This window comes from Melanostigma gelatinosum, assembly GCF_949748355.1.
Source record: "Melanostigma gelatinosum genome assembly, chromosome: 23".
NCBI classification, from domain to species: domain Eukaryota; kingdom Metazoa; phylum Chordata; class Actinopteri; order Perciformes; family Zoarcidae; genus Melanostigma; species Melanostigma gelatinosum.
In genome coordinates, this window is record NC_136656.1 from 13,683,097 (window position 1) to 13,743,833 (window position 60,737).

Genomic DNA, 60,737 nt, shown 5'->3' on the forward strand with positions numbered 1-60,737 from the left:
ATTGTTAATGTTCAGGTTTTAAGTTGATGTTTTTGTCTTTTATTAGACCTCTCGTATACACTCCACGGTCCGACAACCCTTCACAGCGTTGTCCTGAATTTATACCAGAACAATGTGGCGTGTATAATGAATATTGTGAGCCTCATCTCACATCTCATGTCTGCGGTGAAAACAGGGTTCTTCTGCTATGAGAGCTTGTTATCGGATTAATGCTGCTTAGAGCCGGCGCTCTGTGTTTACATTCACGTTCCTTTACATTTCTGAAATCCACGTTCATTTCATTTCATTGAGGAGCCGTTAAAGCTTTTAAATAAGACTGATTATTACAACAGAATGGTTAATTTCTTCGGGTGTTTCCAGGATAGAACGATGTAAAAATGTTTTTTGTTCTTTGAGTTTATTTATTTGTTCATTTCCAGATTAATTTCATTGAAAGAAGTGTGCAATTTCAATGACTGGAAAACTGACAGAAGAGTAAATATTCATGTACTATTGGACTTGAATTCTTTGACTGTTGACAAATGTCCTTCTTTGATTTCTCATGGACCAAAGTGTTGGTATGGGGGGGGGGGGGGTTGAGATGGCGGTGGCACCGGACAAAAGCTCAAGGGGTCAATAAAAAGTCATGGGATCTTCTAAGGAACTTTGACGCAAATTCGACACAACGGTGGAATTACAACGTCCAGGTCATGTGACACCATGTGGACCAACATGACGTTTTCCCATTGACTCATATTGGGAAAGAGACGTCTGTAACTCGGCGGATATTTTTGTACTTTTTTTTTTTTTTTCCGGTGAATGTCCGTATGGTGCCATCCCAGTGTTAAAGCAACGACACATTACATTTTGTACACTGGATCTGTAACAGCAGAATGAGTGGCCTTCTACTGAGCCTGGCTGAACACAGCTGCTGCTGTTCTTTGTCTGAATGTGCCTTTTATTCCGTTCCTCCGAGTGGAACCTCCTTTCAAACATTCGAGCTGTCGGGGAGCCACACACAGTCAGTGTGCGAGGAAGCTCATTGTTGTGTAACATGTCTGGAGTCTCCCGGTTTTCCTACTTTGATGGCAAATAAAGTGTTGCTGGGTGATGTGTTGGTCTGTTTGATATTTATTAGTTTGTTGCTGATTCAAAGTCACTAGTTTCACAAGTCTGTTGGCTATTTGATGAGTCTGAGTGTATTACAAAACATCTTTCATCACCATTTTTACAAATATTAACAGAAAGGCATCACCTGGTACACATAACAGCCATCGAGTTTCAATCAGTGGTGAAAGTATGTTTACTCAAGTGTGTGTTGAAGTACTTGAGTATTTGTATTTTCTGCTACTCCATGCTTTTGCGCCACTATATCTCAGAGGTAGATATTATGCTTTTTACTGAACTATATTTATTTGATAAATTCTGTTAATTTACAGTTTCATATTATTAATACAAATGTATTGACACATAAATGAAGCTGCCCAGCAGAATGTAAAGTCATTCAAATGTGTTCCACCTTTACCAGCTGCAACATTAAAGTGATACTTATATTAATGATTATAATCAATCATATCATTTACATTGTTAAAAAAATTGACAAATTAAAAGAATTACCTCAGTAAAATTCATAATTTTATGGCAGTTTTTTGACAAAGACTTTTGTCCTTTCAGGACGTCAGAGTGAAAGTTAACCAGCCTCTACTTTGTCCTTCAGTGTCCTCTAGATGTCCAGGGTTCATGTGGGGGATGGTGATGTCCTGCTGTCTGGTTCAGATCCGTCTCACAGTAAACTCGTCTTACTTGCTATGACGGCAGCTATTTAATGAGTTCTATGGGAAAGAACTGTCTCTACAGACCAGTGATGGTTGTGTGAGCTCTCATTGGATTTCAGAGGAAGTCCAGTCAAGAATGAAACTAAGTGTAAAATAAACCAGATGCAGAATATGGATACATGATAAAAAAAATCCCTATAATCTGTAAGAATGAAACAACAAAGACAAACATACATATTCAATTTTTTATTCATTTCATTCCTTAAATACACAAACACTTAAAGGCACAGACAGAGATTTACACTTTTCTGTTCATTTAACATGCACATTGGACTAAAATTACATATTAAAAAGCATAAGTTAAGAAAGCAAAACATGGGCAAATGAACAATACATGATATTCACAACTCTTCCTTCATTTCTGACGGAGTTTTATTCTTCTCAGGAGGCCTGCTGAAGAAGCCTCAGGACAGACGGGTCGCGTTGCAGGCGTTACATTCAGGCTCCAGTTTGTCATCACATAGTTGTCACTTTGTCCTTTCTTTGGTGCTCTATGTTTGTATATGGAACAGCTGTAAGAGACAAAAGGGATCAATATCACAGAAAAACGAATCATCAGGGAGAATTTGATAGTTGAATCTGTCTGCAGACGTTCAGATTATTATTAGGAGATTACGGATTTTTAAAGTACTGCAAATACTTTTAGCTACAAATATACACATAATATTTTTTTGGACAATTTCTCCTATTATATGGCTGTTAAAGAGTCAACTGGGGCCGTGTAGTAAAAGTTGAACAAAGGACAAGCTGTCAACCATAACGCTGAAAATTAAATCAATATAAAAAGTAAATGAGAATGAAATTGAATTAGGATGCAAAGGGGTCAATGCAGCATTTAATATATCCACCTGCAGATATACGAGCCAGCCTCTAATGCTATTTGCTCAGTCTATTACTATGGGGTCAGAGTTGTCACACTCAAATGTTGTTGTCTATTTTTAAATGGAGTCCCGAGTTCAGTGATCTGTTTGAGTATTATTCCTGTCTCTTAATTCTCCATGAACAATGATGACAGTTCTTACTTGTGGATTTCATGCTGAGCTTTCTCTCCTCCCCCTTGTGATTCCTGCGGACAGAAAGAACCGAGGTGCACGGGATTGCTGAGTCATGGTGCGAGCAGGAGAGAGTGCAGGTGGTTTTAGATAATGAAGGTAGAGTGAAAGCAGTCAGGGAACTCTCCCCTTCCCAGTGCTGATACAGCATGCTCGCAGAAATGCCCGCCAAAAAAAAAGGTGATGACACTGTAATTTTCTCTCACCCACTGTGAGATGACTGCTGCTTCTGAATTACATAAACTTGTGACCTGCAATGAAAATGAAACTTTTATCTGGGCCTTGATGGGAGGGGATTCTGTTTCTGTTTAGTAGAGGACAGCGGCTGGGATGTGTCGGTCAGCAGTCATGACACACAAACACACGCACACACACACACACACACACACTTTATTCTCAAAATGCTGACTTTATTCTCAAAATACTGACTAAAACTCTGACTTTATTCTCAAAATTCTTTATAATCACAATTCTTTCTTGAAATCGGAATTGTGAGATTAATGCCGAAGTTGTAAGAATGATTAAAAAGAAAGTATTCTGACATTAAACTCAAAATGTGGACCTTTGATTTATTCACAGAACTCAATCTTTGTTCTCCACATGCAGCCCTAACCCTGCTGCGTACACGTCCTCTCACACACAAATGCTTTTGATGCTCAGAACACAATCAGCTGGGACTCACTTGGCTTTTCGTCGACAAGCGCACGTGACGGCGATCACAATGATGATGATGATGACAACTGCGGCCAACACCGCTATCAGGATGATCCACTTGGTTTCTATAACGAACAACAATTACTTTAAACTCAAACTTTCACTCTTCATTTGTCCTTTTCCATCAAGAAAAGATAAAAGCCAATGGAATCTAATCATGACGTCAGAATCGTTGGATAGCACGACCTTACCATGAGTACATTTGATGTTTTTTTAACAATGCAGCAGACGTCTGAGGTAAATATCATAGTTTGACCCTGACGAGTGAAACAGACGTACCCAGTCCTCCTCCGGTGTATGTTATCTCCACCTCGCAGTTCGTTCCCTCGAAGCCCTTCACACAGTCACAGCTGTACGTGTTGTTGCTGACCTCATCACATTGGCCTCCGTTCAGACAGGGGGAGCTGAGGCAGGGACTCACTGCAACACACAAGACAATATTACGTTTTTTGAAAAGTTTCACCTGGAAAAATTAGCAAACGTGTACATTTAAAAAAAAACAACTAAAAACATCACAGATTTTGCCATAATTCCTCTTTAGTTGTTCATGAGAAGGACTTGCATGGTGGCTAAATATGGGCTGAGTCCGTGGGGTTTACACTGAAATGCTATTGAGTGGATGATGAATGCATTTTATTTCCACACACACACACCTCTGTAGCAGTCCCGTGTGAAGTCGTAGATGGTGCAGACGAAACCGCCCTGGCAGGTCCTGGGCTGGCACACGGCGCCGGTGCTGGTGCACTCACATGCCTGGGAACAGTCCTCAGTCACGAACCTCTCCTTCAGCTGCGGGAAATGGAGGGAGAGAGGTGAGGTGGAGGGTTGAAAGAGATCATCGCACAATGACACACTGCTGTAACTCCAGAAGGCTTCTTACGGTGTAGTATCTGTTGAGGACGGTGCAGCCACACTGCGGGTATGGCACGCAGATGCCCTCGCTCATGACGAAGCCTGCCACACACTGGCAGCCCTCCACGCAGGAGGTGGCGTCGCACTCTGAGGGGGCCGCCAGGTCGGCGCAGGAGGCGGGGCAAGGTGACATGCAGGTGGAGTAGGTGCTGTTTGCACCACAGGACAGGACTGGGGGGGGGAGAGAGAGAGAGAGAGAGAGAGAGAGAGAGAGAGAGAGAGAGAGAGAGGGAAAGAAGTCACAACCAGGTGGCAACCTCCGGTTCTGCTGAGTGACGCCAATTCGGAAGTGTCTTAAAACTGGCATTCTCTCTACTGACCATCAGGGGGCGACTCCAACGGTTTCAAAAATGACTCTTCTCTCTTGATTTATTACCTCAGTAAACATTGTGAACATGAGTTGATGGTCTCAATCTCTAGTTTCTTCTTCAATACAGCATGATGTTCATTTAGTGAATTATGGTCCTTATGGCCATTCATTGGTTGCAAAAAAACATGGTGACGGCTGTAATCCAAGATGGCGACAGCCAAACCGTCGTACTCAAGGCTTCAAAACGACAGTCCACAAACCAGTGAGTGACATCACGATGACCATGTCCACTTCTTATATACAATCTATGGTAACAACCCTGTCTCATATGAGTATTGGCGGTTTCACTTGGACTTTTACAGTTCGGGTCATTTCAACAAGCAAATCGTGGTACCGTGTTTTAGAAATGTGGATGCTTTCAGACCTCCATTGGCTTTCATTCATTTTTGTATTTTGTTTTTTTTCAAAACTTGCTTGAGCTGTGGCTTATTTTTATCAAAGTAATATTATTGTTACGCTACTTTTCAGATGTATCTGCACTGAAACTGGATTACCACTGAGCCGATAGTTAGCTAGCTAGCTTGCTAAACCCGCCATCTGGCGATAGCAATGTGCTTTCCACGAGAGTGTATGGATGAAGCATTGAGTTGTTAGCTTTTACTAATTCACTCTGGCTCTCTGCGCTTTCATGTTACTCCACTTCTCATTTCAGTTGTTACCACAAAGCCTCAGTGAGTCGGTTCAGTTAGCTCACTACAACCGTCACAATGGCAACTGCACACATAAAAATGGCCGCCGACCTGTTCATCCGGCTACATTGATTTGAATGTGAATATCTGTTCTACTCCTATTCTAATTAAATCGCTAACATTGTTAAAATGATGGTGTAAACTTAAAATTAAAGTTGAATTCAACAACAGCATTATGATTTTACACACATGTATGTATTATTTGAGAAAATAGGAAAATGAAAATGCAATAATCCAATTTTCATTCATTCTCATTCAGGCGTTCTATGATCAAAATAAATTGAAAATGGAAAAGCTGTTTGACGTTTAATTTGTACCTAAATAACACATTCATATGTGGAAGATTATAACGCCATTGTGGAATGACATTTTCATTTTCAAGTTCATCATTTTAATAAAGTGCCCTGTGGGCCTCCGTAGTCCTCCAAGAATCACTCCACCGTCGTTATTCCCACATGATGTGGTTGCAGTGAAACTCTTTGCATTGTTCAGCATCTCACCACAGTCCAGCTGCTGCCGCCAGGGTCCCAGCTTGACTCCGGCCTCCTGACAGGCGGCAGCGTACGCTTCATAACTGTCACAACGCAGCGCCGCACTGCCATCCTCAGCACACAGGTCAAACACACAGTCACTGAGGGACAAGCACACACAACAGTCAGACTACAATCTGAAGGAAGGACGTGAAGTGTATCATGTGTTGTGCACCAATTCAAACTGCAACATAACTCTCTCCAGAGGACAGTTTCAACGCACACTCACGCACACGCACACACACACACACACACACACACACACACACACACACACACACACACACACACGGACTACTCACTCTTGGTAGGTTTTAGGCGGCAGGGTAGCATGGCAGGAAGCAAACAGCCCCTTGGAGTCAGACAGCGCTCCACACTGAGCCACGCTGTTGTAGTAATTGAGCTGAGACTGAGAGCAGTCCGGCGTCTCAAATCCTGAATCTGGATCGGTCTCCACCTCTCGCCTGGAGACAGATGGAACAGACAGAGAGGATGGAGAGGACGGAGGAAATAGAAAGGATTAAAGCTGCCTAACATTCTCAATAACTACCAGATTACCATGAAACCTAAGGTCAAGAGATTATGATTGCCAGAGATTGTGGGAATCTTCTGACCCTTCCTCTTCCACCATGATATCCATTTGACCTACACTTTGGTCCATGACGAGATATCTCTAACACTAACATAACACTTAATATTGCTGTGGATATTCAAGCCCCCAACATAAAGACCCTCACCTGTGGTAAAATATTTTAAAAATAAAGTTCTTATTATTATTACTTTTTATATCTTACAGCCTTCTTCAGTGAGTGGAACTTGCTCATGTGTCATAATAATAAATCATGAATAAGGACAGCGGTAAAAGTATGGAATTGTCAATCCTGTCTATTATCCTTTACTGCTTTGTCTTACATTTTAAAGTACATTTTTACTTTCAATTTGTCTTTATTTAGATATTTATTCATTTTCTTTAAACTTATTTTCTTAATTCAGTGATTTTACTTATATTTAATATCACTATTTCTATCTCTGTTATTTCATTTTTATTTATTTATATTTTCAGATGTTGTATCTCTTTATTCATATTTAATAATTATTATCTTTATTATCATTATCATTATTATTGTTCATTTTAAAACAATTTTAAAACTCTGTATCTTTCGACTTAACATTTATTATCTCCATTACTATCTCTTCTGAAAATGGGTCAATAAATAGAATCTCTATGCTCATGAACCCGACTATTTGTAAAATCCATAGAATGTGTGTTTCCTGCTACAGCAGGGGCCCTGGTAGTGGACCTACCTGTGAGCGTGGGCAGTGTGAGGAAGGTTGAAGATCTTTAGTCCACCCGCCTGTCGGTCACTGACCCTCCAGCTCTCTCCGAACGCGTTCAGGTCCCTGACCACGATTCCATCCGGCTTCATGTACTCATTTCTGGTGATGCCGTCGTAGTTTCCACACAGCCCCCTGACAGAGTTCTTATAGGTGCTGGGCAGTATGATCTCTGATACACAAACACAGAGATGGATGAGGGGGGGTGAATGGATTCACAAACGAGCCAAAGTCAGTTAGCGAGGGCCGATGTTTCTTCTTCGCTTACCTCCGCGACTTCTGCCATCGAAGCGCACAGTGAGTCCGAAGTCGGTGGTGAGCTGGACCTGCATGGAGTTCATCGTGATGGTCAAACCATCAACTGGACTGAGAGGAGGTGCAACACGCTCTCCGTTCACCTAGAAGGGATACCGTATAATTTCACTGTTTGCTTTTTAACGCAAGCAACAAAGAAAGAGGCTTTAATAAGACAAAGACAAACTACTGACCAGGATGTTCTTCTTCTGCAGGAAGCGGACATTGACGCCGTAAACGTCAACGTACATCTGGTCCAGGAACGACACCCGCCTGTTCCCCCCGCGTCTGATGTTCTTCCCCCGCACCACAAGGGGCGACAGGGAGTTCTGCAGGTTGTAGCCCTGAGTCAGGACGTAGGTGTAGGGGCCCTGGAAGTGATGGGTGAGACCATCGAATGTTCGGTGGTGAGGATCCCCAGAGACGCTGCACTTGTCGAACTCTAGAGGATGATGTAAATGAAACGGTCAAAAACGGGTTGTGATTTAAACGATACTTTGATTTTTTTATGGTTTAAAAGTCTTCAAAACGTCCACTGCATAGCTACAACATGTTGGGATATCACAGTCAGAGTGACTCACTGGTGGGTTCGCAGTAGACGTCTCCATATTTGTCCAGGCCGCACACTGAGTTGGAATTACAGCCGTGGTCCTTACACGTGATTTTGCCACCGAGGTTGCAGGTACATAAACCAGTACATTTATCTGTCAGCCACGAGTCTCCCACCTACACACACACACACACACACGCAGAACAGACTTGTTTACATTTAGAAACACAAAGATATATTGCAACGTGCAACAATCTTTACTTTAATTCCCAAGCATGGATGGATTACTGAACGGCCAAAATGTCGGGGACCACCATGACCACAAGGACCCCAAAATTGTCCAAGATAAGAAATAAATGAGACAAAAGTAGAAAGTGTTCTATGACACCACATCCTGTTTAGGCGCACTCGGCTCCACTCACATCATGGTACTCTGAGTCTGAGTCCAGGCAGCCACATTTATCCAGAGGAACACACTTGTTGTCACTGAGGACGTAGCCGGCATCACACTGGCAGCCCTCCACGCAGGCCGTCGGTGGGAGGTGGCAGAAGATGGGGAAGAGGTCGGAGCAGGTGGGGGGGCAGGGGGCGGTGCAGTCTGAGTAGTGGCTGTTGGTATTGCACGGCATGGCTGCAGGGGAGGGAAAGACAATTATCAAAAGATCACTCGACTGCAATCTTTTATTTAGCCTGATGATGAGCGTGGCCGGAACTCACGACAGAAGGTATTGTTCCTCCAGCTGATGGTGACTCCGGCGCTCTGGCAGGCCTGAGCGTACGCCTCCACGTTGTCGCAGAGCGTCGCCTGCATGCCGTCGTACTCGCACATGTCGTAGATGCAGTTACCCAGGAAGGCCTCGGGGGGCACCAGCGAGTGGCAGGGCTTGAAGCGGTCGGAGAGGATGACCTCGCCACACTGAGCCTCGTACAGCTTCTCTTCCTCGGCGGTGCAGTCGGGGTGCACGTCTGGACGAGTGTCTGGCTGGCAGCTAGAGGGGAGAACATAAAAGTATAAAAAATCAACATGCATATCCGAGCTCAGACTATCCACATCATCACAGTAAACCACGTGTGATGGCTGTGAGCCACTGACCCAGGATCACTGTCCCCGTCGGATTTCCAGCTGTTGCCCAGTTCAATCACATCCTTGGCTGGTTTCTTGTTGGGCATCAGGTTGTCATCCGAGGAGTTGTGGTTGTAGTTCCCGCACATGCCGCACAGCTGGAGAGGAGTAAATCGAGCAGGGTTATTTCCAGCTCTTTGTTTTTCTGACTTGACCCGGAGACATTTGGACAATAAGACGGGCATTATGTCTTCATACCTTGTTGAAGTATTCTCCGGGAACCGTGATCTCCAGGTGATGGACGCCGTCGAACTTCACCCGCAGTCCAAAGTTTGTGTCCAGCAGACTGTAGGATCCACTGGTTATCACTTTGGCTCCAGCCACGTCGATGGAAACTGGCGTTCTCACCCGCCGTCCATTCAGCTAAGACAAGACAGACACCAGTTAGTCGTTAACCATTTCATTAGGCTGTCTACCGTCAGTGTTTTGCTACAGAAGGCCTGAGAGGAAAACAACATTCTGGTGATCAATTTTCTAAATCTGAAAATGGATCAACAGGATGTTTTTTTGTCTTTTGCTTCTCAGGGCTTCCGTAGTTTTCTGCGGCCAATACAATTTATACATTTAAAAAAGAACAGCGTTCCTTACCTGAACTCTGCGGCTCTTCTGCAGTTCTACCACAGTGTCGTGAGGCAGGTAGACCTTGACAGAGCGAACATAGGAGGCCTCTGGTTGACCACGCTCCTCGTTTTTAGCCACGATCTTGAAGGGCGTTACCTTGGTGGTGTTACACACCTGTGGGATTCAGAAAAAAACTCAAACAACGTGCTTTCACGTGTCCTATTGTTTCAGAATGCACAAACAGATGTTTATCAAGTTGAAATAGAAATTTCAAGCTGAAACTCCCCCGTACCTCCACCAGAGTGTAAGTGCAGGTGCCCATGTAGGTGTGCATCACACCATCAAAGGTGTAGTAGTGAGGATCTCCAGCCACGTGACACACTCCTTTACCTGAGGACGGAAAACATTTGACGGATAAGAAGCAATGAACAGAACCGCAAATATACTCAACATGTTCTTTGTTGGTGAAAGGTGCAGTGAATCGTTGGCCCTCCAGTCCGCCTCACCTGTAGAGTGGCAGTCCAGCACTCCCTCCACGACTTTACACTCCTGTGCAGGGCTGCACTGCCAGGGCTCGCAGGTGATGTTGCGGTTGCCGTTACACTTACAGCGCTCTGAGCAGTCCGTCTCCGTGAACCAAGAGTCTCCCACCTGCACGCATTGTGCACATATGAGAAGTTCAGCGCACGCTCAAATGGGTCTTCTTGCAAAAAGAATTCTCCGCCTGAGGCGCACGCTTACCGGTCTGTAGTGTCCGTCTGCGTCGGTGCATCCACACTCGCTGAGCGGGACACACTTGTCTCCGCTGAGGACGAGGCCAGGGTTACAGACGCATCCCTCCACGCAAGGCTGGTTGCAGGAGCCGCCGGGGGCCGCGGGGTCCTGACAGCTGGGCTGAGCGCAGGCAGGGCCGCACGGGTTGTAATGGCTGCCTGTGGGGCACTTGAGAGCTGGAGGGAGGACAGATGGACAAGGGATGTTTGAAGGACGTTTTGTAAAATGCATGTGTTTTTTTCCCCCAAATGTAAAGTGAAAAGTCACACGAGCAACTCTAAATGCTGCCAAGGATTTCATGACTGATAAATCCTGTGTCAGTGTGTCTTTGATATTTCATATCAAGAGGCAGGATATTGTTGATAAAATTAGCTTATATACAGCTTTAAGTAGCAACTAGCTTATATACAGTTTAAGTAACAGCTAGTTTATATGCAGCTTTAAGTAGCAACTAGCTTATATATACAGTTTAATTAATCACTAGCATATTTGTAGTTTTAATAACCATTAGTTTATATGCAGCTCTATTAACCACTTATACAGTGCTCACAGCATACACTAAGGCCAGAGAGAAGCAGGTGAAAGGTTACTTATTTAACTGCGTCACAAGGAGCAGGCAGCCATCTTCAGATTGATTTTAACTGCGTCACAAGGAACAGGCAGCCATCTTCAGATAGATAAGACAGTGAGATTCAAGCGAGGGCCAACGCCCCAGCTGAGCCCGGCTTCTTCACACACTCTTTCTTAGGACCTCTCGCATGCATCACCTCACTCACACTGATGGAAACCAACGCCTATTGGGAGGGGCCAAGGTGAATGGACATTCACGGCCTCCATCCAGGCGCCATAACGTACAAACGTGCCACGCCTGCATCTTTGACTTTGGCCAATGTGTATCAAGGGGCGGACCCCTATATTAAGTTTCACGCTGATGTGTTGAAGCGTGTCTCATGGTGAATCTCTGCGAGGTTCATCCATTAGCTCCCAAGCTTGTTTTTGATAGCTGGGCTGAATAACTTTGTTGATAAATAAATCTATTGCTTTGATATAACTATACGCCTCTGAGAGCTTCTGTTTCATTCTTAAACCTGCTCTAAGTGTGAAAAACAGCTACAACACAATTTTTCACAACAATATCCAGATATCCAGGCAGGATTTTTAAAAAAATACATTTTTCATGTAAATTAACCTTTTCTCTTACCCTCCTACCCCGGCTTCGTATTTGTACTTTGTTTTTCCCTTTTTGTTACCTACACCTTATACGCAGTCCTAGGTCACTGTGGTCACAAGTGGAAAATACATGAACGAACTTTAGCCGAACAAGCAAAAACTGTAACTGTGGTTTTGGTAATTAACTCAGTAAGGACATGACGCACTGCTAGTTCCTCTTCGTTTTCCACACACTTTGCAGCAGACTTACGACAGAAGGTGTTGTTCCTCCATGCGATGGGGACTCCTGCAGCAGCACACATGTCGGCGTAGCTCTCTATGGCCTGGCACAGAGCCACGGTCTGGCCTCCGGTCGCACACATGTCGTACACGCAGTTTCCAAAGTACGGCTCCGGGGGCACGACGGAGTGGCAGGGCTGAAAGAGACCTGAAGACCAAACGCACAAGAGACAAACTCAATGACCACTTTCTCCATGGCAACAGGTTACTGTGTGTGTGTGTGTGTGTCATACCATTGGGATCCGTGATCATGCCACAGCTGGTGGGCTTCTTGGCCTCCTCCTCCACGTCTTTATCACAGTCCTCCTGTCCTCCACCGTTGGTGCAGCTGGAGAAGAGGCAGAGGATTTATTGGAATGGAATGAAGCGATGGTTTTTGCAGTGAAGTACGTATTTTTGTATCGCGTGACGTGACTCACTCGGGCCTCGGGTCAGGAACCTGCCAGCTGTCTCCCAGTTCGTTGGTGTTAGCAGCTGGTGTGTTGTCTGGCTTCAAGTTGTCGTCTTTGGAGTTTCCATTGAAATTTCCTGCCGGGGAAACAAACATTATGGGCTGCCTGTGTGATAGTATTTTGGTTGGCCTGGTAGTTTTCGGTCAGAACTAGCTGATTGGAATCCGTTGTTAAAAAAACATTTCAGATTTCCAATTTCAGAAGTATTGATGTTCATAACAGCCTGAAATGGGACATAACTGGTCCTTACCACACATGCCACAGAGCAAGCCGTTGTAGGAGGTCGGCACGGTGACGTCGGCGTGGTGGTTGCCGTCGAAACGCACCCTCAGGCTGAAGGACGTCTCCAGGACGACGAACTTGCCGCTCAAGTAGATCTCGACTCCGCCGATGGAGGTGACAGGTGGGACGACCGCCGTCCCGTTGACCTGGAGGACACAGAGACGTTTGTTCTGACGGTGAGCAGAGAGTGTCTGTATGTGCAGAGAGTGTCTGTATGTGGAGGCAGTCATTCCCCCGGGGTTGTGCCCCCATCCCCCCGATTTAACCAGCAAAATTCTCATCATGAATTCCCCAGGCTCCAAGATGATTTCTCCAAAGACATTTACAATTATTGAAGACATTCACACCGAAGAAGGGCATTTTGGGCATTATCGCTACAAAAACCCCAGAAGAGATTTCTCCGAACCAGAACCAGCTTCTCCGTCAGCTAACATACCTGCACCGTGCGGCCCTTGCCGAGGACAAAGGTCACCCCGTTCACGTTGACCACCACAGCCCTGACGTAGGAGATCTTATTACTACTTCCCCTGTGCTCATTCTGCGTGTCCACGCTGAAGTATGGCAAGCCAGAGGAGACGTTGCAGGGTTTGGACAGCGTGTAGGAGCAGGCTCCCATGTAATGGTGGGTGTGCTTGTCAAAGGTGGTGTAGTGGGGGTCGCCAGATACTGAGCAGATGCCGTTTCCTGAACATAGAGCATTATTTATTTAAATATATTATTTATCAGTATATTATAATAGTAGTAGTTGTATTATTTGGCAAAAGGCGTTTCCATATCTCATTAAGCGCATCAACTCTTTTTCGCAGAATTGAGGACGTTTTATCGACTTTTGTCGTTTCAATACAGATTTTCGAATGCAATACTGCAAAATCTGCATAGAAATATGTGAAGGGTGCTTTTTATAGTGTCAGCTTTGTGTGTGTGTGTGTGTGTGTGTGACATACCTAAAGGACGACATTCGTATTCTCCGTCCTGCAGCTGGCAGCTCTCAGTGGTGGGTTTACAGCTGCTGTTGTGACACTGAATCAAACCTCCACTGTGACACACACACTTCTCCTCACAGCCCTCCAAGTACCAGTTTTCATCCACCTGACAAACACACACACACACACACACACACCAAATATGCACATTATACATATGTGGCAAGCCCTCACAACAATGTGGTAAACTATAACACTGCAGTGCGGGAATGCTTTGACTAGAATACAGTAGAATCACTGTGACTTTGTGATTTAGGTCACATGGACGTAGTTCCCACTCACAGGGTGATAGCTCCCGCTGGTGTCCACACAGCCGCAGTCCTTCAGCGACACACACTTGTCGTTGCTGAGGATGAAGCCCGGGTTACACTCGCAACCCTCCACGCACACGTCCTCGCAGCCGGGCGACCCGACCACACCCAGACAGGTCTCGGGGCAGGAACTGGCACACAGAGTGTAGGAGCTGTTGGGAGGACAGGCCAGGGCTGCATGGAGATGGAGATGATGAAGACAAGGATGAAAAGATAAATGTTAAGGTTGTTGGAGCTTTGACCCGCCTAGAAGACGAACGACAAAAACGCTGAAGACGTACGACAGAAGCTCGGAGTCCTCCACTGGTGGACTTTGGCTCCGGCGCTCTGGCAGGCGTCGGTGTAGGCCTGGAGCTGGTCGCACAGGACGTGCTGCTGGCCGTTGAACTGACACATGTCGTACACGCAGCTCTGGAAGAACGGAGTGGGATTCACCACACTGATACACTCCCTGGAAGCAGAGGAAGAACACTCAGATGGTCCAGCAAAGCTCAACCAATGACACGCTGCTGATCTCACGTGGAGCATCTTCTTAATCGTTCCTTAAAAAATGTAATTCTAAGCAACCAAACCGTAGAGAGACAATTGACAATTAGGCAGTCGAAACATTTTCATGAACTGAATAGAAAGAAATATATAAGGGTGCTTCTACCACACTACACACTGTAGTTTATTTAGGTACAGAAAATGCATATAAAAATAAAATACATAAGTGTGTGTGTGTTTGCTTTTGGGTTCAGAGTCCAATTCTGTCCATGTGATTTTCTAAGAACGATTTATAACTGAAACGTAATAAATCAGATAGACAATCTTACAAAATTGAACCAATAAACCCTCATTTAAGAACACTGGGACTGGCGTCAGCATCTGCAGTCACACCCTCTAACTACACTCTGTCCACGGTGGGTTATCTGATGCACCCCCATCCCCCGCCAGCTAAATAAGTGCTGACGCTGCTCACAACAGAGCGATGTCGATTTTAAAGTGAACAGCTAAAGGGTGACACAGAAAAATAAAATGTCACTGAAAGGTCTTAAATAGATATACTGACAAACTTTACCACAATATTTCAACAACAGAAAGCCCGACTTACAAACTGGATGAGTGCAGTTTCATCAGGTAGGAATAAGAGACACTACTGAGATGCATCAAGGATAGGTTGGTACAGTTGGAGCAGGTAGGAATAAAAAGTCCTCTCTCACCTGAAAGGTCCAGCGGGGTCATTGATTTTGCCACATTTGTCTGGTTTCACCACCTCTGCCTCGAGCTTGGGGTCACAGTCCGGGTCGGGCTTGGTGCCTGGGCTGCACCTGATCAACGCAAACACAACAGGGTCACATCCTAGTCACATGTAGTTTAGTCACATGCTTGGACTACATGTGACTCCAGGGAAATTCGTAGGAACTCCTTAAATTCTCAGCATTGAAACGAGTGCGTGGAAACTCACGAGTCATCCTCATCCTCCTCCGTTTGCCAGCTGTTCCCGAAGTCGTTGACATTTCCCACCAGAGTGCCATCTGGCTTGGTGAAGTCGTTGCCCGGGTTGCCGTCGTAGTCGCCGCATAGGCCGCACATCTGGTCGTAGTAGGAGCTGAAGACAAGGAGACACCGGGATTAAGAGATGAGGAGGGATGTCTTAAGCGGGCTTAAAAGGTCAAACAGTGTTTGGCCCGTTAATGGAATCCGAGAAACAAAGAGACAAAGCCAAGAAATCTCTTCATCTGATATAGTCGGGGCATCATCAATGGAAGATAAATAAGCAAAGTATTAAGAATGTTGGAGGATTTATTAGAAATAGCAGATCTGTATGACCTTTGAAATACAGCTTTATAGGCGAGTTCTTGCGCAGTTTTCATGACGTACACAGAGATTAAACTTTGACCGTTTATAGCATCGTATACTATTTGCTGCACACGGCCCACAGCGTTCTGTCTTTCAGGGAGTGTTTCCACTGCTTCATGTGTCTAAAGACTTGTCGTGTTCATCATCCCAGCAGCAGAAATGGGGATTTAGAACGGATTCACAACTACATCAAATATGAAAGTATGCACGTGTGTCGAAAGAAAGACAGCCCACAGGGCAGGTGAGTGAAGTGGTTGGATGGGTCAAACAAACATAACTTTCACCCAGGAGACCGCTGTTTGTGTGAAACCGAAAGTCATTTTTGACATTTATTTTACCTTAGTTTTGCTACGTAACTTCTGTACTTTACCAACACCAGTTACGTAACAAATGTAAATATTTTACGATGTAGACTTATTTTAACCCAAACCACGATATTTTCCTAAACCTAACCAAGTAAACCTACAAACTACAAGTTAACCATGTAACCAGGGCAAACTGAACACTTCCTGTGAACACAGAAGTTTGACGCGATGCATGTTACGACCCGAAACTGACTCATCGTCCCCGTTACATCCACTGACTTTCTTCTGGCCTCATTTTACTCTCTCTGTTTCAGGTCTGCCACGCCCCCTTTCAGTGCCTGACGCGCCCACACCTGAACTTCATCAGTGCGGAGCCGCATATCAACCCCCAGAACCAGTTCTCCAGCGCATATTGGCCTTTGAGCTGGTTCTTCCTGCTGAAAGTCCTTATAACAGCTCTATTCTAGTTATCTTTAGTCTTGGCTGGCTAGTTGCTAGAGATGCTTTGTTTAACCAGTCTGGGTAGCTTTGGGGAAGCCTTGTCGGGGCCCTCTGACATGTACTCTGCTATTCCTGTTTGTTCCTGTTTTGTGGTTAATTATAGGGAGTTTAGAATAGTTGTTCTGTTTGTTGCGGTAGACCAGTTTATGTTAATCTTTCCGTCTCTCTGTTCATTGTTACTCTTAAAGTGTTCCAGCAGCCTTCTCTTTGAATTTTGGCTCCATCTTTGCACAGTTTTTTTTGTAAACTTGTTATGTTACTCCCTGTGTTCCCTTGGACATATTATATAGGACGTAACAGTCCCTGACACGCTCACGTTGGGAGTGAGTCTGCTAATTTCTTCCTTGATTGTCAAGGATAAAATGGGAAATAGAGACAGAATTCACCTGCTGTATATGTGTTAACTTTTTCCCAAAACAAAATAAAAGCCTTAAAAAAGTGTCACATGAACAAGGGGTCGACCTCTGACCCACCTGGGGACTGAGATCTGGGCGTAATGGTTTCCATCCCAGCGCACCCGGAGGCCGAACGGCGTCTGCAGGGTGACGTACTGACCGGCAACACTGAGGGACATGAGCGGAGAGGGGTAGTGGGGGAAGGCCACTCGCAGTCCGTTAACCTGAAAAGACAACATGAAGACGGTGATAAAAAAAGCAACAACAGGTACACTTCATATTCAAGCTTTCCACATTTGACACGTGACTAAAAACCCCAGCACACGGGGATTTAAATCTCTGTGAAAAAAACCCGTGAACGGGTCAAACAGATGAGGAGACGATGAGGAGGACGAGTGTGGGCAGACTTCTGGGATTATGGCATTTACAAGAGATGAAAGTCAGGGATAAGATCAAATAAAAAGGCGAGGAGAACAAAGGACAGGCTTGTAATTTCACTGAACCAGAAGATTAAGATGCAGAGAGAGTGATACAGCTGGTGCGTGTGCCGCACATCTGTGTACACATGTCGTGCCCCGTCATCCTCCTGTGATACCGACAGCTTGTAAAATGACATTTATAGACATAGAATCCATTGTGTGCTGCTGTAAATGTTGTCCCCACTGACCAGAGTCCTCCTGGCCTTCATCAGGGTCACAGTGATTCCGTTCACGGTGACGTAGAGCTTCCTCAGGTAGGACATGCCTGTCACTCCTCTCTCCTCATTCTTACCCTCCACTGAGAACCAAGGACCTGCACAGGGAGCATACAAACACGTCAGTCCACTCCGTTTCTTAACGCATGAGAATTTATCGCACTAAATGTCTAAAAAATAATTTCTTTTTATCCTGTTCAAGGATGATCTGTGCAGAAAGTCGGATGAGTCAGACTAATGATTATTTTAAAGTATCATGGAGTTGTAGTGCCACCTCCTGGTGTCAGGAACACTTGAAGACGACAATGCAATTTAAGAGCTGCCGCAGGTCAAAGATTTTGCAACAAGTATAGACAAATTATAATTTATGACAAAAAAAAACATCAGGAAATGAAATAGAGTTGTCTGAACCTACCAGTGCTGTTCCTGCAGGTTCGGGCCAGTGTGTAGGTGCACGTTCCCATGAAGCTGTAGAACTTCTTGTCAAATGTGTTGTAGTGAGGATCTCCGGACACCACGCAGTCCTGAGAGCCTGAGAGACAAAGGGACAAGCGCCGGACATCAGAATACAACGCAGCAACTCATCATTTGAAGAAGAAGAAGAATGGTTATTCTTTTAACTCGCATTAGGGAGCTGTTGTTACGTGTGCTAACCAAAAAAGACCTGATTATGTTCCAGAAGTATGAAAACCTCAATGAAAATCACAAAACTTCAGCTAAAGTGTGATGTGTGGTTCGTTCCATGTCTAAACAGCAACTCGTTACCCCATCTTCCCCCAAACTTCTAGCTTTGTTGCTCGGTTATGATCATATTGAACCCAAATAGGGGCCCAGTTGTTGTTACCCCCTTATTCTCTGACATCACATCTTGTTCCCTTGTACCTGAATGTATGTATCGTTATGTCCACAAATAACTACAGGCCTTATTCTAAAGCCTTGCCCGTGTTCAATATGTCTTACTAGTACTCAGTGGTGTATAGCAACGAAGAAGAAATACTTCGTTACTGGACTTAAGTAGTTTTTTTGGGTATCTGTACTTTACTTTACTACTTATATTTCTGTTGACTTTTACTTCACTACATTTTGCAAATAAAACTGATACTTTGACTCCGATACATTTCCCCTGAAACCTTCGTTACTCGCTACAAAATCAAATCTATCTTTAGAAACAAAATGAATCATGAGAGCAGCGTCGGGGACTGTGGTGGAACACAGACTGCAAGCAAGCAGGTTTGTTGAATCAGTGGTCCTAGCTTGCAAGTTAAATCATTGGTTAATCACGTTAATGCACAATTGCAAACACGTGCTCTCAAAGACGCGGTGTTTTGATGCCCAGGATGCTACATGCTATAAGCTAGCGGGCGACTACCTGAGTAGAATTCCACTCTACGATGACTGATTTCATGATGGAAGCAGAAATGGAAGCACCTGCTACTCCCGCAACAAACTACGGTGGTGACGAAGACCAACACCAGTGGATCGCTAGCGAGTTAGTGAGCTGAGGAAGTGTTGACAGTTGTGCAGCACGAGTTGGCTAACGTTAGCTATAGCTAGCCACCACACCATAGGATTGACAGGAGCCGAGAGAGCGCAGCATTAGGGTTAGCATGAGTGTTAGCATTCGAGTTAGCATTAGTGAAATCCTTCGCAGCTGTGTGCAAGCTGTCTGTGAGCTGAACACACCTCTACCTCAGCGGCCTGTGAAAGGCTATTTAGCATCGCAGGACTAGTCTTCAGCCCAAGAAGAGCGAGACTGAATTCTCGCAATTTTGAAAACCAACTTCTTTTGAAGATGAACAGAACATTTTTCAGTTTCAAGTAATGACTGGGTTGCTGCTTTATTGTTGATCATGTTTTGATATTTGAGTCATTTTGTGGATGATCAGATGGAGTTATGATGGTAGCAGTCGCCCAATTGCAGATTCAGCTTGAGCAAAACCTTTGCCTATTGTGTTCAAATCAGGCCCATAGGAGTTTACAAGGCAGGTGTCCTTTCTCACAACACTGAATCAAGTGGATATGTTTTGCTGAACATAATATTATGCATTGGCCCTCTACATCCTCTAGTCAGAATGAACATACTTATAAACGCACTGTTACAACTCCATAGTGTCATATTGCTTTTCGGAGAATTATGATGATAAGTTCATAGTAGATGCAAAAGTAGACTTATGTACAATATATTATGTTGAACATTGTTTCTCCTGGATGGATCACAGCCAACCCAATTATGTTCAACACAGCTCCATGATCATGGTGCCACAGAACTTAAAAGAATAAACTTCATAATTCTCAAAATTCTGACCCTTTGCTTTTTTATTACCAGCATTTACTTGTACTTTTACTTTCAACGAACAGGTTATGATGTTCATTTAATGTTCAGGTTATGATGTACATTTAATATCAGAAAATTACTTTTGATACTTAAGTACTTTTGTACTTAAGTACAATAAATATCAGATACTTTAAGACGTTTACTCAAGTAGGATTCTAATAGGTGACTTTTTACTTTTACTGGAGTAGTTTTCCAGTAAGGTATCTTTACTTTTACTCAAGTATGGCTTTTGAGTACTTTATACACCACTGCTAGTACTTCATAATTCATAGCTCAGTTCATTTGGATGGTGGTGCGCTGGGTGCAAACTTACTTGTGGGGTAGCAGCCCAGCTCTCCGTCCTGGTTTTTACACTCGTGCATCGGGGGGCATTCAGTGGGCATGCAGGTAATGAAGGGAGCATCACACCTGCACTTCAGCTTACAGTCCTCCACATAGAACTCGTCTCCAGGCTGACACACACACATTTGAGCTGCGTTAGCAGATGACAAAGCTCAAATCGAACACCACGATATTCTCACAAAGCACAAATCTCCCACACACGCAGACCATTCCCTGGAGGCTTATCAAACCCACTTCACTGTACCTCATAATACTGCCCGTTGTTGTGTGTGCAGCCACATGAAGTGATCTTGACGCACTTGCCGGCGCTCAGGACGTAGCTCGGATCACACACACAGGACTCGGAGCAGGGCCCGCCGCAGGAGGGAGGTTTCCCGGTGCACGTCTCCTGACAGGGGTCTGCACAGGGCTCATAGTGGCTGTTGGGGGGGCAGCTCAGAGCTACAGCAGGGGGGAGGACGGGAGGGTGAAGTCAGTGACAGTGGTGGCAGAGATATACAGAAACATTGAATGATGTATTATAACCAGCCAGGGTTGCATGCAAAAATATGTTGCCAAGATGAATTCAAATGATTAATAATTGTACAAGATGGCGTTTAAATGACAGATTGTAACTACTTGGCCTAAAAAAATTAATGTAGCCTTTATGTATGGAACTTTAAATGTTTAAGTGTGAAATGATCTTTTTGCTGAGAAAGGAGTCATTTCCTGCTCAGGTTGATAACATGCTTTTACTCCGAGTCCTTCAACTAAAACCAAACTTGCACCAGTCTGAACATTTTTGGCCAGTTGGGATTGATTTCTTATTCTGGGATGCTCGACAAATACGAGCCCAGATCGAACTAGAACTGCCGCCTCTCGGTTTTACGCCTCTGCCAACCAGACAAATTGCAGTTTACATCCATATCTGTCCAAAATGTCATCACTTCATAATTTTTTCTCATTAGACATTCGAGTGAAATTGTCATAGTTCGCTCAATTAACATATCAATTGTTGAAAGTGTGTTTTGTGAGGTCACAGTGACCTTTCACCAACAAATTCTAACCAGTTCATCCTTGAGCCCAAGTGGACGTTTGGACAGAATTTGAAGAAGTTTCCAAGACTTTCCTGAAATATCACGTTCACAAGAATGGTATGGATGGACGGACAGACGGACAACCCAAAAACCCGCATAATAATAACCTTACTGAGCCTTAAGAAGGGGCTCCCTATTGCCCATCTTGCCCTCCCTACATCCCTCCATCCATCTATCATTTTCTCCGTCCGTTCTTTCACCCAACACTCACGGCAGAAGGTTTCATTCCTCCAGGGTCCGATGTTCACCCCGCGGTCCTGGCATTCGTTGATGTAGGCCTCTATGGCTTCGCACAGAATGGGCTTGGCTCCATCCAGCTCACACAGGTCAAAGACACAGTCCCTGAAGTAATTCTGAACACACACACATTTCCTTGAGTTGCAATGACTTAGTCTGTCTCCATCGTCACTTGTCTCTTATTTGAATGCAATTTTCTTGATGACATCAAAAGTGGGAACTGCTTCGTATTAGTGCGTACTGTATAGGTGTGTGTGTGTGTGTGTTGTGATAGTGAAGTGACTTACATTTGGGTTGACTTTTTGGTGGCACACAGCGAAGGGACCCTTTTTGTCCAGCAGGATGCCGCAGTATCCTGAGCTCTCATACAGTTCCTGCTCTCCTCTGTCACACTCAGGGATGGTGGTGTTGGGTTTTTTGTTACACCTGTCAACACAGACAGTTAGTTAGAGAAGCTACGTGTGTTGTTTGTTAGTTTTTCTCCCCTAGCAATTCTAACAAAGGGTTGATCGATGTGTACCCATTTGTTCAGGATGGAATAAATACATCAAAATGGCGTTAAAATATACAACCAATCATAAAAACAAATCCAATGCGACTCACTCTGGATCGGTGTTCCAGCTGTGTCCAAAGTCATTGGCATTGTTGGTCAATGATCCATTTGGTTTACGGAAGTCATCTTTGGAATCTCCATCGTAATCTCCACACAGTCCACACAGTTTGTTCTGATAGCTGCAAGAAAATCTGCAAGTTAGTGATTTGAGGAGATGAAAAAGCAACAATTCCGTCCAGGAGTTTGTGACTTGTTTTCATTCACACCATTACCGTACCAGTGTTTTCACTCATTATCAGACTTTATTGTCAGCATCACTCCAAAATCTCCATTGGAAATAGTTTTGTCCGTGGAGTCGGGGTAAGAATGTAAAGTTCAGTCTTTCTTTACTCACTCTTTGATCACTTTGATGTCCATGAAGTGGTTTCCATCATAACGAACAGTCACACCAAAGTTCATGGACACAGTGTAGTGCTTTCCTGACTTGAACACAGAGACACCAGGGGCCGGAGTCACTGGCAGGTTTACATTGGTTCCGTTCACCTGTGCGGGGAAAAGCAAGTGCAAATAAGATAATGAGTGATGACTGAGGTAGCAGAAACACTTAACGATTGAAAACTCTCTATGTATAGAATCTCAAACTGCAATCAGCAATTGAAAAGATGCGTTTTCTGCAGAGAATTCACATGATTTATGGACATTAGATGTCGTAAATATGTCATAGATATGAAAATAGTATGACGGTTGTTACCCTGAAACCCTGTCTCCTTCAAAATGTGGTTCCGACACAATTTAACAGCATTCTCAATTATGTTTCGAGGGAAATATACATTTTCCCAGATTACGGTTGCACTTTTAAACACATGGTGAACTCAATTTGAAATACGACAAAACTACTTTGTTAGGTTTATTAAAACATTGTTTGGCTTTAAAGTATGGACCTAACTTAAAATATCAACATCAAATTTAGGTTGAACACGGGACGTGAACAGCGGCCTCCTGGGTTAAAGTCCCGTGTTTGTTCCCCACCACTTCCTCCATACAGGGCTTCTGTGGACTATGGTTAAAAAGGTATTTCTGAATCATCTAAAACAAACGTAATACAGGAGAAAATGTTTTTCCCTTGAAATGTGATTGACTCTGCAGTGTTGTTGTACAGGGACGCACATTTTAGGAGACCAGGCTGCACCCTACCACACACTCTGTTAAAAAACGTAGTTAGTTTCTCCCCTCATTTATTACCTGCACAGTGCCTCCTTTGAGGATGGAGATCTTCACCGTGTGTACATATACATGCACGGCCTTCACATAGGAGATTCTGGGATTGTTAAAACGATGTTCGTTGTCCGTGTGGACCTCAAAGTGTGGCAGAGACGTTTCATTGCAGGGTCGAGACATCAAGTAGCTGCAGTTGCCCATGAAGTTGTATTTGCGTTTGTCAAAGGTGGTGTAGTGGGGATCACCACTCGCTATGCATGTGGATGTACCTACGGTGTGAGAAACTGTATGTTAGCAGTTATTTTGTTAATGCTAAAAAGTAATAAAACAGTAGCACAAGTAGAGAAGAGTCATAGAGTCTGCAAGCTGACTCAGAAATGTCAGTTACACAGCAACATCTAACGTTTTCTAACATTAGCTAAAAGAATCTTTTAGCTAAGATACATCAGAAGTAGTATCGCTGTAGCAGCACATTTATTGTATTTTTGACTGACTGTACATCCTTGTGTGTGGAGCCGATGGGAACAGTTGAAACACTTTTGCCTTCAGATGTGGTTGAACGACTGCAAGTACCAGTTCTTGTAGCAATTCCTTGACAATTGATCAGATATTATTACCTTTAGGATAGCAGCCTGCAACACCATTCGCCTCGCGACACTCTTCAGTGGGGTCACACGAGTTGTCAACACATTCCAAGGTGTAGTTCCCTGCACAGTGACACAGCTTTGTGCAGCCATCTCCGAATATAATCTCGCCAGGCTAAAACAAAATTGAACAAAGGATCAACCATGAGTACCGTGTGTCACTAGAACTACATAGTACAACCTTCTTGTAATTTAATAATTACCATTATATATTTTTACTGAACAGGAATGTATACATATGGGTATACTAACAAGGATATCTGACCTCATAATAGTTGTTCTGGTCATCCAGACAGCCACATTTCTCCAATGGGACACAGCGCCGTCCCTTGAAGACAAACCCTGGTTTGCAGAAGCAGCCACTGATACAGGAACCAGAACAGTTGGTGGAAGGTTCCATACAGGTGGGGATACAAGCTGGACCACATTCTATATAGTCTGCATCAGGAGGGCATGGTTCTGTACAGCAGAAAGAAGAAGAAATTGGTAGATGGGCAAAATAAATGTAAGAAACAATTGAAGAATTTAATAAAGAAACAAACGTTGATAAGGACTTGTCATACTTGTTGGCTTTGGTGTAGTTGGTCCAGGAGTTGTTGGTTTGGGTGTAGACGGACCGGGAGTTGATGGTTTAGGTGTAGTCGGGCCGGGAGTTGATGGTTTAGGTGTAGTCGGGCCTGGAGTTGATGGGACAAGAGAGAGAGTAAGGGACAAGCGCCGGACATCAGAATACAACGCAGCAACTCATCATTTTAATAAGAAGAAGAATGGTTATTCTTTTAACTCGCATTAGGGAGCTGTTGTTACGTGTGCTAACCAAAAAAGACCTGATTATGTTCCAGAAGTATGAAAACCTCAATGAAAATCACAAAACTTCAGCTAAAGTGTGATGTGTGGTTCGTTCCATGTCTAAACAGCAACTCGTTACCCCATCTTCCCCCAAACTTCTAGCTTTGTTGCTCGGTTATGATCATACTGAACCCAAATAGGGGCCCAGTTGTTCTTACCCCCTTATTCTCTGACATCACATCTTGTTCCCTTGTACCTGAATGTATGTATCGTTATGTCCACAAATAACTACAGGCCTTATTCTAAAGCCTTGCCCGTGTTCAATATGTCTTACTAGTACTCAGTGGTGTATAGCAACGAAGAAGAAATACTTCGTTACTGGACTTAAGTAGTTTTTTTTGGGTATCTGTACTTTACTTTACTACTTATATTTCTGTTGACTTTTACTTCACTACATTTTGCAAATAAAACTGATACTTTGACTCCGATACATTTCCCCTGAAACCTTCGTTACTCGCTACAAAATCAAATCTATCTTTAGAAACAAAATGAATCATGAGAGCAGCGTCGGGGACTGTGTTGGAACACAGACTGCAAGCAAGCAGGTTTGTTGAATCAGTGGTCCTAGCTTGCAAGTTAAATCATTGGTTAATCACGTTAATGCACAATTGCAAACACGTGCTCTCAAAGCCGCGGTGTTTTGATGCCCAGGATGCTACATGCTATAAGCTAGCGGGCGACTACCTGAGTAGAATTCCACTCTACGATGACTGATTTCATGATGGAAGCAGAAATGGAAGCACCTGCTACTCCCGCAACAAACTACGGTGGTGACGAAGACCAACACCAGTGGATCGCTAGCGAGTTAGTGAGCTGAGGAAGTGTTGACAGTTGTGCAGCACTAGTTCGCTAACGTTAGCTATAGCTAGCCACCACGCCATAGGATTGACGGGAGCCGAGAGAGCGCAGCATTAGGGTTAGCATGAGTGTTAGCATTCGAGTTAGCATTAGTGAAATCCTTCGCAGCTGTGTGCAAGCTGTCTGTGAGCTGAACACACCTCTACCTGCCTCAGCTTCCTGTGAAAGGCTATTTAGCATCGCAGGACTAGTCTTCAGCCCAAGAAGAGCGAGACTGAATTCTCGCAATTTTGAAAACCAACTTCTTTTGAAGATGAACAGAACATTTTTCAGTTTCAAGTAATGACTGGGTTGCTGCTTTATCATGTTTTGATATTTTGATCATGTTTTGATATTTGAGTCATTTTGTGGATGATCAGATGGAGTTATGATGGTAGCAGTCGCCCAATTGCAGATTCAGCTTGAGCAAAACCTTTGCCTATTGTGTTCAAATCAGGCCCATAGGAGTTTACAAGGCAGGCGTCCTTTCTCTAAACACTGACCTGATGCATCAAGTGGATATGTTTTGCTGAACATAATATTATGCATTGGCCCTCTACATCCTCTAGTCTAATGAACATACTTATAAACGCACTGTTACAACTCCTTCATAGTGTCATATTGCTTTTCGGAGAATTATGATGATAAGTTCATAGTAGATGCAAAAGTAGACTTATGTACAATATATTATGTTGAACATTGTTTCTCCTGGATGGATCACAGCCAACCCAATTATGTTCAACACAGCTCCATGATCATGGTGCCACAGAACTTAAAAGAATAAACTTCATAATTCTCAAAATTCTGACCCTTTGCTTTTTTATTACCAGCATTTACTTGTACTTTTACTTTCAATGAACAGGTTATGATGTTCATTTAATGTTCAGGTTATGATGTACATTTAATATCAGAAAATTACTTTTGATACTTAAGTACAATAAATATCAGATACTTTAAGACTTTTACTCAAGTAGGATTCTAATAGGTGACTTTTTACTTTTACTGGAGTAGTTTTCCAGTAAGGTATCTTTACTTTTACTCAAGTATGGCTTTTGAGTACTTTATACACCACTGCTAGTACTTCATAATTCATAGCTCAGTTAATTTGGATGGTGGTGCGCTGGGTGCAAACTTACTTGTGGGGTAGCAGCCCAGCTCTCCGTCCTGGTTTTTACACTCGTGCATCGGGGGACATTCAGTGGGCATGCAGGTAATGAAGGGAGCATCACACCTGCACTTCAGCTTACAGTCCTCCACATAGAACTCGTCTCCAGGCTGACACACACACATTTGAGCTGCGTTAGCAGATGACAAAGCTCAAATCGAACACCACGATATTCTCACAAAGCACAAATCTCCCACACACGCAGACCATTCCCTGGAGGCTTATCAAACCCACTTCACTGTACCTCATAATACTGCCCGTTGTTGTGTGTGCAGCCACATGAAGTGTTCTTGACGCACTTGCCGGCGCTCAGGACGTAGCTCGGATCACACACACAGGACTCGGAGCAGGGCCCGCCGCAGGAGGGAGGTTTCCCGGTGCACGTCTCCTGACAGGGGTCTGCACAGGGCTCATAGTGGCTGTTGGGGGGGCAGCTCAGAGCTACAGCAGGGGGGAGGACGGGAGGGTGAAGTCAGTGACAGTGGTGGCAGAGATATACAGAAACATTGAATGATGTATTATAACCAGCCAGGGTTGCATGCAAAAATATGTTGCCAAGATGAATTCAAATGATTAATAATTGTACAAGATGGCGTTTAAATGACAGATTGTAACTACTTGGCCTAAAAAAATGTATGTAGCCTTTATGTATGGAACTTTAAATGTTTAAGTGTGAAATGATCTTTTTGCTGAGAAAGGAGTCATTTCCTGCTCAGGTTGATAACATGCTTTTACTCCGAGTCCTTCAACTAAAACCAAACTTGCACCAGTCTGAACATTTTTGGCCAGTTGGGATTGATTTCTTATTCTGGGATGCTCGACAAATACGAGCCCAGATCGAACTAGAACTGCCGCCTCTTGGTTTTACGCCTCTGCCAACCAGACAAATTGCAGTTTACATCCATATCTGTCCAAAATGTCATCACTTCATCATTTTTTCTCATTAGACATTCGAGTGAAATTGTCATAGTTCGCTCAATTAACATATCAATTGTTGAAAGTGTGTTTTGTGAGGTCACAGTGACCTTTCACCAACAAATTCTAACCAGTTCATCCTTGAGCCCAAGTGGACGTTTGGACAGAATTTGAAGAAGTTTCCAAGACTTTCCTGAAATATCACATTCACAAGAATGGTATGGATGGACGGACAGACGGACAACCCAAAAAACCGCATAATAATAACCTTACTGAGCCTTAAGAAGGGGCTCCCTATTGCCCATCTTGACCTCCCTACATCCCTCCATCCATCTATCATTTTCTCCGTCCGTTCTTTCACCCAACACTCACGGCAGAAGGTTTCATTCCTCCAGGGTCCGATGTTCACCCCGCGGTCCTGGCATTCGTTGATGTAGGCCTCTATGGCTTCGCACAGAATGGGCTTGGCTCCATCCAGCTCACACAGGTCAAAGACACAGTCCCTGAAGTAATTCTGAACACACACACATTTCCTTGAGTTGCAATGACTTAGTCTGTCTCCATCGTCACTTGTGTCTTATTTGAATGCAATTTTCTCGATGACATCAAAAGTGGGAACTGCTTCGTATTAGTGCGTACTGTATAGGTGTGTGTGTGTGTGTGTGTGTTGTGATAGTGAAGTGACTTACATTTGGGTTGACTTTTTGGTGGCACACAGCGAAGGGACCCTTTTTGTCCAGCAGGATGCCGCAGTATCCTGAGCTCTCATACAGTTCCTGCTCTCCTCTGTCACACTCAGGGATGGTGGTGTTGGGTTTTTTGTTACACCTGTCAACACAGACAGTTAGTTAGAGAAGCTCCGTGTGTTGTTTGTTAGTTTTTCTCCCATAGCAATTCTAACAAAGGGTTGATCGATGTGTACCCATTTGTTCAGGATGGAATAAATACATCAAAATGGCGTTAAAATATACAACCAATCATAAAAACAAATCCAATGCGACTCACTCTGGATCGGTGTTCCAGCTGTGTCCAAAGTCATTGGCATTGTTGGTCAATGATCCATTTGGTTTACGGAAGTCATCTTTGGAATCTCCATCGTAATCTCCACACAGTCCACACAGTTTGTTCTGATAGCTGCAAGAAAATCTGCAAGTTAGTGATTTGAGGAGATGAAAAAGCAACAATTCCGTCCAGGAGTTTGTGACTTGTTTTCATTCACACCATTACTAGTGTTTTCACTCATTATCAGACTTTATTGTCAGCATCACTCCAAAATCTCCATTGGAAATAGTTTTGTCCGTGGAGTCGGGGTAAGAATGTAAAGTTCAGTCTTTCTTTACTCACTCTTTGATCACTTTGATGTCCATGAAGTGGTTTCCATCATAACGAACAGTCACACCAAAGTTCATGGACACAGTGTAGTGCTTTCCTGACTTGAACACAGAGACACCAGGGGCCGGAGTCACTGGCAGGTTTACATTGGTTCCGTTCAGCTGTGCGGGGAAAAGCAAGTGCAAATAAGATAATGAGTGATGACTGAGGTAGCAGAAACACTTAACGATTGAAAACTCTCTATGTATAGAATCTCAAACTGTAATCAGCAATTGAAAAGATGCGTTTTCTGCAGAGAATTCACATGATTTATGGACATTAGATGTCGTAAATATGTCATAGATATGAAAATAGTATGACGGTTGTTACCCTGAAACCCTGTCTCCTTCAAAATGTGGTTCCGACACAATTTAACAGCATTCTCAATTATGTTTCGAGGGAAATATACATTTTCCCAGATTACGGTTGCACTTTTAAACACATGGTGAACTCAATTTGAAATACGACAAAACTACTTTGTTAGGTTTATTAAAACATTGTTTGGCTTTAAAGTATGGACCTAACTTAAAATATCAACATCAAATTTAGGTTGAACACGGGACGTGAACAGCGGCCTCCTGGGTTAAAGTCCCGTGTTCGTTCCCCACCACTTCCTCCATACAGGGCTTCTGTGGACTATGGTTAAAAAGGTATTTCTGAATCATCTAAAACAAACGTAATACAGGAGAAAATGTTTTTCCCTTGAAATGTGATTGACTCTGCAGTGTTGTTGTACAGGGACGCACATTTTAGGAGACCAGGCTGCACCCTACCACACACTCTGTTAAAAAACGTAGTTAGTTTCTCCCCTCATTTATTACCTGCACAGTGCCTCCTTTGAGGATGGAGATCTTCACCGTGTGTACATATACATGCACGGCCTTCACATAGGAGATTCTGGGATTGTTAAAACGATGTTCGTTGTCCGTGTGGACCTCAAAGTGTGGCAGAGACGTTTCATTGCAGGGTCTAGACATCAAGTAGCTGCAGTTGCCCATGAAGTTGTATTTGCGTTTGTCAAAGGTGGTGTAGTGGGGATCACCACTCGCTATGCATGTGGATGTACCTACGGTGTGAGAAACTGTATGTTAGCAGTTATTTTGTTAATGCTAAAAAGTAATAAAACAGTAGCACAAGTAGAGAAGAGTCATAGAGTCTGCAAGCTGACTCAGAAATGTCAGTTACACAGCAACATCTAACGTTTTCTAACATTAGCTAAAAGAATCTTTTAGCTAAGATACATCAGAAGTAGTATCGCTGTAGCAGCACATTTATTGTATTTTTGACTGACTGTACATCCTTGTGTGTGGAGCCGATGGGAACAGTTGAAACACTTTTGCCTTCAGATGTGGTTGAACGACTGCAAGTACCAGTTCTTGTAGCAATTCCTTGACAATTGATCAGATATTATTACCTTTAGGATAGCAGCCTGCAACACCATTCGCCTCGCGACACTCTTCAGTGGGGTCACACAAGTTGTCAACACATTCCAAGGTGTAGTTCCCTGCACAGTGACACAGCTTTGTGCAGCCATCTCCGAATATAATCTCGCCAGGCTAAAACAAAATTGAACAAAGGATCAACCATGAGTACCGTGTGTCACTAGAACTACATAGTACAACCTTCTTGTAATTTAATAATTACCATTATATATTTTTACTGAACAGGAATGTATACATATGGGTATACTAACAAGGATATCTGACCTCATAATAGTTGTTCTGGTCATCCAGACAGCCACATTTCTCCAATGGGACACAGCGCCGTCCCTTGAAGACAAACCCTGGTTTGCAGAAGCAGCCACTGATACAGGAACCAGAACAGTTGGTGGAAGGTTCCATACAGGTGGGGATACAAGCTGGACCACATTCTATATAGTCTGCATCAGGAGGGCATGGTTCTGTACAGCAGAAAGAAGAAGAAATTGGTAGATGGGCAAAATAAATGTAAGAAACAATTGAAGAATTTAATAAAGAAACAAACGTTGATAAGGACTTGTCATACTTGTTGGCTTTGGTGTAGTTGGTCCAGGAGTTGTTGGTTTGGGTGTAGACGGACCGGGAGTTGATGGTTTAGGTGTAGTCGGGCCTGGAGTTGATGGGACAAGAGAGAGAGTAAGGGACAAGCGCCGACATCAGAATACAACGCAGCAACTCATCATTTTAATAAGAAGAAGAATGGTTATTCTTTTAACTCGCATTAGGGAGCTGTTGTTACGTGTGCTAACCAAAAAAGACCTGATTATGTTCCAGAAGTATGAAAACCTCAATGAAAATCACAAAACTTCAGCTAAAGTGTGATGTGTGGTTCGTTCCATGTCTAAACAGCAACTCGTTACCCCATCTTCCCCCAAACTTCTAGCTTTGTTGCTCGGTTATGATCATACTGAACCCAAATAGGGGCCCAGTTGTTGTTACCCCCTTATTCTCTGACATCACATCTTGTTCCCTTGTACCTGAATGTATGTATCGTTATGTCCACAAATAACTACAGGCCTTATTCTAAAGCCTTGCCCGTGTTCAATATGTCTTACTAGTACTCAGTGGTGTATAGCAACGAAGAAGAAATACTTCGTTACTGGACTTAATTAGTTTTTTTGGGTATCTGTACTTTACTTTACTACTTATATTTCTGTTGACTTTTACTTTTACTTCACTACATTTTGCAAAGAAAACTGATACTTTGACTCCGATACATTTCCCCTGAAACCTTCGTTACTCGCTACAAAATCAAATCTATCTTTAGAAACAAAATGAATCATGAGAGCAGCGTCGGGGACTGTGGTGGAACACAGACTGCAAGCAAGCAGGTTTGTTGAATCAGTGGTCCTAGCTTGCAAGTTAAATCATTGGTTAATCACGTTAATGCACAATTGCAAACACGTGCTCTCAAAGCCGCGGTGTTTTGATGCCCAGGATGCTACATGCTATAAGCTAGCGGGCGACTACCTGAGTAGAATTCCACTCTACGATGACTGATTTCATGATGGAAGCAGAAATGGAAGCACCTGCTACTCCCGCAACAAACTACGGTGGTGACGAAGACCAACACCAGTGGATCGCTAGCGAGTTAGTGAGCTGAGGAAGTGTTGACAGTTGTGCAGCACGAGTTGGCTAACGTTAGCTATAGCTAGCCACCACGCCATAGGATTGACAGGAGCCGAGAGAGCGCAGCATTAGGGTTAGCATTAGTGTTAGCATTCGAGTTAGCATTAGTGAAATCCTTCGCAGCTGTGTGCAAGCTGTCTGTGAGCTGAACACACCTCTACCTGCCTCAGCGGCCTGTGAAAGGCTATTTAGCATCGCAGGACTAGTCTTCAGCCCAAGAAGAGCGAGACTGAATTCTCACAATTTTGAAAACCAACTTCTTTTGAAGATGAACAGAACATTTTTCAGTTTCAAGTAATGACTGGGTTGCTGCTTTATTGTTGATCATGTTTTGATATTTGAGTCATTTTGTGGATGATCAGATGGAGTTATGATGGTAGCAGTCGCCCAATTGCAGATTCAGCTTGAGCAAAACCTTTGCCTATTGTGTTCAAATCAGGCCCATAGGAGTTTACAAGGCAGGCGTCCTTTCTCTAAACACTGACCTGATGCATCAAGTGGATATGTTTTGCTGAACATAATATTATGCATTGGCCCTCTACATCCTCTAGTCAGAATGAGCATACTTATAAACGCACTGTTACAACTCCATAGTGTCATATTGCTTTTCGGAGAATTATGATGATAAGTTCATAGTAGATGCAAAAGTAGACTTATGTACAATATATTATGTTGAACATTGTTGCTCCTGGATGGATCACAGCCAACCCAATTATGTTCAACACAGCTCCATGATCATGGTGCCACAGAACTTAAAAGAATAAACTTCATAATTCTCAAAATTCTGACCCTTTGCTTTTTTAGTACCAGCATTTACTTGTACTTTTACTTTCAACGAACAGGTTATGATTTTCATTTAATGTTCAGGTTATGATGTACATTTAATATCAGAAAATTACTTTTGATACTTAAGTACTTTTGTACTTAAGTACAATAAATATCAGATACTTTAAGACGTTTACTCAAGTAGGATTCTAATAGGTGACTTTTTACTTTTACTGGAGTAGTTTTCCAGAAAGGTATCTTTACTTTTACTCAAGTATGGCTTTTGAGTACTTTATACACCACTGCTAGTACTTCATAATTCATAGCTCAGTTAATTTGGATGGTGGTGCGCTGGGTGCAAACTTACTTGTGGGGTAGCAGCCCAGCTCTCCGTCCTGGTTTTTACACTCGTGCATCGGGGGGCATTCAGTGGGCATGCAGGTAATGAAGGGAGCATCACACCTGCACTTCAGCTTACAGTCCTCCACATAGAACTCGTCTCCAGGCTGACACACACACATTTGAGCTGCGTTAGCAGATGACAAAGCTCAAATCGAACACCACGATATTCTCACAAAGCACAAATCTCCCACACACGCAGACCATTCCCTGGAGGCTTATCAAACCCACTTCACTGTACCTCATAATACTGCCCGTTGTTGTGTGTGCAGCCACATGAAGTGATCTTGACGCACTTGCCGGCGCTCAGGACGTAGCTCGGATCACACACACAGGACTCGGAGCAGGGCCCGCCGCAGGAGGGAGGTTTCCCGGTGCACGTCTCCTGACAGGGGTCTGCACAGGGCTCATAGTGGCTGTTGGGGGGGCAGCTCAGAGCTACAGCAGGGGGGAGGACGGGAGGGTGAAGTCAGTGACAGTGGTGGCAGAGATATACAGAAACATTGAATGATGTATTATAACCAGCCAGGGTTGCATGCAAAAATATGTTGCCAAGATGAATTCAAATGATTAATAATTGTACAAGATGGCGTTTACATGACAGATTGTAACTACTTGGCCTAAAAAAATGTATGTAGCCTTTATGTATGGAACTTTAAATGTTTAAGTGTGAAATGATCTTTTTGCTGAGAAAGGAGTCATTTCCTGCTCAGGTTGATAACATGCTTTTACTCCGAGTCCTTCAACTAAAACCAAACTTGCACCAGTCTGAACATTTTTGGCCAGTTGGGATTGATTTCTTATTCTGGGATGCTCGACAAATACGAGCCCAGATCGAACTAGAACTGCCGCCTCTCGGTTTTACGCCTCTGCCAACCAGACAAATTGCAGTTTACATCCATATCTGTCCAAAATGTCATCACTTCATCATTTTTTCTCATTAGACATTCGAGTGAAATTGTCATAGTTAGCTCAATTAACATATCAATTGTTGAAAGTGTGTTTTGTGAGGTCACAGTGACCTTTCACCAACAAATTCTAACCAGTTCATCCTTGAGCCCAAGTGGACGTTTGGACAGAATTTGAAGAAGTTTCCAAGACTTTCCTGAAATATCACGTTCACAAGAATGGTATGGATGGACGGACAGACGGACAACCCAAAAAACCCGCATAATAATAACCTTACTGAGCCTTAAGAAGGGGCTCCCTATTGCCCATCTTGCCCTCCCTACATCCCTCCATCCATCTATCATTTTCTCCGTCCGTTCTTTCACCCAACACTCACGGCAGAAGGTTTCATTCCTCCAGGGTCCGATGTTCACCCCGCGGTCCTGGCATTCGTTGATGTAGGCCTCTATGGCTTCGCACAGAATGGGCTTGGCTCCATCCAGCTCACACAGGTCAAAGACACAGTCCCTGAAGTAATTCTGAACACACACACATTTCCTTGAGTTGCAATGACTTAGTCTGTCTCCATCGTCACTTGTCTCTTATTTGAATGCAATTTTCTTGATGACATCAAAAGTGGGAACTGCTTCGTATTAGTGCGTACTGTATAGGTGTGTGTGTGTGTGTGTTGTGATAGTGAAGTGACTTACATTTGGGTTGACTTTTTGGTGGCACACAGCGAAGGGACCCTTTTTGTCCAGCAGGATGCCGCAGTATCCTGAGCTCTCATACAGTTCCTGCTCTCCTCTGTCACACTCAGGGATGGTGGTGTTGGGTTTTTTGTTACACCTGTCAACACAGACAGTTAGTTAGAGAAGCTACGTGTGTTGTTTGTTAGTTTTTCTCCCCTAGCAATTCTAACAAAGGGTTGATCGATGTGTACCCATTTGTTCAGGATGGAATAAATACAGCAAAATGGCGTTAAAATATACAACCAATCATAAAAACAAATCCAATGCGACTCACTCTGGATCGGTGTTCCAGCTGTGTCCAAAGTCATTGCCATTGTTGGTCAATGATCCATTTGGTTTACGGAAGTCATCTTTGGAATCTCCATCGTAATCTCCACACAGTCCACACAGTTTGTTCTGATAGCTGCAAGAAAATCTGCAAGTTAGTGATTTGAGGAGATGAAAAAGCAACAATTCCGTCCAGGAGTTTGTGACTTGTTTTCATTCACACCATTACCGTACCAGTGTTTTCACTCATTATCAGACTTTATTGTCAGCATCACTCCAAAATCTCCATTGGAAATAGTTTTGTCCGTGGAGTCGGGGTAAGAATGTAAAGTTCAGTCTTTCTTTACTCACTCTTTGATCACTTTGATGTCCATGAAGTGGTTTCCATCATAACGAACAGTCACACCAAAGTTCATGGACACAGTGTAGTGCTTTCCTGACTTGAACACAGAGACACCAGGGGCCGGAGTCACTGGCAGGTTTACATTGGTTCCGTTCAGCTGTGCGGGGAAAAGCAAGTGCAAATAAGATAATGAGTGATGACTGAGGTAGCAGAAACACTTAACGATTGAAAACTCTCTATGTATAGAATCTCAAACTGCAATCAGCAATTGAAAAGATGCGTTTTCTGCAGAGAATTCACATGATTTATGGACATTAGATGTCGTAAATATGTCATAGATATGAAAATAGTATGACGGTTGTTACCCTGAAACCCTGTCTCCTTCAAAATGTGGTTCCGACACAATTTAACAGCATTCTCAATTATGTTTCGAGGGAAATATACATTTTCCCAGATTACGGTTGCACTTTTAAACACATGGTGAACTCAATTTGAAATACGACAAAACTACTTTGTTAGGTTTATTAAAACATTGTTTGGCTTTAAAGTATGGACCTAACTTAAAATATCAACATCAAATTTAGGTTGAACACGGGACGTGAACAGCGGCCTCCTGGGTTAAAGTCCCGTGTTTGTTCCCCACCACTTCCTCCATACAGGGCTTCTGTGGACTATGGTTAAAAAGGTATTTCTGAATCATCTAAAACAAACGTAATACAGGAGAAAATGTTTTTCCCTTGAAATGTGATTGACTCTGCAGTGTTGTTGTACAGGGACGCACATTTTAGGAGACCAGGCTGCACCCTACCACACACTCTGTTAAAAAACGTAGTTAGTTTCTCCCCTCATTTATTACCTGCACAGTGCCTCCTTTGAGGATGGAGATCTTCACCGTGTGTACATATACATGCACGGCCTTCACATAGGAGATTCTGGGATTGTTAAAACGATGTTCGTTGTCCGTGTGGACCTCAAAGTGTGGCAGAGACGTTTCATTGCAGGGTCGAGACATCAAGTAGCTGCAGTTGCCCATGAAGTTGTATTTGCGTTTGTCAAAGGTGGTGTAGTGGGGATCACCACTCGCTATGCATGTGGATGTACCTACGGTGTGAGAAACTGTATGTTAGCAGTTATTTTGTTAATGCTAAAAAGTAATAAAACAGTAGCACAAGTAGAGAAGAGTCATAGAGTCTGCAAGCTGACTCAGAAATGTCAGTTACACAGCAACATCTAACGTTTTCTAACATTAGCTAAAAGAATCTTTTAGCTAAGATACATCAGAAGTAGTATCGCTGTAGCAGCACATTTATTGTATTTTTGACTGACTGTACATCCTTGTGTGTGGAGCCGATGGGAACAGTTGAAACACTTTTGCCTTCAGATGTGGTTGAACGACTGCAAGTACCAGTTCTTGTAGCAATTCCTTGACAATTGATCAGATATTATTACCTTTAGGATAGCAGCCTGCAACACCATTCGCCTCGCGACACTCTTCAGTGGGGTCACACGAGTTGTCAACACATTCCAAGGTGTAGTTCCCTGCACAGTGACACAGCTTTGTGCAGCCATCTCCGAATATAATCTCGCCAGGCTAAAACAAAATTGAACAAAGGATCAACCATGAGTACCGTGTGTCACTAGAACTACATAGTACAACCTTCTTGTAATTTAATAATTACCATTATATATTTTTACTGAACAGGAATGTATACATATGGGTATACTAACAAGGATATCTGACCTCATAATAGTTGTTCTGGTCATCCAGACAGCCACATTTCTCCAATGGGACACAGCGCCGTCCCTTGAAGACAAACCCTGGTTTGCAGAAGCAGCCACTGATACAGGAACCAGAACAGTTGGTGGAAGGTTCCATACAGGTGGGGATACAAGCTGGACCACATTCTATATAGTCTGCATCAGGAGGGCATGGTTCTGTACAGCAGAAAGAAGAAGAAATTGGTAGATGGGCAAAATAAATGTAAGAAACAATTGAAGAATTTAATAAAGAAACAAACGTTGATAAGGACTTGTCATACTTGTTGGCTTTGGTGTAGTTGGTCCAGGAGTTGTTGGTTTGGGTGTAGACGGACCGGGAGTTGATGGTTTAGGTGTAGTCGGGCCGGGAGTTGATGGTTTAGGTGTAGTCGGGCCTGGAGTTGATGGGACAAGAGAGAGAGTAAGGGACAAGCGCCGGACATCAGAATACAACGCAGCAACTCATCATTTTAATAAGAAGAAGAATGGTTATTCTTTTAACTCGCATTAGGGAGCTGTTGTTACGTGTGCTAACCAAAAAAGACCTGATTATGTTCCAGAAGTATGAAAACCTCAATGAAAATCACAAAACTTCAGCTAAAGTGTGATGTGTGGTTCGTTCCATGTCTAAACAGCAACTCGTTACCCCATCTTCCCCCAAACTTCTAGCTTTGTTGCTTGGTTATGATCATACTGAACCCAAATAGGGGCCCAGTTGTTCTTACCCCCTTATTCTCTGACATCACATCTTGTTCCCTTGTACCTGAATGTATGTATCGTTATGTCCACAAATAACTACAGGCCTTATTCTAAAGCCTTGCCCGTGTTCAATATGTCTTACTAGTACTCAGTGGTGTATAGCAACGAAGAAGAAATACTTCGTTACTGGACTTAAGTAGTTTTTTTTGGGTATCTGTACTTTACTTTACTACTTATATTTCTGTTGACTTTTACTTCACTACATTTTGCAAATAAAACTGATACTTTGACTCCGATACATTTCCCCTGAAACCTTCGTTACTCGCTACAAAATCAAATCTATCTTTAGAAACAAAATGAATCATGAGAGCAGCGTCGGGGACTGTGTTGGAACACAGACTGCAAGCAAGCAGGTTTGTTGAATCAGTGGTCCTAGCTTGCAAGTTAAATCATTGGTTAATCACGTTAATGCACAATTGCAAACACGTGCTCTCAAAGCCGCGGTGTTTTGATGCCCAGGATGCTACATGCTATAAGCTAGCGGGCGACTACCTGAGTAGAATTCCACTCTACGATGACTGATTTCATGATGGAAGCAGAAATGGAAGCACCTGCTACTCCCGCAACAAACTACGGTGGTGACGAAGACCAACACCAGTGGATCGCTAGCGAGTTAGTGAGCTGAGGAAGTGTTGACAGTTGTGCAGCACTAGTTCGCTAACGTTAGCTATAGCTAGCCACCACGCCATAGGATTGACGGGAGCCGAGAGAGCGCAGCATTAGGGTTAGCATGAGTGTTAGCATTCGAGTTAGCATTAGTGAAATCCTTCGCAGCTGTGTGCAAGCTGTCTGTGAGCTGAACACACCTCTACCTGCCTCAGCTTCCTGTGAAAGGCTATTTAGCATCGCAGGACTAGTCTTCAGCCCAAGAAGAGCGAGACTGAATTCTCGCAATTTTGAAAACCAACTTCTTTTGAAGATGAACAGAACATTTTTCAGTTTCAAGTAATGACTGGGTTGCTGCTTTATCATGTTTTGATATTTTGATCATGTTTTGATATTTGAGTCATTTTGTGGATGATCAGATGGAGTTATGATGGTAGCAGTCGCCCAATTGCAGATTCAGCTTGAGCAAAACCTTTGCCTATTGTGTTCAAATCAGGCCCATAGGAGTTTACAAGGCAGGCGTCCTTTCTCTAAACACTGACCTGATGCATCAAGTGGATATGTTTTGCTGAACATAATATTATGCATTGGCCCTCTACATCCTCTAGTCTAATGAACATACTTATAAACGCACTGTTACAACTCCTTCATAGTGTCATATTGCTTTTCGGAGAATTATGATGATAAGTTCATAGTAGATGCAAAAGTAGACTTATGTACAATATATTATGTTGAACATTGTTTCTCCTGGATGGATCACAGCCAACCCAATTATGTTCAACACAGCTCCATGATCATGGTGCCACAGAACTTAAAAGAATAAACTTCATAATTCTCAAAATTCTGACCCTTTGCTTTTTTATTACCAGCATTTACTTGTACTTTTACTTTCAATGAACAGGTTATGATGTTCATTTAATGTTCAGGTTATGATGTACATTTAATATCAGAAAATTACTTTTGATACTTAAGTACAATAAATATCAGATACTTTAAGACTTTTACTCAAGTAGGATTCTAATAGGTGACTTTTTACTTTTACTGGAGTAGTTTTCCAGTAAGGTATCTTTACTTTTACTCAAGTATGGCTTTTGAGTACTTTATACACCACTGCTAGTACTTCATAATTCATAGCTCAGTTCATTTGGATGGTGGTGCGCTGGGTGCAAACTTACTTGTGGGGTAGCAGCCCAGCTCTCCGTCCTGGTTTTTACACTCGTGCATCGGGGGACATTCAGTGGGCATGCAGGTAATGAAGGGAGCATCACACCTGCACTTCAGCTTACAGTCCTCCACATAGAACTCGTCTCCAGGCTGACACACACACATTTGAGCTGCGTTAGCAGATGACAAAGCTTAAATCGAACACCACGATATTCTCACAAAGCACAAATCTCCCACACACGCAGACCATTCCCTGGAGGCTTATCAAACCCACTTCACTGTACCTCATAATACTGCCCGTTGTTGTGTGTGCAGCCACATGAAGTGTTCTTGACGCACTTGCCGGCGCTCAGGACGTAGCTCGGATCACACACACAGGACTCGGAGCAGGGCCCGCCGCAGGAGGGAGGTTTCCCGGTGCACGTCTCCTGACAGGGGTCTGCACAGGGCTCATAGTGGCTGTTGGGGGGGCAGCTCAGAGCTACAGCAGGGGGGAGGACGGGAGGGTGAAGTCAGTGACAGTGGTGGCAGAGATATACAGAAACATTGAATGATGTATTATAACCAGCCAGGGTTGCATGCAAAAATATGTTGCCAAGATGAATTCAAATGATTAATAATTGTACAAGATGGCGTTTAAATGACAGATTGTAACTACTTGGCCTAAAAAAATGTATGTAGCCTTTATGTATGGAACTTTAAATGTTTAAGTGTGAAATGATCTTTTTGCTGAGAAAGGAGTCATTTCCTGCTCAGGTTGATAACATGCTTTTACTCCGAGTCCTTCAACTAAAACCAAACTTGCACCAGTCTGAACATTTTTGGCCAGTTGGGATTGATTTCTTATTCTGGGATGCTCGACAAATACGAGCCCAGATCGAACTAGAACTGCCGCCTCTTGGTTTTACGCCTCTGCCAACCAGACAAATTGCAGTTTACATCCATATCTGTCCAAAATGTCATCACTTCATCATTTTTTCTCATTAGACATTCGAGTGAAATTGTCATAGTTCGCTCAATTAACATATCAATTGTTGAAAGTGTGTTTTGTGAGGTCACAGTGACCTTTCACCAACAAATTCTAACCAGTTCATCCTTGAGCCCAAGTGGACGTTTGGACAGAATTTGAAGAAGTTTCCAAGACTTTCCTGAAATATCACATTCACAAGAATGGTATGGATGGACGGACAGACGGACAACCCAAAAAACCGCATAATAATAACCTTACTGAGCCTTAAGAAGGGGCTCCCTATTGCCCATCTTGACCTCCCTACATCCCTCCATCCATCTATCATTTTCTCCGTCCGTTCTTTCACCCAACACTCACGGCAGAAGGTTTCATTCCTCCAGGGTCCGATGTTCACCCCGCGGTCCTGGCATTCGTTGATGTAGGCCTCTATGGCTTCGCACAGAATGGGCTTGGCTCCATCCAGCTCACACAGGTCAAAGACACAGTCCCTGAAGTAATTCTGAACACACACACATTTCCTTGAGTTGCAATGACTTAGTCTGTCTCCATCGTCACTTGTGTCTTATTTGAATGCAATTTTCTCGATGACATCAAAAGTGGGAACTGCTTCGTATTAGTGCGTACTGTATAGGTGTGTGTGTGTGTGTGTGTGTTGTGATAGTGAAGTGACTTACATTTGGGTTGACTTTTTGGTGGCACACAGCGAAGGGACCCTTTTTGTCCAGCAGGATGCCGCAGTATCCTGAGCTCTCATACAGTTCCTGCTCTCCTCTGTCACACTCAGGGATGGTGGTGTTGGGTTTTTTGTTACACCTGTCAACACAGACAGTTAGTTAGAGAAGCTCCGTGTGTTGTTTGTTAGTTTTTCTCCCATAGCAATTCTAACAAAGGGTTGATCGATGTGTACCCATTTGTTCAGGATGGAATAAATACATCAAAATGGCGTTAAAATATACAACCAATCATAAAAACAAATCCAATGCGACTCACTCTGGATCGGTGTTCCAGCTGTGTCCAAAGTCATTGGCATTGTTGGTCAATGATCCATTTGGTTTACGGAAGTCATCTTTGGAATCTCCATCGTAATCTCCACACAGTCCACACAGTTTGTTCTGATAGCTGCAAGAAAATCTGCAAGTTAGTGATTTGAGGAGATGAAAAAGCAACAATTCCGTCCAGGAGTTTGTGACTTGTTTTCATTCACACCATTACTAGTGTTTTCACTCATTATCAGACTTTATTGTCAGCATCACTCCAAAATCTCCATTGGAAATAGTTTTGTCCGTGGAGTCGGGGTAAGAATGTAAAGTTCAGTCTTTCTTTACTCACTCTTTGATCACTTTGATGTCCATGAAGTGGTTTCCATCATAACGAACAGTCACACCAAAGTTCATGGACACAGTGTAGTGCTTTCCTGACTTGAACACAGAGACACCAGGGGCCGGAGTCACTGGCAGGTTTACATTGGTTCCGTTCAGCTGTGCGGGGAAAAGCAAGTGCAAATAAGATAAGTGCAAATAAGATAATGAGTGATGACTGAGGTAGCAGAAACACTTAACGATTGAAAACTCTCTATGTATAGAATCTCAAACTGCAATCAGCAATTGAAAAGATGCGTTTTCTGCAGAGAATTCACATGATTTATGGACATTAGATGTCGTGAATATGTCATAGATATGAAAATAGTATGATGGTTGTTACCCTGAAACCCTGTCTCCTTCAAAATGTGGTTCCGACACAATTTAACAGCATTCTCAATTATGTTTCGAGGGAAATATACATTTTCCCAGATTACGGTTGCACTTTTAAACACATGGTGAACTCAATTTGAAATACGACAAAACTACTTCGTTAGGTTTATTAAAACATTGTTTGGCTTTAAGGTATGGACCTAACTTAAAATATCAACATCAAATTTAGGTTGAACACGGGACGTGAACAGCGGCCTCCTGGGTTAAAGTCCCGTGTTTGTTCCCCACCACCTCCTCCATACATGGCTTCTGTGGACTATGGTTAAAAAGGTATTTCTGAATCATCTAAAACAAACGTAATACAGGAGAAAATGTTTTTCCCTTGAAATGTGATCGACTCTGCAGTGTTGTTGTACAGGGACGCACATTTTAGGAGACCAGGCTGTACCCTACCACACACTCTGTTAAAAAACGTAGTTAGTTTCTCCCCTCATTTATTACCTGCACAGTGCCTCCTTTGAGGATGGAGATCTTCACCGTGTGTACATATACATGCACGGCCTTCACATAGGAGATTCTGGGATTGTTAAAACGATGTTCGTTGTCCGTGTGGACCTCAAAGTGTGGCAGAGACGTTTCATTGCAGGGTCGAGACATCAAGTAGCTGCAGTTGCCCATGAAGTTGTATTTGCGTTTGTCAAAGGTGGTGTAGTGGGGATCACCACTCGCTATGCATGTGGATGTACCTATGGTGTGAGAAACTGTATGTTAGCAGTTATTTTGTTAATGCTAAAAAGTAATAAAACAGTAGCACAAGTAGAGAAGAGTCATAGAGTCTGCAAGCTGACTCAGTAATGTCAGTTACACAGCAACATCTAACGTTTTCTAACATTAGCTAAAATAATCTTTTAGCTAAGATACATCAGAAGTAGTATCGCTGTAGCAGCACATTTATTGTATTTTTGACTGACTGTACATCCTTGTGTGTGGAGCCGATGGGAACAGTTGAAACACTTTTGCCTTCAGATGTGGTTGGACGACTGCAAGTACCAGTTCTTGTAGCAATTCCTTGACAATTGATCAGATATTATTACCTTTAGGATAGCAGCCTGCAACACCATTCGCCTCGCGACACTCTTCAGTGGGGTCACACGAGTTGTCAACACATTCCAAGGTGTAGTTCCCTGCACAGTGACACAGCTTTGTGCAGCCATCTCCGAATATAATCTCGCCAGGCTAAAACAAAATTGAACAAAGGATCAACCATGAGTACCGTGTGTCACTAGAACTACATAGTACAACCTTCTTGTAATTTAATAATTACCATTATATGTTTTTACTGAACAGGAATGTATACATATGGGTATACTAACAGGGATATCTGACCTCATAATAGTTGTTCTGGTCATCCAGACAGCCACATTTCTCCAATGGGACACAGCGCCGTCCCTTGAAGACAAACCCTGGTTTGCAGAAGCAGCCACTGATACAGGAGCCAGAACAGTTGGTGGAAGGTTCCATACAGGTGGGGATACAAGCTGGACCACATTCTATATAGTCTGCATCAGGAGGGCATGGTTCTGTACAGCAGAAAGAAGAAGAAATTGGTAGATGGGCAAAATAAATGTAAGAAACAATTGAAGAATTTAATAAAGAAACAAACGTTGATAAGGACTTGTCATACTTGTTGGCTTTGGTGTAGTTGGTCCAGGAGTTGTTGGTTTGGGTGTAGACGGACCGGGAGTTGATGGTTTAGGTGTAGTCGGGCCTGGAGTTGATGGGACAAGAGAGAGAGTAAGGGACAAGCGCCGGACATCAGAATACAACGCAGCAACTCATCATTTTAATAAGAAGAAGAATGGTTATTCTTTTAACTCGCATTAGGGAGCTGTTGTTACGTGTGCTAACCAAAAAAGACCTGATTATGTTCCAGAAGTATGAAAACCTCAATGAAAATCACAAAACTTCAGCTAAAGTGTGATGTGTGGTTCGTTCCATGTCTAAACAGCAACTCGTTACCCCATCTTCCGCCAAACTTCTAGCTTTGTTGCTCGGTTATGATCATACTGAACCCAAATAGGGGCCCAGTTGTTGTTACCCCCTTATTCTCTGACATCACATCTTGTTCCCTTGTACCTGAATGTATGTATCGTTATGTCCACAAATAACTACAGGCCTTATTCTAAAGCCTTGCCCGTGTTCAATATGTCTTACTAGTACTCAGTGGTGTATAGCAACGAAGAAGAAATACTTCGTTACTGGACTTAATTAGTTTTTTTGGGTATCTGTACTTTACTTTACTACTTATATTTCTGTTGACTTTTTACTTCACTACATTTCCCCTGAAACCTTCGTTACTCGCTACAAAATCAAATCTATCTTTAGAAACAAAATGAATCATGAGAGCAGCGTCGGGGACTGTGTTGGAACACAGACTGCAAGCAAGCAGGTTTGTTGAATCAGTGGTCCTAGCTTGCAAGTTAAATCATTGGTTAATCACGTTAATGCACAATTGCAAACACGTGCTCTCAAAGCCGCGGTGTTTTGATGCCCAGGATGCTACATGCTATAAGCTAGCGGGCGACTACCTGAGTAGAATTCCACTCTACGATGACTGATTTCATGATGGAAGCAGAAATGGAAGCACCTGCTACTCCCGCAACAAACTACGGTGGTGACGAAGACCAACACCAGTGGATCGCTAGCGAGTTAGTGAGCTGAGGAAGTGTTGACAGTTGTGCAGCACTAGTTCGCTAACGTTAGCTATAGCTAGCCACCACGCCATAGGATTGACGGGAGCCGAGAGAGCGCAGCATTAGGGTTAGCATGAGTGTTAGCATTCGAGTTAGCATTAGTGAAATCCTTCGCAGCTGTGTGCAAGCTGTCTGTGAGCTGAACACACCTCTACCTGCCTCAGCGGCCTGTGAAAGGCTATTTAGCATCGCAGGACTAGTCTTCAGCCCAAGAAGAGCGAGACTGAATTCTCGCAATTTTGAAAACCAACTTCTTTTGAAGATGAACAGAACATTTTTCAGTTTCAAGTAATGACTGGGTTGCTGCTTTATTGTTGATCATGTTTTGATATTTGAGTCATTTTGTGGATGATCAGATGGAGTTATGATGGTAGCAGTCGCCCAATTGCAGATTCAGCTTGAGCAAAACCTTTGCCTATTGTGTTCAAATCAGGCCCATAGGAGTTTACAAGGCAGGCGTCCTTTCTCTAAACACTGACCTGATGCATCAAGTGGATATGTTTTGCTGAACATAATAGTATGCATTGGCCCTCTACATCCTCTAGTCAGAATGAGCATACTTATAAACGCACTGTTACAACTCCATAGTGTCATATTGCTTTTCGGAGAATTATGATGATAAGTTCATAGTAGATGCAAAAGTAGACTTATGTACAATATATTATGTTGAACATTGTTGCTCCTGGATGGATCACAGCCAACCCAATTATGTTCAACACAGCTCCATGATCATGGTGCCACAGAACTTAAAAGAAGAAACTTCATAATTCTCAAAATTCTGACCCTTTGCTTTTTTAGTACCAGCATTTACTTGTACTTTTACTTTCAACGAACAGGTTATGATGTTCATTTAATGTTCAGGTTATGATGTACATTTAATATCAGAAAATTACTTTTGATACTTAAGTACTTTAGTACTTAAGTACAATAAATATCAGATACTTTAAGACGTTTACTCAAGTAGGATTCTAATAGGTGACTTTTTACTTTTACTGGAGTAGTTTTCCAGAAAGGTATCTTTACTTTTACTCAAGTATGGCTTTTGAGTACTTTATACACCACTGCTAGTACTTCATAATTCATAGCTCAGTTAATTTGGATGGTGGTGCGCTGGGTGCAAACTTACTTGTGGGGTAGCAGCCCAGCTCTCCGTCCTGGTTTTTACACTCGTGCATCGGGGGGCATTCAGTGGGCATGCAGGTAATGAAGGGAGCATCACACCTGCACTTCAGCTTACAGTCCTCCACATAGAACTCGTCTCCAGGCTGACACACACACATTTGAGCTGCGTTAGCAGATGACAAAGCTCAAATCGAACACCACGATATTCTCACAAAGCACAAATCTCCCACACACGCAGACCATTCCCTGGAGGCTTATCAAACCCACTTCACTGTACCTCATAATACTGCCCGTTGTTGTGTGTGCAGCCACATGAAGTGATCTTGACGCACTTGCCGGCGCTCAGGACGTAGCTCGGATCACACACACAGGACTCGGAGCAGGGCCCGCCGCAGGAGGGAGGTTTCCCGGTGCACGTCTCCTGACAGGGGTCTGCACAGGGCTCATAGTGGCTGTTGGGGGGGCAGCTCAGAGCTACAGCAGGGGGGAGGACGGGAGGGTGAAGTCAGTGACAGTGGTGGCAGAGATATACAGAAACATTGAATGATGTATTATAACCAGCCAGGGTTGCATGCAAAAATATGTTGCCAAGATGAATTCAAATGATTAATAATTGTACAAGATGGCGTTTACATGACAGATTGTAACTACTTGGCCTAAAAAAATGAATGTAGCCTTTATGTATGGAACTTTAAATGTTTAAGTGTGAAATGATCTTTTTGCTGAGAAAGGAGTCATTTCCTGCTCAGGTTGATAACATGCTTTTACTCCGAGTCCTTCAACTAAAACCAAACTTGCACCAGTCTGAACATTTTTGGCCAGTTGGGATTGATTTCTTATTCTGGGATGCTCGACAAATACGAGCCCAGATCGAACTAGAACTGCCGCCTCTCGGTTTTACGCCTCTGCCAACCAGACAAATTGCAGTTTACATCCATATCTGTCCAAAATGTCATCACTTCATCATTTTTTCTCATTAGACATTCGAGTGAAATTGTCATAGTTAGCTCAATTAACATATCAATTGTTGAAAGTGTGTTTTGTGAGGTCACAGTGACCTATCACCAACAAATTCTAACCAGTTCATCCTTGAGCCCAAGTGGACGTTTGGACAGAATTTGAAGAAGTTTCCAAGACTTTCCTGAAATATCACGTTCACAAGAATGGTATGGATGGACGGACAGACGGACAACCCAAAAAACCCGCATAATAATAACCTTACTGAGCCTTAAGAAGGGGCGCCCTATTGCCCATCTTGCCCTCCCTACATCCCTCCATCCATCTATCATTTTCTCCGTCCGTTCTTTCACCCAACACTCACGGCAGAAGGTTTCATTCCTCCAGGGTCCGATGTTCACCCCGCGGTCCTGGCATTCGTTGATGTAGGCCTCTATGGCTTCGCACAGAATGGGCTTGGCTCCATCCAGCTCACACAGGTCAAAGACACAGTCCCTGAAGTAATTCTGAACACACACACATTTCCTTGAGTTGCAATGACTTAGTCTGTCTCCATCGTCACTTGTGTCTTATTTGAATGCAATTTTCTTGATGACATCAAAAGTGGGAACTGCTTCGTATTAGTGCGTACTGTATAGGTGTGTGTGTGTGTGTGTGTGTGTTGTGATAGTGAAGTGACTTACATTTGGGTTGACTTTTTGGTGGCACACAGCGAAGGGACCCTTTTTGGCCAGCAGGATGCCGCAGTATCCTGAGCTCTCATACAGTTCCTGCTCTCCTCTGTCACACTCAGGGATGGTGGTGTTGGGTTTTTTGTTACACCTGTCAACACAGACAGTTAGTTAGAGAAGCTCCGTGTGTTGTTTGTTCGTTTTTCTCCCATAGCAATTCTAACAAAGGGTTGATCGATGTGTACCCATTTGTTCAGGATGGAATAAATACATCAAAATGGCGTTAAAATATACAACCAATCATAAAAACAAATCCAATGCGACTCACTCTGGATCGGTGTTCCAGCTGTGTCCAAAGTCATTGGCATTGTTGGTCAATGATCCATTTGGTTTACGGAAGTCATCTTTGGAATCTCCATCGTAATCTCCACACAGTCCACACAGTTTGTTCTGATAGCTGCAAGAAAATCTGCAGGTTAGTGATTTGAGGAGATGAAAAAGCAACAATTCCGTCCAGGAGTTTGTGACTTGTTTTCATTCACACCATTACTAATGTTTTCACTCATTATCAGACTTTATTGTCAGCATCACTCCAAAATCTCCATTGGAAATAGTTTTGTCCGTGGAGTCGGGGTAAGAATGTAAAGTTCAGTCTTTCTTTACTCACTCTTTGATCACTTTGATGTCCATGAAGTGGTTTCCATCATAACGAACAGTCACACCAAAGTTCATGGACACAGTGTAGTGCTTTCCTGACTTGAACACAGAGACACCAGGGGCTGGAGTCACTGGCAGGTTTACATTGGTTCCGTTCACCTGTGCGGGGAAAAGCAAGTGCAAATAAGATAATGAGTGATGACTGAGGAAACAGAAACACTTAACGATTGAAAACTCTCTATGTATAGAATCTCAAACTGCAATCAGCAATTGAAAAGATGCGTTTTCTGCAGAGAATTCACATGATTTATGGACATTAGATGTCCATAAATCATGTGATACTGTGAACCGTCATACTATATGAAAATAGTATGACGGTTGTTACCCTGAAACCCTGTCTCCTTCAAAATGTGGTTCCGACACAATTTAACAGCATTCTCAATTATGTTTCGAGGGAAATATACATTTTCCCAGATTACGGTTGCACTTTTAAACACATGGTGAACTCAATTTGAAATACGACAAAACTACTTTGTTAGGTTTATTAAAACATTGTTTGGCTTTAAAGTATGGACCTAACTTAAAATATCAACATCAAATTTAGGTTGAACACAGGACGTGAACAGCGGCCTCCTGGGTTAAAGTCCCGTGTTTGTTCCACACCACTTCCTCCATACAGGGCTTCTGTGGACTATGGTTAAAAAGGTATTTCTGAATCATCTAAAACAAACGTAATACAGGAGAAAATGTTTTTCCCTTGAAATGTGATTGACTCTGCAGTGTTGTTGTACAGGGACGCACATTTTAGGAGACCAGGCTGTACCCTACCACACACTCTGTTAAAAAACGTAGTTAGTTTCTCCCCTCATTTATTACCTGCACAGTGCCTCCTTTGAGGATGGAGATCTTCACCGTGTGTACATATACATGCACGGCCTTCACATAGGAGATTCTGGGATTGTTAAAACGATGTTCGTTGTCCGTGTGGACCTCAAAGTGTGGCAGAGACGTTTCATTGCAGGGTCGAGACATCAAGTAGCTGCAGTTGCCCATGAAGTTGTATTTGCGTTTGTCAAAGGTGGTGTAGTGGGGATCACCACTCGCTATGCATGTGGATGTACCTACGGTGTGAGAAACTGTATGTTAGCAGTTATTTTGTTAATGCTAAAAAGTAATAAAACAGTAGCACAAGTAGAGAAGAGTCATAGAGTCTGCAAGCTGACTCAGTAATGTCAGTTACACAGCAACATCTAACGTTTTCTAACATTAGCTAAAATAATCTTTTAGCTAAGATACATCAGAAGTAGTATCGCTGTAGTAGCACATTTATTGTATTTTTGACTGACTGTACATCCTTGTGTGTGGAGCCGATGGGAACAGTTGAAACACTTTTGCCTTCAGATGTGGTTGAACGACTGCAAGTACCAGTTCTTGTAGCAATTCCTTGACAATTGATCAGATATTATTACCTTTAGGATAGCAGCCTGCAACACCATTCGCCTCGCGACACTCTTCAGTGGGGTCACACGAGTTGTCAACACATTCCAAGGTGTAGTTCCCTGCACAGTGACACAGCTTTGTGCAGCCATCTCCGAATATAATCTCGCCAGGCTAAAACAAAATTGAACAAAGGATCAACCATGAGTACCGTGTGTCACTAGAACTACATAGTACAACCTTCTTGTAATTTAATAATTACCATTATATGTTTTTACTGAACAGGAATGTATACATATGGGTATACTAACAAGGATATCTGACCTCATAATAGTTGTTCTGGTCATCCAGACAGCCACATTTCTCCAATGGGACACAGCGCCGTCCCTTGAAGACAAACCCTGGTTTGCAGAAGCAGCCACTGATACAGGAGCCAGAACAGTTGGTGGAAGGTTCCATACAGGTGGGGATACAAGCTGGACCACATTCTATATAGTCTGCATCAGGAGGGCATGGTTCTGTACAGCAGAAAGAAGAAGAAATTGGTAGATGGGCAAAATAAATGTAAGAAAGAATTGAAGAATTGAATAAAGAAACAAACGTTGATAAGGACTTGTCATACTTGTTGGCTTTGGTGTAGTTGGTCCAGGAGTTGTTGGTTTGGGTGTAGACGGACCGGGAGTTGATGGTTTAGGTGTAGTCGGGCCTGGAGTTGATGGTTTGGGTGTAGTCGGGCCTGGAGTTGATGGTTTAGGTGTAGTCGGGCCTGGAGTTGATGGTTTGGGTGTGGATGGACCAGGAGTTGTTGGTTTCGGTGTAGTCGGGCCTGGAGTTGTTGGTTTAGGTGTAGTGGGACCAGGAGTTGTTCCCGGCGGTAGAGCTATAAATTAAAAATAGTTTCTTATGAAAACACCTGTCATTGACACAGCATATGCATATGTTTATGGTGCAGAGAGTAACTTGAATTCCCTCTGTTCAGTTTCTCACCTTTGCAGGTCATGACACACACAGCATCAACGGCAATATCAGTTTGAAGAGTTTCTCCAAAGGTACCCACGATCACAAACTGAAATACATAACAATGGGACAAGAAAGTTAATGTAACCCTATGCACATACACAGAGACAGATATTGTTCAAGTATTTACCTGAATGGCAGCAGCTCCCAAGTACCGGACCTCTGCGGGCTTCCAGCCCTGACCCTGGTTACCCCTTACAGTGAAGAGAGCAGGTCCAAGGCTTCCACCTGGAAAACAGAAAAACAAATTCCAACGAAACAAACGTATTAGTGCTGTCTGTTTTCCTGTCTGTATGACCATTATGATAAATGTAATCGTTTACCTGTGGTGATGGTGTGGACGCTGAGCTCCATGGTGGTGCTGGTGCCGTACAAGTAGTAGTGGAAGGTGAGGTCCAAACATCCAGTGGCGGAGGTTATTAGAGTACTTCTGATCTGAGACTTGGCTCCAGGGATAGCCTCGGTAGAATCCATCAACATGTATGAGCCCACTATGCATGGAAGGATCAAAACAAACAATTGTCATGTTGGTAAGAATACATCTAAATCAAATCAACTGAAGTATATGGCAAAATTCAAACAAAGTCAATGAAAAGTGTGTTGAGATTTTTTTAAGTCAGCAAAAAAAAGAAAAACCACATACATCCAGGTTTGGAGAAGTCATCATCAGGCCCGGTGCCTTCAGTTTCAGTTGATCCAGTCCACTGCTCGAAGCCAAATATATCAGGATTCTCAGTTTGCGTCGTCCACCCACAAAAATCACCAGTATCAAAATCACAGCCAGACACACAAGCTGTGAACAAAACATTTGGACAATCAGTGATACAGCAATTTGTGTGTGTGTCGTGGTGTGTGAGTGTGTTAGTGTGTAAGCTTACCCGGACATGCTCCTTCAGTGATGACGATGTTGTCCAGACCTGTGTCACAGGAAGAACTGACGCCTCTCTGAGCCTCAAACACAATCTATGGACACAGAGCATACCTTATCACCCTACAGCTACATGATCAAAATACAGCAATTGTACTTTGCACATGAGTTGTAGATTCATTTCAGTTTCGTAATCTGGTTAGATTGAATTCATTATTGTGGCAATTAACTCAGTAAATCAGATGTAGCTCATTTCGCCCAACGCTATCGTTTATCTTTCATAAAACAGTAAGTGTGTTTCCATCCATTGTTTTCTTTTTCCGGTTTAATAGCATGCAGCTTTTATAGATGGAACTATTTATTGAGTTCATGTTTGCTATTGGTCACAATTTAAAGTCTGTCAAAGCCATCCAGACTTAATTGGGGGGAAACCCAAGTATATTTGAAAAATGATTAAGAAGAATTAACTTTAAAGAAATAATTAACTTTTTGTTCGAATATTTCATGACACTCACAGTGACGCTCTGACTGCTGGGTTTGGACACGGTGACAGAGCCCTTCAGCCAGGATGGACTCTGGATACCCATCTTCTTCCAGACCTCCTCATCACCGGTGGGCTTCTTGGCCAGAACACTCAACACATTCTGACTGTCTGATCCGTACATGTAGTATCGGAACTGGACACAGATCTGAGAGGCCGATGATGAGAGGGCAGGGCTCAGCAGACGTGCTTTCTGTCCATTAGCAACATTGTCACACTCATGGTAGATATAGTAGCCCGCTGCAGACAGTTTGAGACAAAAGAAGACGTGTATTGAGTCATAATTTAGTGTGTCCATCTTAAGACTCTCAATTAACCTCAATCATGGCCTGGCCACCACTATTGATTACACTATTTGTACAGAAATGAGATATTTCAGATAAACCATGCATTCAGGACTGACCTCCATCAGGGTAGTCTCCACTGGGGCCAGTACCAGGTGACGGGCTTGAACCTGTGTTTCGGGTCCAGTCACCGTTGTCTGTGCCGTCCTGACTGAACCTGCAGAATGGTTCACTGTCCTGGTTAAAGTCACAGGAAGTCAGCACTACAGCTGCAGAAACACAAAGACGACACAGGGAGATAGACAAATGGATATCGCAGAGGTCAATAACAGCAATTGATATAATTTACCACCAAAACAATCCGTGGTCATTGCAATGAATTATTCACTGCAGCTATTAGCAAGATCTCGCTTTTTGAGATTCTGGGCCAACACAAGATGAGTGGTTCTAAAATAAAAGATGGATCGATGAGAATAGGCTTGGTTCCAGATGAGTCTCTCTGAAGTCCCACGAGTTGTAAAATCCCTAATATATACTGTACATTGCAGAATAGATGCAGAAGACCTGGGTCGTTTATAACACTGAGGTCTAGCCATTTTGGCGTCACGCACCACTGAGCAACTTTAACTTATGAACGAGCCCTGCATCCAAAGCTGTACCCATTTATCAATCCATAACCTCAACAACCTCCATCAATCCATCTGTAAGCTTATTGCTGTGATGAAAACACAAAGACAAACACTTAAAAAAATGTTGAATCTGATTTTGGCAATGTCCTCAAGTTTGGAAAATAGTTACTAAAACATTTAGAATAATCTCCATTCACTAATCATTGTTTTAATTGTATTAATAGCAACATCTTTTATTTCATTCCCCTTTATTTTATTCTGTATTTAATTTATTTTCAGCTCAAAGGCTCTAATTTGGCATCAGTGAGTGTTCTATTGGAAGGAACTTGACAAGTAACAAACTTATTGGTTCAAGGTGGAATAATTAATAATAGGTGCAAAAATAAATCAAGTCCCGCCTCCTTCGCTCAGGTTAGAGAGACGCAGTCTGATGTGACGCAAGCAGAGCATGGAGGGAGAAATGATGGAGTGATATTAGACAGGAATCATTACTTGTACTTGATGTAAAAACAGTTTGAGCATTTAAGAGTTCAGTCAGCTGTTAAAACGACCCCTCGGTGAGTTACGAACACCAAAGCACTCGCGGTTTACGGCGCATTAGCCACATGCTACTAGCTCTGTGAATTAGCATAGCCCTCGCGGTGCTTCAGCCACTGAGTTGTACCGCAAATTTAACATAATGCAGCATTTCTCTAACGTAGAAGGGAATGAGAATATTTGTGTGCAATATTAGTATGTGTATTATTTACATTGTGTGAATTTTCAGAATTTCACACTCTATGAAGCGAATTTAACTCTGTACATTACTGTGCTGCTGCTGTGTGGTGACCACGAGGTGTCAGTATTGTGACAATGAAGCTTATGTTCACATTGCGAGCCACCGATAGGACCACCTGGATTCAGGACCCTGACGGTTCTTCACCGGCCCTGCTGTCAGTCTGGTAGGAGTGAGGCCTCTAAGAACAATTAACCAGAACGTTCTTCTTATTTTTGGGAGGCGATATATTTTATTTTATTTAGGGTGCATCCACTTTCAAAGACAGCTCAAACAGAATAAGATTGAATGGTGTTCTATTAAATGTGTGTCATTACAATGATCTCGCTTTAACCCTACCTCTCTGTTCTGTTTACTCATTTACTCGATTACTGCTCATCACCCCTCCTTATGAATCCAGACACTGGTCCAGTGTGCACTTACCTCAGAGGTGGGTTACACTAGCTTACCCATCGTTTCTTAGAGGGAGTGATTCTTTGTAGGGCTTTCAAAGCTCTGAGTGAGGACTGATATCCCCCTGTAGTGTTCTGTGTGTGTGTCTGATCTGTGTTAACACATCTGCACAGTGTTAATGTGTTTGTATGTTATGGATCGTGAAGAAAAGGAGCTGTAAAGAGGTAAAGTCCATGAGGACAGTATGGTGGAGTTACATGTCATGCTACTGTCTCAGCACTGTGTGAGCATGCCATCCAACTTCTACAAATAATCAGATTTAGATTCTGGAAAATACACAGGCTTTATTACATGATGGAAACAAACATACCATCTCTCTGTGTTTTCTGCAGGCTGTAAGAGAGAGAGAGAGAGACTCATGAACAGATTCAGATTTGTTTGTCAAATTTGGTTAAAAGTACCTTGTTTGTCTTCATTGATATCCAAAACATTACCACGGACAAATTAGTAATTCAAATACTTTAAGGATCACTCCTCTATGGTTGTATGAGGTAGATCCAGATACACAAAGATAAATGTACTGTACCGCTGAAATGTAAAGTGTAGATTTATCTAAAGTCAATAAAAACAAGAGCTTATTTACTAAAATTGGCAACATACAAGCTGCAGTCATCAACATGAGACGGTTAATTATAACAGGTTTATATCATCAAAACAAGCAATAATAAGTGTGACCGGACTTGTGTCGGACTTGAGAAACAAGACACTGCTCCCATTTATGAGCAGTCGGTATGAAGTGTAATACTACATTCGATAATCATTATGTCAGGTGTACAATAAAGTCCCCATAAAGTCATTATCGCTCAAGGCATCTTTCTATGGATTTAACATGAATTCACACTGATACCACAGAGCAGCAGTTCCCAACCCGAGGGTCTGGAATCTCAGGAAGACAATTAACAAGATAAGAAAGAAATATATATATTTTTGCAACACAATTTTTTATTTGTTGAAAACTTTAGAAAAAAATATGTATAAAATTAAATAGAATTCCAGTCCAAACACAGGTAACTCTTCTGAATGAAAGGTGTAATGATACATGCAAAAATCGGAATAACTAGCATTGTTTAAGATTAGTGGATTGACAGAAAAGGAATGATTCACCATTGAAAAAAAATTGTCAAACATTTAGAAATGTATTGCTTTTCAAATAATTATAAATTGACGGCTACTTTTCGAATTGTTGGTCTGCCAAAATCGTAAATCATGTAACAAGTGATTTGTCATATTTTTGGGGACTCACCTGTCCTCTGCCTGTCCTCCACATATCCACACGAGCAGGAATATAAACTTTCGTGTATCCATGGCTAACTGTTAGTTACCAGGGAGGAAGACACAGAGGGACAGAGGGGGGGACTTTATATAGAGGGCTGAGATGGTATGGGGGGGGGGGGGATGCTGAATTCTTGCATTACTCGATGTTACAAAATGCGTAAATCAGTAACCGTTGGTGATAGGGACAGGGTGTGTTTTTGTTTGTGTGTGTGTGTGTGTTCTCTGACCTCTCAGCAGTTCCCAGGGTGGGTGGGGATGCCCATCAAACACTATCTTACAAATCACAGACTTGTACTCTGAGACGTTATAGAGGTCATTGTGTAATAAACAGAACACTTTGATCACATGGACACACCTTTAAATGTATGTTGACGTGCGTGAGAAGAAGGCTCGTCTCTGTCTGCGTGTGAAATGGAAATACAGTAACATTATATTCATTTGACTCGAGTCACATATCTGATGACTTTATTAAAAAACACTTGCAACTCGACTTGGACTTAAACACCAATGACTCTCACTTCACATGGACTTGAGTATACTTGTCACCTTCCCCCAGGCCCAACATTAAAAAGTATGATATTTAAAAAGTGTAATTCATTTCCTTTGACTTCATGAATCGACTCACGTTGGTCATGACTTACATGACTTGGGACATGACTTGGGACATGACTTGGGATATGACTTGGGACATAACTTGGGACATAACTTGGGACATGAATTGGGACATGACTTGGGACATGACTTGGGACATGACTTGGGATATGACTTGGGACATAACTTGGGACATGACTTGGGATATGACTGAGGACATAACTTGGGACATAACTTGGGACATGACTTGGGACATGACTTGGGACATGACTTAGGACATGACTTGGGACATGACTTAGGACATAACTTGGGACTTCAGTGCAAAGACTTGAGACTTACTTGTGACTTACAAAACCATGATTGGTCCCACCTCATCTCTGTTGGATTTTGATCAATTTATCCAAGCAATTTTATGGTAATTATTATTATTGAAATGCAGAAAAAAGATATAGAATGTTGAGTTATTATTTGAGGCTTCAGGGTTGAACTGATGGGGCCGTCTTCTGTCTCGGTCTTCTTACATTTCCAGCCTCGTTGCTTTTGTTATGCAAATCAAATAGTTGTTTAACTTTGTTTTCCATAGCAACCAGACTGACTTACCTTTCCGTGTGTACTTTGATCTCGGGCTCGCTCCATCACCAGTGACGCTCACAATGAGGGTTGTCTGTGAAAGTGAGATCTAATCGCTGCCTTAAGGCCCATTCTGTTGGTTTTAGTGTGAGCATTTGACTTGAAAGCACCTACGTCTTGTATAAGCTTTGAGACTGACTCTGACTCTGGTTGTTTCAGTACACTCAGAAAATCTGACATTTCATATTTGACGAAGGAATTTGATTGATGGCATGTTTGTACTTCTTGTGTTGACCCTCACTCACACAATACATTCCGTCACCATCACAGGAATAAATATTCAGAAGTTTTTAGGAAAATCTCTTTATTCATATGATTATTTAAAGCCACCATGTGCATCTGGTCCTGGATGAAGGAGACACTTATAGTCCTTTCAAATGTTTTGAACATGAAATACGCTGACTATCTCTTTAAGGTGATAGGTTCTAATTGGTGATGATAAAATACAGAGACAGAGCTGCAAAGTAGAGGTAACGATGAGGCGTTGTAGTTTTCTGAAATATTAAGAGTGTGGTAAGTTTCCAAATGCTGGGAAATTTCACGACGACAATGTTTGAGGGGAGATGTTTTCATTGTAAACTCAGCAAGCTGACTCTATGAAGACCCGGGGCCCTGAGGTTCTGGGGGCCCTGAGGTTCTGGGGGCCCTGGGGGCCCTGGGGCCGTTGCTAATCCAGGCTGGGGACTCAGCAGAGTGCAGCCAGTATTTGAATATAGGGTGTGTTTCAGTGTGTCAGTGTGATGAATGCCAGCCGTCACACTGTGTCCTCTCTTGTGTTTGAACAGCTATGAGTGCAAAGCTCTTTTGATAAATGCTGGAATTTTCCCACTTTACTGTGACACTTTTGATTCTATGGATTGACCGACTAAAGATGATAAATAATACCATTTTCTTTGTCTTGTCAGAGATTGTCAGAGCAGCATGTAAAAATGAAACATACAAATATCATAGAATCCCAGCTGCTCTGTAGGTGGAGATTGGACTTCACAATCATAAAAAGAACATCGACATGAGTCAGTTATCTGCGTGCGTGCTGGAAGTCCCAGAGTCATAAAGATACTGGGATGGGAAGAAACTCCTCCAAAGTGAGGTGAGGGCATTTGTATTGGTATTCATCATGACAGAGGGAATTCTGTGTACTTTGTGAGGGTTGTGGTTGCAATCTGCTGTATTTTAGTTTACTTTAAATGTAGTTATTTTTGAGTATGTTGAGCCAAGGGGAGTAGCAGAATATACATTTTCGGGCCTTACAAGGTTGGAGTGTGTTGTATTCATCACTGCATGTGTTTGCACTTTGCTGACATGATTTAATGACATGATTCATCACTGTGTCATCTGCATGGTCATTTATGGCTCAATAATTAAATGGTCTATAGCCTAAAGTTCAAGAGCAACTGTGTTAGGTGACCAGTGGGAAAAACTGACAACTGAAAGACAAATGTTTAAGGAGTGTGGATTTGTCCTGGCAGGTGCATTTTCTCAAATATATGAAAACCATGTGAATCAGTGGAAGGAAAGCTCCCTGCTCATTGAAGGCCAAATATACTATATGTTCATAGATCTGCAGTACAGTGGAGGACTCATCCCACCATCGCACTAAAAACGTGTTCTACCATGTAGGCAGCCTAGAGGGTTTTTCATCATGTTTTTTTTCTCCACTAGAAAAGCACCTTAGCCTAGACCCTAGAGCAGTGATTCTTAACCATAGGGCAGCGGCCCAATCACCTAGAGGGCCGCGAAAGGTTATCAATGGAAGACACCAGAGATATTACTGTTATCCATGAGACGCTCAGTTACAATATAGCTTCCCACCACCTGGTGGCGGTAATGCGTCAGTCAGTTGTTTAACAAGCTGCAATAAGCAGAAGAAGACACTCAGCTAGCCGCTAGCCTGTAGCGAAAGTTATGAATAAGTTATTAAAAAGAAAAAAATGAAGACGACAGTGGTGCCATACCCCCCAAAAGTCTAAATGTGTGTGCAAGTACAACCCTGACTTTCTTAAGTACGGCTTTGTGAACGGAGGCAACGAGGCAGAGCCGAGGGCTCAGTGTGTGGAATGTGAGCTAATGCTACCAAACGAAGCACTGAAGCCTTCAAAAATAAAGCGACACGTAGCGACGAAACATCCAACGCTCGTGGGAAAGCCTGTTGGGCTTCTTGTTGTGTATGCAGGTTTACATACACATGATAATAAATGTCTTTGTGATCATCACATTGTATCATCTCATTTATTTGACAAGGGTTTTGCCTGTTCAACTCCACGAGGACACCGGCATCGTCGATCCCCTCCCCTTCCGTTCCTACGGCTTTTTTTGCGCAAAAACGTCACAAGACATGTCCGTGTTTGGTATCCCAGCATGCCCAAAATCCTCATCTTTGTAAAGATATCATCGATTTTCTTTCATTTCTTATGGTTTCTCCACAAAAGGAGCCCACACACACTGTCCAAAGTCGCCATAACCGCTGCAAGTCGTATCTTGCAGCATTTCGACGGAAAAAGACACATTACAGACCCGACAACGTGCTAGCGGATGTTACCATGGAGCTAATGCCTTCAGAAAACGCTAGTACTTATAGTACAAACCGTATCTACCTCTTCTATAAGCCGTCAACCAACGTTTGCGTAACTGAGCTGTTCTCATTCTCGTTCGTGCGCTCTGTCGCAGCCATTAAGCACAGCAAGTCCGCTACTCACACACCATGTCTTCCACCATATATACATAGTTTTTGCAATTTGCAAAGGCTAAAAATAAAAGTAAAATAATATAATATCAAAATATAAAGGGAGAAACACTTTTAGTGTGTCAGAATATCATTTGGTTACCATGTGTCCATTTGGGTCTCCAAATGTCCTTTTAGAGCTCCGCCTGGATCTCTTCATGAAGACACTCTGTAGAATGGTCATACTTTGTCCAATTCTTCAAATTTGAGGCAGTTGTTCACTGATAGTGTAGTTACAGCCCTATACTGTCCTTTACCTGTACAGATACAGCCACCGGCAGTTATTTATACTGGAAGATTTTTTATTTTATGCGGACAAAAATCTTAAATTTTTACTGACTCCAAAGGCCCACTGCTCTGTTTCTGTATGTCCTACAGGTTGTCTGACACTTTTGATGCATATAGTCAGAGT

General features: G+C 42.9%; 1 protein-coding gene across 1 annotated transcript; it reads right to left on the bottom strand.

Moving 5' to 3' along the window:
- Nucleotides 1-3,544: 3,544 nt before the first annotated feature.
- On the bottom strand, nucleotides 3,545-55,107 carry zanl (zonadhesin, like; the record flags this gene model as incomplete). Its single annotated transcript, XM_079295915.1, has 84 exons — nucleotides 3,545-3,645; nucleotides 3,860-4,000; nucleotides 4,234-4,369; nucleotides 4,461-4,663; nucleotides 6,052-6,182; nucleotides 6,384-6,545; nucleotides 7,387-7,588; nucleotides 7,685-7,814; nucleotides 7,905-8,152; nucleotides 8,292-8,436; nucleotides 8,683-8,891; nucleotides 8,978-9,249; nucleotides 9,354-9,481; nucleotides 9,582-9,746; nucleotides 9,972-10,118; nucleotides 10,237-10,334; nucleotides 10,451-10,595; nucleotides 10,686-10,894; nucleotides 12,139-12,315; nucleotides 12,401-12,495; nucleotides 12,587-12,695; nucleotides 12,870-13,047; nucleotides 13,338-13,585; nucleotides 13,846-13,990; nucleotides 14,167-14,369; nucleotides 14,477-14,646; nucleotides 15,398-15,505; nucleotides 15,643-15,786; nucleotides 17,317-17,462; nucleotides 17,906-18,030; nucleotides 18,348-18,464; nucleotides 20,581-20,719; nucleotides 20,854-21,050; nucleotides 21,897-22,038; nucleotides 22,210-22,348; nucleotides 22,526-22,654; nucleotides 22,870-23,018; nucleotides 23,718-23,962; nucleotides 24,311-24,452; nucleotides 24,603-24,796; nucleotides 24,892-25,080; nucleotides 27,160-27,298; nucleotides 27,433-27,629; nucleotides 28,476-28,617; nucleotides 28,793-28,931; nucleotides 29,109-29,237; nucleotides 29,448-29,596; nucleotides 30,296-30,540; nucleotides 30,889-31,030; nucleotides 31,181-31,257; nucleotides 33,714-33,852; nucleotides 33,987-34,183; nucleotides 35,031-35,172; nucleotides 35,344-35,482; nucleotides 35,660-35,788; nucleotides 36,004-36,152; nucleotides 36,852-37,096; nucleotides 37,445-37,586; nucleotides 37,737-37,930; nucleotides 40,294-40,432; nucleotides 40,567-40,763; nucleotides 41,610-41,751; nucleotides 41,927-42,065; nucleotides 42,243-42,371; nucleotides 42,582-42,730; nucleotides 43,445-43,689; nucleotides 44,038-44,179; nucleotides 44,330-44,406; nucleotides 46,823-46,961; nucleotides 47,096-47,292; nucleotides 48,140-48,281; nucleotides 48,459-48,597; nucleotides 48,775-48,903; nucleotides 49,114-49,262; nucleotides 49,980-50,224; nucleotides 50,573-50,714; nucleotides 50,865-51,058; nucleotides 51,528-51,606; nucleotides 51,688-51,785; nucleotides 51,881-52,048; nucleotides 52,436-52,520; nucleotides 52,941-53,206; nucleotides 53,370-53,519; nucleotides 55,104-55,107. The coding sequence occupies 84 exons, from the start codon at nucleotides 55,105-55,107 to the stop codon at nucleotides 3,545-3,547; spliced, it is 13,122 nt and encodes a 4,373-aa protein (XP_079152041.1).
- Between the last annotated feature and the right edge of the window lie 5,630 nt (nucleotides 55,108-60,737).